Below are 72,089 nucleotides of genomic sequence, written 5' to 3' on the forward strand. Positions count from 1 at the left end.
TCTTGACTCTTTCTAAAATTTGGAGACAGATAAAGCTGGATAGGGAAATGAAGGAAATGTTTCTTTGTTAATTGGCCATGATCTGATACTCTGTTGTTGCTGTATTGGCTAATGGTACCTCACACTTGGGATCACCTGCTGGCTCTCTTGAACTCTGTAGGTTCTTCCAAAAGTCCTGCATGAGCCACTAGCACACCTCCCTCTCCCTCCCCCTCTTTCAGAGGATGTAGTTTGGACTCCTATTTTATAGTCTGCTACCCAATTCTTCTTTCAGTTACACTTTTCACAGCCACTTGCTGCTTCCCCCCCCCTCTGAAGGTACTTTAGCAAGATTGCTCAAACCAGTTATTTTCCACAGTACCACTTATTCAGGAGAAATTTACAAATTCTTGTTAGAAAAAAAATGGTGGCAATGCAGGTTGCTTCACTAGGCTTCTCTCCATTTTTCTTTTTCCCCTATCAAGAAATGCTTGGGGTCAGAAGGACAGATCCTCAGCCTGACCATAAGTTTGACAAGGAAAATGGTCATGATCTTCTTGTGGTCATCCCAAACATCTCCCATGGGCATGTGACATTCCCAATGACCCTAGCCCTCCATCTTTTGTAAGCTGGGGGAGGGATGGAGGTAACTGGGACAATTCTGTACATAAAACCTGGCTCTGAGATATGTGTGTGTGTTATAATATATGATATATTATAATATATGAATAATAATATTAAATATAATAAACATAAGAAAATGGGGAGATTACTTCCAAACTGATAATAGCAGTAGTCTCTAATTTAAAATTAAGTAGGATGTTAATTGCTATTTGGGGATTTTCTAATATTTGCCAAATTTATGTTGAAAAAATTGGTCATTTTTTCCTTTAGACAATATTATAATTATTATTTCTTTAAAAAAAGTCTGACAATAAGTCAATTTAATTGACATGTCAGCTCTGTCCATTAAAAGCCATGACCTTATGTCCTCTTACTTCTTCCTATACTCTGTTAAATTAAAAAATAAAGTGATTTACATGATTGGGAAATGACATCATTAAGGTTGCATATGCATTATCCTCCCTTCATTAGCAATCACTCATATTTTGAACACAATATATATTTAACTTTCTTGCTCTTTTGCTTTTATTAGAAAGCTTTAGATACTCTAAACTTTGCTTCATTCTCCTATAGTTCATAAGTTCAAACTGTATATTTTAATGTGAAAATTCATTATGTGATCAGCATCTCAGATACTTTACAAATACCAGAAGTTGCCCTCTATAACTGTTAGCATACTAGATAAAAGAACCTGGAAATGCTGCTTATCAATAATAACATCGATGTACAAAGACAGGAAGGTGGGAAAGGTTATGCTTCTGCTAAAGAGATAAGGAATTTTGGCTTATTGTATTGACACTAAGATTATTAGGATATAAAGAAAGTAAAACACAGAATTCTAAGGTAATTGCTTTAAAATATTGCTAACATAAACCCTATTTTAAACATTTATATGGTTTTAAATTCCCTGAACATTAGGTCAGTTACTGTGTGACAAGATCGTGTGTCTCCATTTCATCATCCCTACAGAGGAGCAAAATATTTATTTCTCAGTATTGTTAAAAGACTCTATTCTGATGATGGATAAATTAAAAAATATAGAGTACCATAGAAATCCAAGCATATTACTCAGCATGGGCTGTCAAAACAAAACACTATAGACAGGGTGGCTTGAGCAACAGAAATGTATTTTGTCACAGTTCTGGGGGCTGAAGTTCAAGACCAGGATGTTGGCATGATCAATTTCCAGAGGGGGCTCTACTTCTCTCTGTGTGTTCACATGGATTTGCTGTGTAGAAGGTAGAGGAAGAGCAAGCTTTCTGGTGTCTCTTCTCACAATATGGTTACTAATCTCATCATGTGAGCCCCATCCTCAAAACTCATCTAACCCTAGTTATCTCCCCAAGCCCCATTTCCAAATGTCCTTATATTGGTACTTAGAACTTAAAGATATGAATTCAAAGGAGGGGGGACACAGACATTTAATTCATAAACTAAGTTATTATTATTGGCAACATAATAATACTGATTGTATTAGACCAATTAAGAGAGAAAACTAATAAAACGTGTGTTTATATAAAAAGAGACTTAGAAGGAATTGGATCTTGTATCTATGGGGCTGCCAAAACTCAAGAGGTGCAGGTTGAGACTGTGAACTGGAGATTTATGACAGCCAATGGTTCAGTTCCAGTTCAAGTCAGAAGAGACTGACAACCAGGAGAGCTGGTGATGTAGTTCCAGTCTGAGGCCTGGCAGGCTTCAGTCTCAGGACAAGTTTAAGTTTCATTTTGAGTGTGAAATGAGGTAAAAAGCAGATTGTTCCAGTTTGAAGGCAGTCAGGCATTAAGAGTTCCCTCTTGGTAGGACAAAGTTCAGTTTTTTATTCTATTCAGGGCCTAAACAGATTGAATGAGGCCCACCCACAGGAAAGAAGGGAAATCTTCTTGACTCAATTTACTGGCTTAAATCTTATTTTCATCCAGAAGCATCTCCACAGAGACATGCAGAATTATATTTTGACCAAATATCTGGTATCTCAAGGTCTAGTCAGTTGATATACAAAATTAATAATCATAGTAATAACTGAACTGTGGAAAAAGAACTGGCAACCAGAATTTCCCTGACTATAGTAATTTCTTCATTAGCACTTGGTCTCTAAGTAGGAATGAACTAAACAGACATGAAGGACCCAGCACAGTTCCCAGCAGGTGATAGATACACAATAATTAATATTCTTCCTTTGGTTTGTCCTTTCATCAGCAATGTCTTGCTATATCAGTGCTTTAATAAGGAAACCTGGAGATTTTCTTGTAGGTCATTTTTGTAGAAAGGGCAACGGGAACATACAGACTTTAAGACTGAAAGAGCCAATATCAATATTTATTCTTATTAGCTGTATTTTCTCTACTTTTTGTTACCTGTCTCATTTCATTTTTCTTTTTTTTTAAGCTTTTAGTCACTTTGCTATAATATTCATCTTTTCTCTATCTCCTTCCTTTCATATCTAATTTCCTGAGAGGAATTTTGCAAAGTTTTGAAGTGGGTCAAACTTTACAAAAAAAAAAAAAGAAGACCGAATGACTTACTGAAGTCATACTCTATTAAGAATGGCAGAACTAGATAAAATAGTGTTTTTCTTCCTTCAAATTCAATCATTCTCCCTCTAAAACAGTCTGCCTTACAGAATAGATACGTTTTTAATTTATTATCACTAAGATGAAATGAAAATATTATTGCTTTACATATCAAAGTGCATAGTCCCAGTAAAATGGTCAGTCTAAAGAGATCATATTATCATTTCACTAGAACTTGGATTCTTTTTAAGGAAAATAAAAACTAAACCATGTAAGGCACTATAATTTTAAATTAACTATGAGCTTGCTATATACTATATAAGTGAAGTGAATATAATTCCTATAGATTTAACTTCATTTTATATTTTCATATAAACTCTGCTCATAAATTATAAACAAGTCTATAACAAAAAATATTTATTTCTTTTAAATAACCTTAATCAAAATAAAATAGGCAATTAAATTTAAGAATCTATTTATGTATTCAGTGTTTTGACTAATCTGTACCAGAGAACATATGGACTTTTCAATATAATTCTTAAATTTTCTGTTGTGGAAAAATGAGACCTCAGAAAATATTTTTTTTGTTGTTGGTTTAAGACTATCTTAAATAGTTTTCCACCTCAGAATAAAAGTGAGCCTAATAATACCTAATTATCACACTTTAAGAAAAAGCTGGTATGTCACAATCCACATGGAAGGAGACTAAAGAAAGAAGGGTTGGTGGGGTAAAATCAATTATCCTAAGTAAAGTACAAATAAATTTAGCATCAGTTAAACTTTATTTGCAGCATTATTCTCTCTCTCTCTCTCTCTCTCTCTCTCTCTCTCTCTCTCTCTCTCTCTCTCTCTTTTGGTTTCCAAAAGGGAAGAATAAGATTTCTCTTTCATAACTATCTGTACAAAGGATGAAGTATTTCTTAAATGTAAAAGGTAAGAAAAATGGTTCCTTCTATCAAGGGCTTTTGTTGGGGAAGATTTTTTTATATACATAACCTCATTAACTTTTCATGACACACATACCAAAAATTTAACAGTCCTATTATAATTCCATTCTTACTTGGAGAAAACTAGAATAAAAGAGGTGAGGTAATTGCTTATGATTACACAGCTAATAAATGTCAGTCCTGGTATTAAAACAGCAAGTCTACCTTATTTGCAATGCTGCACAAATTTTTTTTAAAGTTGTCATCAATGCATCATTATCAACTAACTAACTAGGGCTCAATTGGAGTGGAACAAGGGCATTCCACTCCCTTCATACTGGCCATCATGTCAACGAGTGAGTGGCACACTGAAAATTGACTCCCAATGCTGTTCTGCTCAGATTCCTGGAAAGAAATGTAGTTCAGAGTGGGGAATGAAGACAGGATTGGGCAGATGAATAACTGGATGCAGAAGGGCCCTTGTCAAGTACTCTTTTTTAGATTTTTTTTTGTTGTTGTTTGGCACTCCTGTAAACACATTTTTTCAAACAATTAAATTAAAAATAATTTTCAAAAAATCAAGTTTTTAAAATATTTTTTCTCATCCAAGCAGATTACTAACCCAGTTTGCTGAGTTCAAAATTTGTATTTTGCTAAATGGTAAAATATCTTTCTTGATGGCCTCTTATTTGTCTGACAGCAATACACCTTGATGAATTTGACCTGCCCTTTTACTTTCGTCTAATTAGGATATAATTTTATAGAAACAACATATACAAATTTAATACAATTGCAATGAATAAAGGGCTTAGAAGCTATATTCGAGAACTACTTTTCTATATTGATGGCAGAGACAAATTAATGTTATGAAATGTTGTCACCATGAAATATTCATTCCATGAAGGTCCCAAAAAGTGACATCCTAGTACTCTGATTCCATTATTTCTTCTAAAAGACAGGCTCCAGACAAGAAGTAATCTCACTGAGACAGATGAATCTGTATGGCTCTAATTTCCATATGAATTGCAAGATTAAGGATGAGGATTTGTGCCTTGAGTCTCATAAGATGGATAAAAATGAGCATCACATATGTCAGGAGAAGGCACCTTAATAAAATTTAGACTTTGGGGAGAACTGAGGCAGATGTGGAATGTAAAAGTATTTTCCTTTTTCTCCTCTTTGAATGTGGAACAGCAACTTTAAAAAGTGAATGGCCTCTTTTAATGGGTGGACTTCAGTAGTAAAGGAAATGCATTCTATTGCTCATTGCCAAAGAAAAGGAAGAATTCTCTGTGCTCTGTTATGTGCCAGTCCTGTAGTGAGCCCTGAAGCATAAATTGTAGACAAATCCCCACAGTAGTAGTAAGGCGGACAAATTGCCTTTATATATTTTAAGCATAAAAGTTAAGAGCAGCTATAAGTAATGGCAAAAATTCATATGAGCTGAGGGGCAACGTTGTAGTTGGTATGGCAACTATCACTTTGAATTTTCTGACCTTGGTGTAAAATAAAATTCTAGCTATGTTCTTTCTAATAATGGAAACACTTGGGGTGCTTGGTAGGTATGAGACCTGTATATAGAGACCAGCCTCTGAGTCCAAGCAAATGAAATTCTAGGGATGCAGAGTAAAGCAGTAATATATATTTTTCATCAGTGATTGCATCTCTTCTGATAACATTTCAAACAGTAACTTAATAAGTCATTAGATATGTTGGGGTATGTTTTCCTTCGATTAAGTTTTCCTTAGTGATAGTCATACATTTAACTAGTTATTAATTCATTAATTTAACATATTTATGCAGTGACTATTATATATCTGATGCCTTTTAAAGAACTTTGCATACAATGATGAATAGGAGCAAAAAAATATTCAGTTTTCATGGAGCTTTCTCTCTATTGAAGTGGATGGATTTAAACTGAAATAAGTGAATTATGAAACCACATTAGATTATTTTAAATTATATGGCAAACAAAAGAGTAGCTAAGAAAGTTACAAAGCATTGGGGTCAGGTAAGTGGCAAAGGAAGTCCTTACTAAGAAGCTTATTGCTTCACAAAACCCAGAGGATGTGAGGGGATGGGTGATCATGTGACTTGTAGGGCAAACGCACCAAGAACCCCTGAAAGTCTGTGAACAGAACATGTCTAGTGAGCCCCAAGAGCCCTGGGGAGCAGCCTAGTGAATAGGGCAGAGTAATCTGACACAAGTTAAAAAGAATGGGAGGAGAGAGAGAGAAAGAATAGGCTTTGCAAATCAGGGTATTGCAAGGAGTGTGCCTTTTACTGGAGTGAACTGGCTGTGAGTAGAGAAGTAAGAAGCTCTGCCTCAGGTGTCAATAGGGACATTCTGGTTGCTGTGTGGTAGACGACTATAATCAAGGAAGGAAGGGAGGCATGGAGCCATACAGCCCAGGTAGGGCTATCGTAGTGATCTGTACACATTACATCAAAAATAATAGCTGTGGGGGTTGTGAGAAGGAGAAGCTGTCAGATCCTAGTTTATATTTTGATAGTTGAGTAAAAAGTATTGGTTGATGGATTGCAAATGAGGCCCAGGTTCCCCGCTCCCCCGAAAGTTACCAACATAATGGAGTTTCCATTTAGCTAGAGGAAAGAACAATAGCAGGTTTAGAGGGTAGATGGGTGTCTACATACTGAGTTTGAAGGTGGTCTGTGCTGTCAATCAGTAGCTGACAATAGAAGTCAAGTAGGAAATAAACTATATAATCATCACTAAACACATGATATTTAGAACAAGAAGACCTGTGCCATCTCTTGGTTCCATTACTGTCCTTCTACTCTATGGCATTACTTCTTGGTATGCGTTAACCATAGACTTTAAAGGAACCATCTGGTCACTCTTCATCTTGTTGCACTTTTTTCTTTCAAAAAACCATTCATGTCTTATACACCCTTAAAGCTTTAATTTTTTTTTTTTTTACATTCCCTATTTCTTCACATTCAGGCAAATGGAAATTATTCTTTAACTTCATTTAATTATAATTCCAATCAGAGACATGGGAAGAAATAGAGAGGAACTTTAAGAAAATACACTGAAATCTTTGGAAGAGATTGAAACAAAGAATATAGTTATACCCTTACTTCATAAAATAAACTTGTTAGTCCTTTTCTTACCTGAATATTATAGTGTAAGGATTTCAATTTATAAATCAGAACAACAATTTTAAAGATGAATGAATTATTTGGTTCTATAAATGTCATGTGCCTGCATTATTGCATTTGACACAGGAAAGGAGCTCACCTGGTTTGTTTTACCCTGTCAACGTCTCTATATAGTCCAGTTAATACAACAGACACTAGTATGGCAGTATTTATAAACATGGCTGTATAACAAATGTGATCCTGCAATCTGTTCACATGGAAAAATAAGAATTCATACCCCATTTGAATCAAATGTATGATATATGATATGTCAAGAACATTATAATGTTTTGAGCAACTAATAAAAAAAAAGGAATAAATCTCTATCCAGCCAAGCCAGAAAGGTGAAGTGCTGGGTGTCTTTTCTGGTTCATCCCAGAGGCAGGCTGAAACTCTACCAGGCTCTTCTTGAGACCAGCAATCATTAGTTTTCTTGACTTCCTCTGAGAGGAGTGTGAGCCTTGTCATCTATTTTCTGCATCAATGAGGTCCTATAGACTTGCAGCTTGTAAGGAGCATCCCCCAATAAATGCCTTCCTCTGCTAGCGTGATGCCAGCAGTGTCACAGTGAATCTGCTCAAGCAGTAAAAAGAAAAATAGAATTCTTTATATAAAATACAAAACAAAAACAAGGATCTGAGGTTTTCTTGATAATAACATCTCAACTTAGATCTTTCTTCCCTCAGTCCTGTGTGGCATCAGTATAAGATTAACATTCCTTGTATTCAGCTTGGATTATGATAGTTCCTCCTCCAAATCTTCACAGTCTCTGTGATACCTAACAAGATAGATGCCTCCATGCTCCTGCTCAGAGTATTGTTTCATCATGTATGAGCTCAGAATTTGTGGAAAAGACTCTTAACCTTTTTATTTTGGTTTCTTTAACTGTACAACATGGATAAGTTTAGCATTTATCATGGGGTTATTTTGAGGATTAGATAATTAACACATTTAAACTTTAGAAAAATATCTCCAGATTTTTTTTTTATCATTTACAGTGGTAATAATTTTATTATTAATTAATTTTATTATTAAGTTGCAGCAATATATCTAAAGGAATAATCCATGAATAATTAAAAGTTCCAGTCTTTGGAAGTGTTCAGATGATGTTTAAATTCTAATTCCACAATGTACGAATTTTGTTCTGTTAGCAAGTTGCCTAGCCTTTTCATAAGAAAACTGGGGTTAAATAATTCCACTTTATCGAGTGATTATAAAAGTTAGATTCAATCAAATAACATATAATCAATGGGCCAGTGATTGATAGTGGCAAGGAAACCATGACAGACTCATTTCTGCAAAGTGTGGAACTCTGATAGGCAACTTGGACTGGAGGACACCCTATCAGCCTCACCAAACTCTCTCAGAACTGTGCTGTCACCAAAGTCACTGTCATCACATGGTTTTTGCTCTCTCACTCCTTTCCCACACACTTCCAGCAACCATCTCACTTACCTTACAGGTTTCTTCCTTATAAATTTCTTCCATATCTAATGCATCTTAACCTCTGCTTCTGGGAGGACTTATGCTAATAAACATTTCTCAGCATCTTATTTTTTCTCTCTCTTAGCAATGTGTCATAGCTATCCCTTCAAAAAACTGGTATAAATTTAATCTACTCTTTTTAATGGGTTTAAAATCATCCCTGGATATTATGCTATTAAATTTATTAAATCATTCTGGAAATACAATTTTTTTTGCCACTACAAACAAAGCTTTAATGAAAGTTCTCTATGAGTGTACTGAACACCCTACCTTATATTTGCAAATTTCCTGTGGAATAGATGTCTACATGTGGAGTTACTATGTTTTTCAGTCAATTAATATTTGCCAGTCTGCTTTCTAAAATGACAATGAACTGTATCATTATCAATGGGAATCTCAGCAACAATTTGAATTAATATTTGAGGGTTTTTTTTTCCTTCTAGTAGATGTGAGATATCTTTGTAACTTTAATTTGCATTCCTCTAAATACTAAGTTAAAAGTATAAAACTTACAGAAAATAATTTCCTGGGAGATATCCATTACCAATATTGAACTAATGAGGAAAAAATATATAAGCATTAACATTTTTAGAGTACAAAAGCAACAAATCATTTTAGAACTAACTTTGAAAGAGCAGATATTATTATCAGTTAATATCAATTTAAGGAGAAAAGTACCAAATATCAAGATGAGTGTGTGTGATGTTTTGGAGAAAACTAAACAACTTAAAATCTCTGGGTATAAATAATGTAACAAATAAATATATAAAACAAATACTATCATAAGTAAAATAATGTAAAATGAAATTGCAATGGAGTTTGAAACACACTTTCAGGAGTGGACAGTTAATAAGAGAACAGAAAATAAGTGGAAGAATAATATAAAGTCAATTATACACAGAAATATTTCTGTATTGTTTTATTAGAGAAACAGATGATAGACGAATTTATTAAGAAGTTTTAACATAATTTTCCTGAGTATATTGTTTCAAGCTATAAACTGAAGTATTTTTTTTTCCAAAGAATGGAATTTTTAACAATTTGTTATTCAATTTCTGTCTTCACTTCTGTTGTTCTTCTTTTTCCTATTGGTGCATATTAATTATGCAGATACTGGGTTTCATTGTGATATGGCCTAATTTGATCAATTACTTTCCCCTTACCCTCTCTACCTCCCTGATCCCCTTCCTCAACATTAATGGTCTACCTTTTATATTTATGATAACTATTTTATTTCCCTCTGCTTTCCATAAGTGAGAGAAAACATGTGATCCTTGTTTTTCTGAGTCTAGCTTTTTGCACTTAAAATCATCTTTAGTTCCATCCACTTTCCTGAAAATGGCATAATTTGTTTATCCTTATGACTCAGTAATACTCCATTGTATATATACCCATATTTTCTTTATACATTCATATGTTGATAGACACTTGGCTGGTTCCATAACTTGCTAAATTGTAAATCTCTATGGAATGCTTATTTTAATTCTTTCAGGTAGATAACAAGGATTGAGACAGCTGGATCATATAGTAGTTCTATTTTCAGTCTTTTCAGGAACCTCCATGGTAGTTTCCATACTGGCTGTACTAATTTATATTCCCACTGGCAGTGTGTAAGAGTTCCATTTGACCTACATCCCGACCAGTGTATTTGTTATTTGTAATGTTGATGATTGTATTAAAGTCATGTCCTCAGATCCCTACTGTTCCTCAAATGCTACTCCTATATGAGTAAAAGGGACAACTTACATTCCCTAAATTCTGCCAAATATTCTTGCTTCGTTTATTACACTTGGATTGCTTTACTCTTATCACTCCCTTGATTTCTGAATATTACCCTTCTAAGTTCATTTTAATTCATGCCTTACTCTTTGGAGAATTCCAACTTCTTTTGCTTTGTTCTTAATTATGTATTTACATATTTTATAAGTTCACATGCAATATTCTTACACTGCCTTAAAACAAATATAACACAAGTTACTCCAGTATATAAAATTAGACATAGAGAAAACAGTTATTAAATGTTCTGAAGTGATACCATATATAGCAAAAAACCATAATCTAAAATGTGTGCAACATTCAGACAGACCACCTCAGTGCGTGAAGTCAGTACAGGGATCTGAGCCTTGGTCATCTGCAGAGCATGTGCTCTAGCTTGAGGTAGCTTTCCATAAACTCCTGTTGTAGATCTTGAAGACCAGTCTGCAGACCCTCAAGTTTTTAAAGGAATTTAGAAATAAAAATTTTTATATTAAAATTCTCAGTTTAGAAAATATCACTACTCATACTTGAATACTAAAGACCCCATGTTAATCAGATAAGTATGTATGTAATAGGATCTGTGGTCTTTTGTGATTTTTCATGTCTACTTTGAACCATAAATCATCTTTATCTTACATCTCACTATGAATGGGGAAATAGAACACCTATTGATCCTTTCTTGTATATGATTATTCCCCTCTGCTGGCTACCAAAAGCATTGCATATGAGACCTATGAAGTTATGTGCATGTAAAAATATGACATGATGAGTCCCATTATATGTATAGCTATAATGCACCAATAAAAATATATGGAGTTAATTCTTCTTCCTCTGTCATATTAAAATTACCATTTATACACACTCAGCTAAAGTCACGTAAAGCAGCTATGTGAATAAAGTTAGTCAAAATAATGACACACTTTACCCTTAGGAGTCTTTGCATGCAAAGAACCATCTTACTGATGCCTAAATCTGTTGACACAGAATTTCCATTGTTCACTTTGTGGACTGTGGTGTTCATATAAGGTCATGTAGAGTTTACTCTAGATTTCAAGCTTCAAAAGACAGAAATATTTTCTCCAGGAAGTGAGAAGGGAATACAGGTATGAAATAGAGGAAGTTTGTCTTTGTTAATTCTTGCCTACCTCTATTCACCTCTCTCCTCCTAAGAAATTTTGATCCCTACTCTCAAATTTGGGACTAAAGATTCTCCAAATTATTTTTCAATGGGTATTTGTTATTTGCTTGTTAAACATATTTAGAAAAATTATATCATCGAATCATTTTGGATTTTATACTCATATTCTAACTAGATGGTTTTAATTTCCTCAGTAATTTCAGCACATTTTTTCCTGTAAGTCAGCTGTTCACCATACCTAGTGATTATCATATTAGGGTAAAGTAAGAGGAAGGCATAGCATAAAACTCTTGCATATATAAAGGAAAAAAGTCACAAACTTAAATAGTGATCCTCCTCATCATCATCATTGTCATCTTTACCTTCATCTGTTTTTATCTTCATTATCATTAAGTACTTACTATGTACAGAATGAAATAATTATTAACACATCTAGTCTTTCTAGAAACCCATTGGAAAAGTTTTGTATTTTCATTTTACATATGATAAGAGCAAAGCATCTGAGCTTAACTTGCCCAAGAATTCAGAGCTAACATATGGAGGTCATAAGATTCAAAATCAAGCAGTCCAATGTCAGAACCTTGAAGAACCCTTAAACAGGAAATGCACTGCCTTTTGCTCAGGAGGATAAAATATTCTCAATTACATAGCACTGTTATTAAATCCAGCAAGTAATAGGGCTCCTGGGTGATTAAATACAACTATTAATAAGTTCATATTGAGAATACCTACAAGCCTAAAGGAGGTTTTGATCACACAATGATATACAAATCTCATAGCCCACAGTGTGACTGTGATGCACTACTTCAACAACCCACTTCTTTCTAGGGAACTCTAAAACAATCACATCTCTTTAGCAAATTCTTTTAGTTAGGTAAAATTTTATCTAACTAACCATTATAAGTCTCTATGGGACCCAAGGGTCACATTAGTAATCCAATTAAAACTATTCCCCTCTGTCTGTGGGAGAAATCAGTATTGTTCTTTACAACAGAATCCTGTTCTGATTAATGAAGAGCTCTGGTGCTCTCTCATTTTATTTAAATAGCCTCACAGGGTCCTATTCCAGAATGATATTAATAGGACTTACAGGTTCCAGTGTATAAAACATTGTCCTTCTCTGGAAATGAAGGTGAGTGGGGGGTGGCTTGGTAGAATGACAGGTACAGATTAGGACAATAGTAACTATGGGCATCCTTAGAAAAAAAGTCTCAGAATATAGTATTGCTATTTTCTCACATTCTTTTTTATTTTTTTTAAACTAGAAGATTGGAATCTACAAATATGACTATGAAAAATGTGAAATCTGAGTTTTACTCTTATTAAATTTTTGAGTCTAGGTTTCTATAACTCATAAAAAGACTCTGAAGTGGGTGCAATAGAGATCAACAACGATAATTTCAAGTAACACCCATGAAGAAGTGTTCAGGGAGTGAGGAATTATTTAGTGTGAAACAGAGAAGATTGGGGAATAATTTAAACATTGTTCAAAGATATGAAGAAAAATTATTCATCTCCCTTCCATTGAGAGCCTAACAGCAGGAAATGGGCTTTTGCTGCTATCTGAGGAATTCATGTTATTATAGAAAATAGTTTCCTCAGGCAAAAGTTTTTAGGTACTTTTTCTGGAATGCATTATTGAAAGAGGTTTGTAGATCTTTTTCTGAAAGTCTTTAAACACAAAATATTTCCTCATCAGCTTGGTGGTGTTTACACATAAATCTATATAAAAAAAAAGTAGGGAAGTAGGGATGAAAATGATAGATAGCATTTACTAAATTCTTAAGATCAAAATTGGAGTCAGTATCATTTATTTCTCTATGAATCAATTGTGAAAAATATTAGAATACATGTAGTAAAATATATCATATTTCAATGCATCATATTTTGATGCAGAAAGTTTGCATGCATTGTATACAAATAAATTTATATTTTACATATGCATATATGAAAATATAAAGGGTAAAATAATATAAATAAAAACTGCTCTAGGAAAACATTGTAAGACATATTGTACAATATACCTTGACCTTACAAATATAAGATCCTACCCCCAAATCTAATGAAGGCACTTCATTATCAGAATAAGCTGAGTAAAATTGATTTTTACTGTTGTGAAACATCCCCCTCAGGGTGCCTGCCTGCCTGCTCCCACTCCTTGCTGCACACATGTTGCTATTTGGGAATCACTGCTCAGTGACATGCTTGACAGAAGGCTGGTGATTGTTCCAACTAGTCTACATGTGGTCTGTGACCAGAGCTCTTTCCTCATCCAGACTGCTGGATTGAGGGATGACTCTCAAGCTATTTGTCTCCACTAGTTTTTTAAAGGCTATGATTTGTTTGCATTGACATTTTATTTCTCACATAACTGTAGATAATATTTTTTAAAAATCATGTTTTTTAGAACCCTATACCATCCCAGACTAAGGAGTTTTGTTTTCCAATTTCTAAGTTGTTGAAATCTCATTAATTAGGACAGCTAATATTACAAATTTAAAGTTTATAATAATTTGGAGAAGGGGTTGGTTGAAAATTATTTTTACTTAGCAAATCTTTCCCTTAAATTATTCTAAATTGCAGCTTGAGCTAAATTGCAGGAGGAATGCTTAAAATACTTAAGTGAATGGGTGATTTTGAAACATTTTCAGAAACGCCCACGTGCTTACAATTTACTTGCTAACTGAGAGCATTTTTGTTTTTTAGACAGAGTGCCTTAGCACCTCTAAGAGTCTGCTATTCTAGTTTGGAATATCTTAGTTAAAACTAATACATTTGTATTTATTTTCTATATGTGCTGTGATTTTTTTTCACTCAGTCCTGATTGACTATTTCTTATTTGGTTAACATTGGTAAAGTTTCATCATGTTTTTGTGCTGCTATATGATTACTGAAAATCATTGCAAATGAATTGCTAAATTTGGTCATTCTTTAAAGTGTAGAAGAGAGAGAACTCTTTCATACATATTATTTTCCAAAATGGCTGCCCTCTGAAATTCTAGTAAAAAGCATTTTGTTTATACAAATCTCCAATTATTGAATATAGGCTCTGTGCTTGATTATGGAGGAGCTAAGAGTTATTTAAGGCAGACATAGGCCCTGTCCTCGATGAGTTTAATAGAGGATATTGCTAATGAGAACTGAGATAAGGATAACCAAAGTCTAATGTGGGAAATGTTTTGAGAGAATAAGAATGGATTCAAAGAGGCTATTAACACAATCTAGGCAGAATCATTACATATAAATAATGACCAAGAGTAGTTTTAGTACATTGGAGACAAGGAGAAAGTGAATGGGATTGGTAACAGAACAGCAGGATGATTTCAGTTTTGAACATAGTGATTTTTAAATATGAACAGAAAATTCAAAGAAAATACACAGTTACAAAGGTACACATGAAGCTCAAAAGCGGCAACTACTGATGATACAGATCTTGGATCCCTCAGTCTGACAGTGGTCACTGAAGCTGTGGAGTAGAGACAGTCTACCCAGGGGAGACAGCAACATCACAGGAAAGACTCCCAGGAATGTTCCAATATCAGTGAGAAGAGACGTCTACATCCCAGGCTTCAACAACCTATGTATTATGCATCCTTGAACCCAATGCTTCACCCTTCTGGCTTAAAAAGGGAACAACTCATGAAGAAGAGCAAACTCTGAGCATAAATTTTTTTTTTCAAGTGATTTGATTATGAAGGAGTTGAAGGGGCTATTGAACAGAAGAAGTAATTTATTTTTTAAGGAGAGACTTGAGCCACTTTCAATATTGATAGGAAGCTGGGAACTCAGTGGTGAGGAGAAAGATGGCTTTCATCTCCGCAGGAGGGTTAAGGAAAGAATGGAGCAGAGACTGGTGAATATCTCCCTCCTTAAATTTCCACTTCTGTAGCACATTTAGCATGTAACATAATTTAGCTTCTCCAAGGTATTCTCTTTTATTACTTTATTTCATGTGTTAGCCTTGGTATTAATTGCTTCTAAGTGCTCTGAAAGCAGGAGATCACAGTTTGCAACATTTCCAACTGTGAGGTTAGAGATGTTGCTCATAATCATCCCCAAATGAGTCCTAAATATCAGAAGACAAGATATTTAACTGTTTTTGTTTCTTATAGAAACAGAATATTAATGGATCGTGAAAATGCAATATCAATGGGAATCCTATTGCCTTTTTTTCTGTTATCCAGACTGCTTGATTATTCTGAAGGGAAATTTTAAAAATTTGATTTAATCTGTGATTAAATATTATCCTACCATGTTTTTCTATATCTGTTTAAATACAGATAAATATGCTTGGAAATATAGATAGACATAGATATATAGATTAGAGCAATATTGACCCTTTTATTTTAAATAAAAACAAGACAGGCTCATTCTATTTGTATTATAAATTCATAATTTCTGACTGGCATGAGGAATACAAAAGGTACTCATGCTCTTTCCCATCACTGCTGTTTACTGATCTAACCCACAAGTACCTGCTTGAAGAACTGTGTAAAACCTTCATGTTATTTATGCAACACATGGGTAAGAAGGGCCAGCTTTGAGGCCCAGAGCATCTCTTATTAAGGTATTTTCTACCTTAAGGGAAAAGATTAAAACATTCTGGATGTTATCTGCAGAATGCTCTGAGTAGTGAATAATGGATTCAAGAGGCCCATTGCCCCGTGTTTGGCAGTAGTATACTGAAATTTTAATCTCACTGCAATTAAAAAAATCTAAAAACCTTCATGGCCAAAGCAGGGAAGCATCCCTAGGTTTAGTAGATACTGTTTTAGTGATGTAGTATCAAACTGGTAAATACATCTTTTTGTTGATTGACTTCTAAGATGTGGTATGACCTGTTTTCTGTTAATAGTTAATAAATACATAATTTAGAATTGTGCATCCAGAGTTGAGTGACACACCAGGTCCCACTATTGAAATATGCCAACATTTTTATCTGTTTATTTTTTCATTGAGGAGGTAATACAGTCAAATGATAAAAATGACAGTTCAAAATCTCTCAAAAGAATGTTTCAATTATTATTTTTTTTTAAAGAGAGAGAGAATTTTAATATTTATTTATTTTTTTTAGTTTTCGGCGGACACAACATCTTTGTTTGTATGTGGTGCTGAGGATGGAACCCGGGCCGCACGCATGCCAGGTGAGCGCGCTACCGCTTGAGCCACATCCCCAGCCCTGTTTCAATTATTTTTACTCCTTGCCATTCTACGTAAATGTTGTGGGCAAAATTACTCAGTACTTTACTTAATGTCTCTGCTTTTGTTTCATGTCTACTATTTCAAAAACTGTCTCTAAATAAATGTTCCTGATATGGAGCCCATGACCATCACTTGACGTTGTCTTTCCTACTGAATCCATGGTCCATCTTTTCCTCTGACCCTCAAAGACATAGATACTTAATGCACATCATTTCTCGGTTTCAGATTTCCTCCTCCATAGATAATTAATTGGTAATTGAGCTTTCTTTATGACATTTGTGAGAGAGAAGGAAGAATAAGAGAAAGGTAGCTTGAGGAAAAACTGTGTTAGGCAAAACAGATTTTGGTTCCCAATACCTTTTTAAGTTGAAGACCGGTTATTGGAAAAGGATATGCTATGCATGTGAGTCAGCCTGTACACAGTCACATGCCGCTCTGTATGTGGAATCTGTCTCCAAGGTGCTATTTGACAGCTTGTATTTGCTTACTAACCATTCCTCAGCAAGGAGATGTTTGGGTCTGGAATAAGAGCTGTTTATAGACATTGGGAAAGTTGTCCATTGGCACTGTGTACATAAACATTTAGAATTACACAAGCATTATTCAGAAAATTTTCCACTAGAGCATAACTCTTTCCCTTATTCTCCTCCAGCAAAATTGTTTCCCTTCCTCCCATTTTCTCGTATGCCTAAAAATAGTAAAACTCAGAGTGGGCCAAAAGCACACATGTATTTTTTTGGCCTATATGTAAGACTTTATTTCACTCCTTTCATAGAATGTATGCTTTTTTCTCTTCCTCAAAATCCTCAAAGAAATTCATTCCATAACAATTCTTATCACATTTTCATTGCAAGCACTTGATTTTTCATAAACATTGAGGGATGTTGGCAAGAATTCATTTAACAGATAATTCTGATTATGTTTTCTTGTATTTATTTCCTTTTGTCTTGTCCTTAGTGGAAGTTGAATGATTGCTTTTGGCCAACTCCAAAATCTTGTTTCACACACTAATATGAATTTGGGACTAATTGAATAAAGAAGTCTCATTGGTGTTTCAAACTGCACTGTGGTAGACTTTTCTAGTAAACTAGACTTCTAGAGTTCTATTAGAATACGCCTTTTTACTAAAATATTTTGCCATGCGTTTGCTTTATGTTAATTACCTCATTTCCTACTGGCAGATTTCCTATATCCCAAATGCTTCCATCATGGTGTCTGGGAACATGATGGTATTATTGGCAGAACATCTCTCTCATCTATTATAAATCTCACCATACATGTGCTAAGAAGACTCAAATAATTACATATCTATTAACGCTGAAAATCTTACTTTAAAGTTTTTCTGTGAGGACCATAAAATAACTGGTATTCATCAGGGCAATTCAAATTTCTAGTCACTCCTTTCATTATCAGATTGCACAGTATTTTTTTATGTCTACTTTTTTCACTTAGACATGTACCTATTTATTTGTTTTCAATATCACTTTCACTTTTCCTCTGGACAAATTGATTTCTATTCTTCACAGAATGAATTTGTGTGTGTGTGTGTGTGTGTGTGTGTGTGAATTGTGTTTTTATGACCTGATAAAGTAGATAGCATTTCAATTTCAGTCCTTTTATTTAGGTGCTGAAAAGCTGCTCAAAAAATGCATAAAATCTGAAATGTCCCCATACGTCTTTAAGGCATCCAAAACATGGAAATGAGAAGTGTTGTATGGCTTTTAATTGATTGGATAGATTCTGCTATTCTGTTCCAAATTAACTTTGCTTACAACTGTTAGAATTGCCAGTCACCGAAGGCCCCTGGTGCTGCTATTCTCTTCATCCTGGATTGTACTCCACACATTTTTCACCCACTCTAGTTCAACTTCCAGCACTTATCAGAGTTTGGACCTACCTTACCTGTCTTTTAACAACTGTCCATAGTGCCTTCTCCTTCTTTTTAAGCACACATGTCCTTTGGCATTTTCTCATCCCTCTCTGGTGACTAAATGTCCTTAGATGCTTCTCTTTGAACTTTAAATTTTGACTTTTTCATTGCTCAGTGGTAAGATTTTGCTCTTCTTTTTTATACCCTATCCTTCAGAGAGCTCAGCTAGGATGAATGGCTTCATTTACGGTTTATATTTGATAACTCTCAAATTGAAAAATCTTTATCCCAAAGTTTTAAAAAATTATCTGCCATACATAAACTCAACTGGTTGCAACAAAGGCATTAACAATCAGATTTATGCCAAACTGAATATGATTCTTTCTCTGTAACAACCTCACTCCCTCCAAAATGGTTCAAAATGGTTTAGTCTTCATGGTAGTGAAAGGGTCCAAATTCCACTAGTCATCCTTGACTACTTTTTTCATCTCCTTCCTTAGCTAGTCAATAATCAGATTACTTCAAGTCTACCTCTAAAACATATCCAATTCATTCTACTTTTCTCCATTTAGAGTCCTCATTTCCTTCTAACCACCGTCACTTCTCACTTGGAATAACTGGTCTCTAAATGATCCTCTTTAATTGGTACTTCATATTGCAGCCCGAGTGATTTCTTTATAAAAAGCATTTTAAGCATGTTATTTCTATGTTTAAAATATTGCTCTGAGGAGAGGGATAGCTGGGTCAAATGGTGGTTCCATTGCCAGTTTTCCAAGGAATCTCCATACTGATTTCCATATTGGCTGCACCAATTTTCAGTCTCATCAGCAATGTATGAGTGTGCCTGTTTCCCCACATCCTCGTCAACACTTATTATTGTTTGTCTTCATAATAGCTGCCATTCTGACTGGAGTGACATAATATCTTAGAGTAGTTTTGATTTGCATCTCTCTAATTGCTAGAGATGATGAACATTTTTTCATATATTTGTTGATTGGTTGTATATCGTCTTCTGAGAAGTGTCTGTCCAGGTCCTTGGCCCATTTGTTGATTGGGTTATTTGGGGGTTTTTTGTGCTTAGCTTTTTGAGTTCTTTATATACCCTAGAGATTAGTGCTCTGTTTGATGTGTGTGGGGTAAAAATTTGCTCTATGGATGTAGGCTCTCTGTTCACCTCACAGATTATTTCTTTTGCTGAGAAGAAACTTTTTAGTTTGAGTCTATTCCATTTATTGATTCTTAGTTTTAATTCTTGTGCTATAGGAGTCTTATTAAGGAAGTTGGGACCTAATCCCACATGATAAAGATTAGAGCCTACTTTTTTCTTCTATTAGATGTAGAGTCTCTGGTTTATACCCAAAAGACTTAAAAACAGCATACTACAGGGACACAGTCACATCAATGTTTATAGAAGCACAATTTACAATAACTAAACTGTGAATCCAATCTAGATGCTCTTCAGTGGATGAATGGATAAAAAAATATGGCGTATACACATAATGGAATTTTACTCAGGAATAAAAGAGAATAAAATCATGGCATTTGCAGGTAAATGGATGGAGTTAGAGAAGATAATGCTAAGTGGAGTTAGCCAATCCCCCCTCCCAAAAAATGCCAAATGTTTTCTCTGATATAAAAAGGCTGACTCATAATGGGATAGGGAGGTGGAGCATGGGAGGTATTGATGAATTATAGATAGGGCAGAGGGGTGTGAGGGAAAGGAGGGGGCACAGGAGTAGCAAGGATGGTGGAATGTGATAGACATCATCATCCAAAGTACATGTATGAGGACACGAATTTGTGTCAACATATTTTATGTACAACCAGAGATATGAAAAAATGTGCTATATACATGTAGTAAGAATTGTAATGCATTTCACTGTCATTTTTTAAAAATCAATAAAAAATATTACTCAATATCAAGTAATTGTTAAATTGGCCTGCAATACCCTATTCACACTGACTCTGGCATAGCACCCAGGTTATGTGCTCTACTACTATTTATCCCACTCAGTCCTCCAACAATATTGTCTTTGCTTCAATGCCCTGTTGTCATATGCTGTGTCCAAATCCAGGGCATTCTTATATCCCTTGGCTATATGATTTTACCTCCTTATGTTTTGATAAATTAATCTTCAGAGCTCAATTATTACTTGCTCATAGAAGCTTCCCTAATGATATAGATTAAATCAGGTACCTTTTTACATGTTTTAATTAGATCTTGTTATGAACCACACATTTGGGTCCCCTCAAAACTCCTATGTTGAAGCTCTGAGCATAGGTATAGCTATATTTGAAGAGGGAGCCTCTTAGGAAGTAATTGAGGTTAAATGAGGCCATAAGAGTGGAGCCTTACCCATTAGTGTTCCATAAGGAAGACATTAGAAAACCTGACTTTTTAAATTCTTCCTTACATATGCACCAAGGAGAAGCAATTTGAGGCCGTGGTGGGACAGCAGTCATCTATAAGCCAAAAAGAGATCCCTCAAAACAAACTGACCATATCACATGGGCTTAGCTTGGGCTTCTAGTCTCCAGAACTCTCAGAAAGGACATTTCTGTTGTTTAAGCCATTCAGTCTATGGTGTTTTGTTATGGCAGCCCAAGTTGACAGGCTTAAACTTTCTCTTTATAATACTCATAATGACTCTAAGTCACTAATTATTATTTTTTAATATTCTATTTTTTTAGTTGTAGTTGGACACGATACCTTTATTTATTTATTTATTTTTATGTGGTGCTGAGGATTGAACCCAGGGTCCTGCATGTGCGAGGCGAGTGCTCTACCGCTGAGCCACAACTCCATCCCTTACTAAATTATTATTAAGTTGGTCATTTAATGACTGCCACTCTTTGGGGAAAGGTAACCTGGCTAAAATCGGGCTTGTTTTTTTCAGCACTTGATTGACATCTGGTGTCTATCTATGAGTTTGCAAAACTAAATATATATGGGTACTTAACAAGAAAATGCATTAGTTGAGTAAGTGCTCAGGAGAGGGTTAATGCTTGGAAAACTATTACTAGAGAAGAGATCTCAGAGAGCAGAACTTCCCAGTCTAGGCAGAAATAAGGCACAAAAGGAAGTAGAATAGCAAATAGTGGGAAGACAAAATAAGTTTATTGCAGGACAACTTAGAAATTCATCAGCAGTTCTCTCCACTGATAAAGTAAACACATAAATAAATAAATAAAGTTCAAAATACAGCCTGGTTTCATCATCTGTCAACACCTTTCATCCACTCCTTTATCCTCACAATCCTCCTACAAGACCTGCTATTTGGAAATAAATAGAAAATTATCAACAGTGCTCAAATAGAGCAACTTGTAGCTAAGGCAACTTGAAAGTATTGCTTATCTTCTTTATCTACCTGGAATAATTTTATTCTACCCTCCTAGCTAGTAGACAGGCTGAACTTTCAAATCAGTGGTTCTCAACTTTTAGACTTTCATATAGCTTCAGGTGTATGTGAACCCTTTAAAATTATATGTTCTTTTTTTCATAAATGCACGGTTATTGTGTCCTTTTGTGAGAAAGGGCAAGAGAATTCTTGGAAGGTACATGCAATATGACTTATGCATATTCTTGGAAAGTACATGCAATATGACTTATGCATATTCTTGGAAAGTACATGCAATATGACTTATCACAGTTTATCTTGGATAAACTCTGTGATAAGTCATATTGCATGTACTTTATCTTTCAGATAAACTCTGTGATAAGGTAATTTGATTCCAGGTAAATGACTAATGCAGCCACCATGGGAAAGAATGATGGCCCTTTTGCCACCCCTTCCCCCACCCGTTTAATGTGTATTGCTTAGAGAACACAGCTTGGAGAATTACCTGGGCTTGAGTGGTCACTGTCTGCCTTCTACTTCCATTTTTCTATGCATTATTTGTTGCTTCACCTCTTTGTACCTTTGTAATGCTAAATATTTCAAGATTCAAATTAGCCATTCACTGCCTTGAGCTTTTCAGAGTAGTAAGAGTTCAGTATTAATCAAAAAAATAAATAAATAAATTTCAAACTGTGGAGCTAGAAACTAAATGACAGTTATATTGCTAACCAGAAATTTCTAGCCAGTAGTAAAATGCTGAATGATTCAAGCAGTAAGACATATATCAAAACTGTTATTAGAGCTATTAGGTTTAAAATATAGTTATGTAATATCAAAGAGTATTCAAATGCATGCATAACAAAAATTTACAATGATGTGAATTCTCTGGCTAAAATAGTTGTTCAAATGTATAAGTTTTTTGTTGTTAAATTTGCCATATTTTTCTTATTTAATACCTTTGGATTATAAAGTTGAACTAACATATTAGTATAAAATGTGGTTAATGCATGTATAGATTTAAAATGAGTTTGCAAAACTAAATATATCTTGACTATTATCTATTTCAAATACATAATCATTTAGCATAATGGATTCTTAGAAATAGGGAAATATATTAGGAATGGAGTAAACAAACAACTCCCAACATCCAAACAAAGGCTTTTATTTCTTTTGGTAAAAATTTTCTAGTACCTAGCAAATAACCATTTTCCCATCCCTTATTTAAGAGAACAATTAATTTATTGGGGTTGCCTAATTAAAATAGTACATTTTCTTCTCACCTGCAGGCAAAAGGTAGCTAGAATTTTGGAGCAGATGTATGTTTTGTGGGGGGAATGGGATCCTGGGGATTGAATCCTGAGCCTTAAACTTGCTAGGCAAATGTTCTACCAATGAGCTACCTCACCAGCCCTTTTGGGTAAACTTGTAAGCACTCTTATAGGGGACTAAGTAATCTGGGGAAAGGTTCACATTTTTCCCATCAATTTTTTTTCTTCCTATTTGGAATATGAAAGTTATGACTAAGTATTTGGCATCTTGTAGCAAATGCTTATGTAGCAAATGCTTATGGAGAATTGAAGACAACATACTAATGATGACTATGCAGAAAATGGGAAGGATCTTGGGGCAAGGGTGACACCGTGTACTAGCCACATTGTATTTACTCCTTATCTTCTGATGTTTGCAAGGGTAGAACATAAACTCATGCAATTGAAGCTATTGGGCTGAGTATCTGTTTCTACTATCAGTCAAATTCAATTCCTGTGTGATGTTTCTGTGATTAGAAATATTGCTTAGTTGTAAAAAAATAACATTAAAAAAATAAGCTTTTGGTAGTCAAGGTAATGGTGTCTGCCCAAATCTGAATTTGCCTGCTCAGTTTCCTCACAATCCTATGAATCAACAAAGAAAAAATAAATCCATCTAATTCCTCCTCCATCATGACAAGAAGACAGAAGATACTGTGTTTAGTCATAAAAATAGACACCAAGCTTTTTCTTACACTTCTGTTCATGCCTGTGCAGAGGAAAAAAAAGATGAAGCTAAAATCATTCTTATCAAATAAGTTCACACTAAGTGTGAAAATGCTGAAAAATAAGATGCTATAAGTCAGAGTACTATTGAAAATGGATTTAAAACAGGACTGCTGAGGCAGTGTAAGTAGAATAATATTTTGTGGGCAGAAGAGACTGAAAAGGAAGGCAGAGATAGAACTTGGCAACTGAACAATGAAAAAAAAAAAAGGCAAGAGGATGAAATTTAGGATTCTGAAAGACAACAGATACCAAATTCTTTTTCTATCAGCCTCCCCAAAGTCTGGGCATTAAAACAAATAGATTTATATGCACTTACCTAACAGGGATTTAGTAAACTAAAATCCTTTACTTACACCCTGAAATTTCAACCCTATTTAAGAAATCCATAGACATTAGCAGCATTCACTTATCCAAAGCTATTTTAGCTGATGAAAAACCTAAGATAATTATAAAAGAGGTCCAGTGATACATACCTTTAGTTCCAGGTTCTGGGGAGGCTGAGGTAGAGTATTTCTTGAGCCCCAGAATTTAAAACCAGCATGGGCAACACAGTGAGACCCTATTTAAAAAAAAAAGAAAAGAAAATTTAAAAAAGGAAAAAAAAACCCATCAAATATGAAAAGAATAAAATTTAAAAGAAAGCAAACATAACACTCTAAAATGAATCAAATCCTTTAAACTATCATTCGAGGATGAACATATGAATAGATCTTTATTCAGAATTTAGAAACCTCTAAACAGAAGTTCATAAAAATAAAGGAAGAAATAAAATGAGAGCTGTTTTAATTCTGGAAAGATAAAAGAAGAAAAAACTTTAAGAAATAAAGAACAAGTTATATAATGATTGAATTAATTATATAATTATTATTTTAATAATTACAATAACTACTTAGTAAGGGAAATTGAAGAAAAGCTAAAAAATTAAAAAAATAGAAAGGGTATAGGTATATTTTTTATATAAAGAATATAAAAAGAATCCAAGAGAAAGTAATGAAATTGAAGACCAGCAAAAAATACCCAAGTCCCTGATAAAGAGACAGTGGGAATCACTTAGTATTTAAAACTGTCATCCAAGAAAACTTTCCAGAGAAAAATAACTCCTACATCTTCATTCTGAAAGGGTCCTATGAGTGGCTAGGAAAATTGAACATTGATCTTGGAAAATAAACTGTACTAGTTCCATCAGTCTTTTTGTCCATTCTGCACAGATACAGCAAAATCTCCATTACTGTATCTATCTGACAAATATGAACATGTGCTAATAGGAGTATTTCAACAATGCTGTTTGTCATTGTTATCACTACTTTAAGCCCTTTGCATTTCCATCTAATTGTTTGAATCAATCTGTCAATTTCCATAGTAAAACTTGGTGTAGTTTTATTGTAATTTCACTGAATCTATGTATGAATTTGGTAAGAGTGGATGCATTTTCAATATTGAATCTTCCATGAATATTGGTTTTCCTTATAATTGCTCTCAGCACTGTTTTACAATATTCAGTGAATAATATTTTTACTGTTTCCAGTCATTGATATTTGTCTTAACTTCTGTATTAAAAATAAACACATAAAAGGATTTTAAGTACTTTTCTCTTTAAAACTGAACCAGTTGATAGAGTTCTAGAACATACTGAGAGAGAAAGGAAGGCAATTAGTAAAGACAAGGCATATACACTCATGATCCATTTCTTCCTTGAGTGAAAAAATTTAAGAATGTCAAATGCTAGTATCAAGAATGCAACTTTTTTTCTCATCAGTAATGTTAAACCATTATATTTCAGCTTAAATTTCAATGTACAATGAATATATATATATATATTATATATATATATATTTGATAGCTATTAGTACACATGACAAAATATTTAAAATTTCCTGTTAAAATTTATTATTAAACAATGTGTTTGTAATATAATTAGTGCTTCATTGTATCATTTGTAAAAAACACTAATCAATATTTTGTCCTTTTATTACAAATATTTTTAAAGGAGTGTACTTATTTCTTAGAGTGTACTTATTTCTTAGAGTAACAAAATAGTAAACACTGTGTAGCTTAGCAGAAACTTATCATCCCATAGTTCTGGAAGCTGGAAGTCTGAATCAAGGAAGCAGTGTTTGTTCTTGCTGAGAGCAGTAAAATATCTGTTCTGTGCTGCTCCCTTCACTTCTAGAGGTTTGCTCGTAATCTTTAGAATTCCTTGGCTTGTAGGCACATCATTCAATCTCTGCCATCCTGTTCACATGACATGCTACCTGTAAGTCTGTCTGTGTTCAAATTTACCTTTTTTTATATAAGAATATAAGTCCTATTGAATTAGAAACTTACCCTTCTCCAGTTCAAACTGCATCTTTTTGTTTTTAAGCTTTATTGACAAAGTACTATTGACAAAAAAATTTGTATATATTCAAAGTTTACAGTGTGAGTTTTTTGAAACATGCATACATTGTGATTACTCAAACCAAGCTAATTAATATATGTGTCATCTCACATTGTCACCTTCTCTCTCTTTTTTAATCTCTTGATGGTATGAATATTTAAGGTCTACTCCCTTAGAAAACTTCAAATATACACCGCATTGCTATTAACTGTAATCACCATTTTGTCCATTAGATCTCATTCATCCTCTAATGGCAAAATTGTATCATTTGGACAATATTTCTCTATTTTCCCCACTTGCAGCCCCAGGAGACTACCCTTCTACTCTCTGTTTCTTTGAGTTTGATTATTTTAAATTCATATAAGTGAGCTTATAAACTATTTATTTATTTTTGTATCTGTCTTAATTCACTTAGCATAATGTCCCATAGGCTTATCTGTGTCATTAAAAATGGCAGAATACCCTTCTTTTTTAAAGACCAAATAATATTCCATTGTATGTATATGTGTGTGTGTGTGTGTGTATTCTACATTTTTAAAATTCATTAATCCATTGACAAACACTTCAGGTAATTCCTTATCTTAGTTATTGTACGCAATGCTGCTATTTACACCTTTAATAAACATATTTCAAAATAACTTAATATTTTTTGTGAGTAGAACATTATGCATGAATATCAGAGGGACATAATTAAAATAAAAAATTATTTCTATATTATAAAGCTTTTAACACATAGATTTCAAAATGTTTATTCAAACCCTTACTTTATCTAAATGTGCAAAAATTAAAAATAAGGACTATAAATCTCTAGGGAATGGTCAGAAAATTTGTGCAGGTATCAATTAATGGTAGAAATACTGCCTTGTGTAAAAATGAATCATGCTTTTGACCCTTAATGCGAAAATTTATAGTTCCCACTAGTAGGATAAAATTTACTTGTCTTGTAAAATATTTCATTTTACTTTATTATTATTCTGAAGATGCCTATTTTCCTAATTAGTCTGTAAATTTTGGAACCTACTTATGCATGATTTCATGTTTAATTTAACACCGATATGCTGTAGATAGTAGGTGTTCAATAATTATTTCTTAAAAATTATTAGTGATGAATAATTAATAGTAATGATACCAAAATGAATTGATTATATAGAAATGATTAAATTTTGCATTGCTGCTATTGTGGTTTCTAGTATGCCATTTATTTCATTTGAGCAAACATTATTTGCATGCTATCTTTTATTTCAAATAATTGCACAAAGTTTGTTAAGTAGGTATGTAGGAATCACTGCATCTTCTACTATATTACACCCCAGAGTGAAATGTGGCATCTGCTACACAATGCACAATACAACATCAAAACATTTCTATCACCCGGGGGGGCATCAAGTCTGACTGAAAGCATAGCAGCTCAGATTTAAGACAGTCAAATATAATTACTTGAAGATAAATTTGACCAAGAAAGTAGAATTAATCTATTTTGCCAATAAACTCATTGATTGTTTTGGGAACAACAGTAAAATAACCCCTAAGCATTTAAGTAGAACAAAACCAAAGTTACCTGTCACATAATTACACAAAGATATTTTTGGAATTCTAGATATTATGAAAAACTTCAAGTTTCAGATTTAGCTTTCAAAGACATTTGGGTTTTCTTCAGTCTTTCAAATTGTGATGGTAGAGAACTGGAAATATGTCCAATATAAATAAATGAACACAATAAATTCAATAACACAAATATTGTAGGACTCTGGTTCATAAAAGGAATCAACCAAGCAACTTTAACTTAAGCAACTTTAAGTTATAGCTCTGTGTTTTCTTTTTCAACTTTATGAGAATTTTAAATGAAATTCAAGGATTTGTTTTACATCAAAATAAAATGTTTCACAATTTTTTACTAACATGATAGAAAAGGAAGAGGCACTTACTTATTTTGTGGATTTCAGTATTACACCAATTTCCCATAATTCAGTAAGGCAGAAGAGTGATCACAAGTTTTGAAATCACCCTGACTTTCCTTCAAATGTCATGTTCAACATATTTCAGAGCATATAGGCAGAAGCTTTTTGCTCATTGAGGGAGATGACAGGTGGATTCTCACCCAGTGATTTAAGCTGTTATTTTTCCCTTAAAAATTTTTGGCAAGCACTTATGGTTTATCTTGGATAAGTGAAAGTGCATGAGTTGTTCCTTTGTCTTTTATAAATATCTTTCCTGGTTTGTTATTTTTCTTCCCACTTTGTTTTTTATAGGTATAAATACATTAAATTATCCTATGGTTAAAACGTTGATTTTTTTTCTCTCTCAAAAGATGGTCCTTCCTTATTCAATGATTAAACAAGAATAAAATATATTTAAACAAATTAAATATATGTATTAAAAAGTATTGAATATTTAAATATATCATGTCTAAAATCCTTTGCTTTCAAATGATTGACCCTTTTTTTATTAATTTTATAAAAGTGAGCTAGTTTAACTAAGGGGCATATATATAAATCTGGGGATTTGGGAAATATAACAAAGCCCTAAGTGGTATTTCCTTGGGGACAGAGCTATTTGAAAAGACCTATGTGTTGAGTTTCATCATTGATTATCCCAGGGTTTCAATCAACATTTCCAGAAAAAGAATTAAAGAGAATGTATGTCTGAGCATGTTGACATTTTGGATAACGGAGACCAAATCTTAATGGAACTGGATTCTCAAGCTTTAGTGCCTCCGGTAGAGTGGCCAGTTCCTTTGCCTCACTTAAAAGGTTCTCCAAGCCCCCACCCTAATAAGTCTGCATAGTCTCCCTTATACTCTCAGAAATTTCTACTCAAAATAGATCACTCAGTGCTCCTTATGTAAAGTTCACATTTTCTCCATTTTCAACCCATTAGTCTTATTGTTCTTTTATCTCTGGCAGTTTTAACTAGTTTGAATAAGAATCCCCCACCTAGCTTATTTACCTTTTCCAATTCCACCCATCAAGAATGAAATCACAAAATCTTTCTTGGGTCAGCCAACAAGCTGTGACCTTTGCTTCCCTTAAATCCGTAAATAAATGTTTATACCTCTTATACAACCATTTTTTATCTTGATTATATTTGTGTGTTTTGTATTTACCTTTTTAGCTTCTTTTTAATTCTTTTTTAGTTGTTGATGGATTTTTTTAGATTTATTTATGTATTTAAGTACTTATTTATTTATTTATACATGGTGCTGAATATCAAACCCAGTTCTTAACACTTTAGGCAAGTTCTCTACCACTGAGCCTCAACCCCAGTCCCTTCCTTTTTAGCTTCTTAAGGGTAGAGAAAATAATTGTTTTATACCCATTTAGAATTCCAATTTTAAGTGCTTGGAGTGAATTCCACTTATACTTAATAATCCAAAGTTATAGAAAGTAGATAGATAAGTGTTGTTGCATGGGGATGGAGATGGTAGGGTGGTAGCCATGATGGATAGAGAGGAATAGGACAAGAAAAATGAGAAAAAATTTATCAGTGATAATAATATTCACTATCTTAGTTGATGATAACTTCATGATGAAAAATTATTATGTAAATATGTGCCACTTATGTTTCTCAATTATACTTCAATAAAACTGCTCACATCCAGTGTTTGTACAGCAAAGAAAAGGCTGGTTTGCAAAGTAATATCAGAGTAATCAGTGAAGACTGTTGGAGGTTTTGATAAAGTCTAATCTTGATGAATAAGAAGGAAGAAAATTCATGGAATGTAGGGCCAAGTTTCATCCAGTCAGAAGAAATAGCTGTAAAAGTTGTAAAGAACCTGGAGTATTCTTGATATTAATGGAGAAGAGAAAGTTAGGAGTGGAAGAATAGCAAGGGATGAGATTGGAATAATGGAATATGGCTTCTCAAGGTAAAGAGATGAATTTTATTTGAAATAATAATACTAAAGGATATTAATACATGCTTTTAAGTAGGATCTTGTTTTTACATTATCTGAATTACATGTTAAAACATCTTTTTATGACTCTCTCTGCTATGTGGACAATGAGTCCATGAATCTGTACATCAGATGGGGATAATGTGTGAGAATAGGGACAGGAGTTAAAGTAGAAGCAGAAAGACCAAGGGTCCTTGTGTGCATTGGTGTGAACAAGCACAGATGGAAAAATGTGAACAGATTCCAGACATGTTTTAAAGATGGAATTATTGGAACTTGTAAATGGCTCTAATGAGTTCAAAATTAGACAAAAGAATAAAGCATTATGATGAAGATTCTTGTGATAAGCAACTAGTGAAAGTATTTACTGGGATGGAAAAGACTGCAGGAGGAACTGATTTTTTAGTAAAAAAAAAAATGCTGGAGAGGAAAAGAATCTAGGAATTTGACCAATTGCTTAGGTTGAAGATAAAGCACAGCTTGATTAACACACACATATATACTACCACCACCTCCACCAATTTAAATAGTTTGAGGAATTACTTAATTGGGAATATACCCCAGATAAGTATGGACCTTAGAGGTGCTTCTAATGGTTCTTAAACAGTTTCTATACTGACTTTCATCTTATAATGTAGGCACCTTGCCAGACTTTGAGATATGTGTGTAACCAGTCCACTTGTTTCTATATACAAACCAGATATTTATATGGTTATCAAAAAACAAGCAAAGAAACAAACAAAAAAACAGCAATCTCAGTCAGTTCTGGCAGGTTGATCTCTATGAAGATGACCTCCCAAAAGATTTTCCAGGGTAATTTTGATTGTCAATGATTTGAGTCTAACTCTGACTGAAAACAAACAATACCTTAAATGTTTTTAAATTAATTATTGCCATATTGATAATTTTAGCCAAGTAAATGAGAAGAATTACTCAGGAGAAAAAGAAACAAGTCTTCAATTCAGAAATTCATACAGAATATGAACATTCAGAAATCTGGTACAGGGAGAGGAACGAGTTAAAACACCTGATTAGGTGTAGGACAAGAGGTAGGAGAAAAAAATTAAAGTGCATAGTTTCAATAAACACTTAACCACATCAACTGTCTCTGGAGGTGGAGTAATATGCAAATCAGACAAGGCATATGTTGTATTCTCTGTTATATCCAATGCCTAGTGCAGAAACTGGCACTCAGGAAATGCTCAATAAAATTTATTGTGTAACTGCAATAAAATCCTACAATGCATTCCATAAGTGACATGATGAATCATGGTTTATTATTGTAGGTATTCTTATACTATCTGACATACTAAAAAGAAACAAGATTATATATGTTTCTGCAAAACAGTACATCTGAAACTTCTATGGAAATGTCCAGGGATTTTGGAAATTTGCAGCATGAATACCAGTTGAAACTAATGCAATTACCACATTGAAAAACTGATTTTTTTTTTTTATTCTGAGTAGTTTCTTTTACTCTGAGGCTTAGGAAGCTGTTTGAGTATATACATTTTAAAAATGAAAAACAGAACTGGGATTGAGGCATAAGGCAGAAAACTTTTCAGTTCTCCATCAGTTGGATGAGTAGTGAGGGCTGACCTATTTGTTACCTAATTTCAGAAGGGCCGCAAGTATAAGGAAGGTATTCTTACATGCTTTGGAAATGATATTTCAAAAAATTTGAAATTCCTGTCACTAAGATCTATTCATAGAAATATTATTCCATTTTGATTGGTCTGATACATTTTAATATATTCCAGTTATATTAGAAAAAGGTAAAAGAAGATAAATAGAGATTCAGTTATTTAAAACAACACATACTAAGAGAAAACAAAGCTCAAATTCCTCTTTCTTGACTAGGATAATCTATCTTTCTATAAGGTAATTGCTTAGGGGCATCTTCCTTGAGTTTGTCTCTTGATTTATGACTGTTTTTCTTTTAAAGCTTTTTCAAGCAGGGCCAATCTGATTGGTGAATGATTGACAGAGTTTAAACCTTTGCTAAGACATTAGGCTCAAAAGGTTCTACGATTGTGATAGATAACAGAAAGAAGTTGTTACAAAGGAATTTAAAAATATAAGCCAATAAGCCAGATCTAGCCAAAAGGTAAGGTCTATCCAGTTACAATTTTCTGAATTCAAGGTAGCAGTTTCTCAATTTAACTCCAGAAACTTGGGTTTGAGTTTTGTTATGGAAACTAGTTTATTTAACTGCTTATTTACTGGTTTGATTTAACATTCCCTTCAGTGCATGAAGAGAAGGTAGCTGGCACAGAATTGAGGGAATTAATTTCCTAAGTAATAGTGTTAGATTAGTGAGGCAAAGATTTTAGTCATTAAAAGTGCCACATTTTCAGTTATTTCAATTAGACAATTAAACTATTAATAATTATAATAAAAATAACTGAATAAAGTTAATATTGAAAAGCATATATTATAGATAATATTGAACACAAGTGCATTACCCTAATGTGGAAATTTTGTCATTTAAAAATAACACTACATAAATAATAAGATTCTATGAAATATGGTATATTCATATATAACAAAATATATTTCATAATTCTATGAAATATATGAATATGTTCTTATCATTTTGGGGAATCTATATTAATAATCAATCCCCCCTCCAAAGAATTCACCTTTTATTGTTCTTTAGAAGTATTGAAATACCAAAAAGTATGAAAACTCAAAAATAGCTTCATAACTCTAAATATGTGACAAATGTACACAAGTCCCCTTATCTGTACCATATTAAAAGTAGTCAAGTCATTTAGGTAAGTAGCAATTTAACAGGGGACTATCTATGGTAAAATAATTTATTTAGAACATTAAAGGCTTTGTAATAAGTTAGTTTTTGTTCACTATTTTACCTAGCCAGGCAATAAAGATATCCAGAAATATACATGTAGAAAAACCTTTTCTAAATATAAGGTCCACAATTATTTCTAGGAAAAAAATGTTGGGAACCCTGGAGCAGGTAAGAGTGTATTAATGTCAGATCTAAGTGTTCTATTTCACAAGGCTTTAGTTGTAAAGCATCCTGGCTCTTCATCTATTGGTTAGCAGGGAAATTGGGAGCATGATTTAGAAAACTAAGTTTAGTGGTGGTCTGCAAGAAGGTAGCCAGGAAGCCAGATCATAAGGACCAAGGAGGCCCGGTATACCTAAGCCTATTTGAGACTATTGACATAAACTAGAGGAATAGTGTGTACAGAAGAATGTCCTGGGCAACAGCTTCATTCTGTTTTTTACAAGAAGGTTGACATCAGGTTTGAAGAGAAACTTTAAGCAGTGGTTGGAAGAGCAGTAAGAAAACAGTTCTTTAAGGAGGTGGGAGTGGACATGTTTGCGCTGATTTTCAGGGTCCCAATAAGATTAGATGGGGTCATGAAATAGGGCAAGAGTGCATTATACTAATGAGGGGAGTAGTTGAGTGATACTTCTCAATGGATAGTTGTATTCAAGGCTTTACTAAAACTACTCTGATCTGGAGACATCAAAGGAATTGCAGATACTGGCTATAAATGGTTTGGAGCTTCAAAAGTCTGGACTGGGTTAGAATAGCTATATCTTTGAGCGTGTTTTAGCAACATGCTAGGTCAGGGGAATGCTAGGATCACTTCACTGTTTTTACATGTTTAAATACATCAGCTATCTGGATCTCAATGTGTAAACCTAAACGCAGAGAAAAGGGGGGCTGTGTTTGTAGCTCCATGTTAGAGTGCTTGCCTAGCATGTATGAATACATTGGGTTCAATCCTCAGCACCACATAAAAATTAAAAAATAAAATGAAAGTATTGTGCCCATCTACAACTAAAATATAAATATGTATTTTAGGGGCTGGGGTTGTGGCTTGTATTCATGAGGCACTGGGTTCAATCCTCAGCACCACATAAATTAAAATAAATAAATAAATAAATAAATAAAAGACATTGTGTTCATCTACAACTAAACACAGAGAAAGGAATGAGATGAGCCTAGTTTCAAATGATTGAGCAAGTGAGGAGACATACTCCTACACAAGTGAGATCTGAGTGAATAGTGATTCAAATTCAGATTCTAATCAGAAGGATCTGAGCCAGGTATGTTGCCTGTAGAAACCACCTATATGGGAAAATAGAGTCAGGAAGATCTCTCTCTCTCTCTCTCTCTCTCTCTCTCTCTCTCTTTCTTTCCACAATTTTATTGTGCTTTATAGTTTATATAATGGTGGGATATGTTGTTACAAAATTGCACATGCACACAATGTAACGATATAATTTGATCAATATCATTCCCTGGTGTTACCCTTACCCTTCTCCTCCCTCACCCTGATTGCTTTCCTCTATTCTATTGATCTGCCTTTGATTTCCATGAGATTACCCCACTTTTCTCCTCTCTAGCTTCCACATTTGAGAAAAAAATCAAAACACTTGATCTTCTGAGTTTGGCTTATTTTGCTTAACATAATGTTCTCAAGTTCTATCCATTTTCCTGCAAGTGACATAATTTCATTTTTCTTTATGGCTGAGTAAGACCCCATTGTGTACATATGCCACATTTTCTTTATTTGTTCATCCACTGATGGACACCTAAACTGGTTCCATAGTTTGGCTATTGGGAATTGTGCTGCTATAAACATAGGTACACATGTATCACTGCATGATAATTTTAATTCTTAGGGATAAATATGGAGGAATGTTATAGCTGAATCTTATGGTGGCTCCTTCCTAGTCTTTTGAGGAACCCCCATACTAATTTCCATAGTGGTTGTATTAATTTACAATCCCATCAACAGTGTAAAAGTGTTCCTTTTTCTCCATATCCTCCCCAGCATTTATTGTTATTTTTATTATTTTTTTGAGTGGGGGTACTGGGATTAAACTCAGGAGCACTGGACCACTGAGCCACATCCCTAGCCCTATTTTGTATTTTATTTAGAGACAGGTTTTCACTGAGTAGCTTAGCGCCTCACTTTTGCTGTGGCTGGCTTTGAACTTGCAATCCTCCTGCCTCCACCTTCTGAGGCAATGGGATTACAGTTGTGCACTCTGCATCCAGTTTATTATTTGTATTCTTGATGACTGGTGTGAGGTGAAATCTCAGTGTAGTTTTGATTTGCATTTCTTTAATTGCTAATGATGTTAAAATTTTTTCCATATACTTATCAACCATTTGTATTTCTTCTTTTGAGAAATGTCTGCTTAATTCATTTTTCCTTTTATTAACTGGGTTTTTGGTTTTTGGTATTCAGTTTTTTGAGTTCTTTATATATTCTAAGTATTAATCCTCTGTCAAAGAGTAGCTAGCAAAACTTTCTCCCATTTTGTATCTATCTCTTCACATTCTTAATTGTTTTCTTTGCTGTGCAAAAGTTTTTTAACTTGATGCTATCACTTATATTGGCATTATTTCTTGGCATTATTTCCTGAGCTTTAGGGGTCCTATTGAGAAATTTATTGTCTGTGCCTATGTGCTGGAATGTTGATCCTACATTTTCTTCTAGGAGTTGCATAATTTCTGGTATAATTCCTAAGTTGAGTTGAATTTTTTGTGTGTGCAGGGTGAAAGATAAGGGTCTATTCTCATTCTTCTACATCTAGTTAACCTTTTTTTCTGGAACTATTTGTTTAAAAAGGCTATCTTTTCTCCTATGTATATTTTGACCTTTGTAAAGGATCAGATAACTCTGTGTGGGTTTATCTCTGTGTATTGTATTCTATAAAAGTGGTTTATGTGTCTGTTTTTATGACAGTACTGTACAGTTTTTGTTATCATAGCTTTCTGGTATAATTTGAAGTCAGACATTGTAATGAGAGGCAGGAGAATCTATTGGACCCAGGAGTTTAGGGCTAGCATAGGGGGAGCCTGTTCCTTAAATATATCAAAATCTTCTGTGAAAAAATTGGTATAGTGTTTTGCTGTTTAAAATAGGTAAGATTAGAGAAAGTCATTAGCAATCTCATTGTTCTATAGGTTGACAACTAGTTGCTACACAGAATTAAGAGACATTTGCTCAGTGACTGAGACTAAAGTTCTCTGACCCAGAATCAGAGATGTTCTCCATTTGGTTCCCACTTAGTTACATCATTTTGCAAAGCAGGAAATTAAGGTGCTAATTTTTCTTTCTAGTTGACACTAGGTATTGAACCCACGAGTGCTTTATCACTGAGCTACATCCCCTGTCCTTTTCATTTTTTAATTTTGAAACAAGGTCTCACTAAGTTACTGAGGGTGGCCTTAAATTTGTGATCCTCCTGCTTCAGCCTCCTGAGTCAGTGGAATTACAGGTGTGCATCACCACACCAGCAATCAAAGCACTTCTGATTCATGGGATAATCCAGTAACAGCATTATGGCTCTACTTTTGTCCAGTAGACAATTCATGGCACAGTATTTTGTTCTAAAATTGAATTAATTGCTACAAAAAGTGTCCTTTATACAACACACACATTACAGAATCAAGATTATTTCTATTCTGGAGTTGTTCTGATGATGACTTATTTTTTGTCTTTCAAAAGATTCCCTGTTTGAAGCTTTTACTGTGGGTTGAATGATTTATAATATTTGAGAAGATAATGGAAATTTAGAGAGGAAAATAAATTGCAGGCATCAAAGAATCCCCATTAAAAGTTTTTTTCCTTATACTTTTTGGCATGTAATAGCATATGTAATCACACCTTACTGCCTACTTAAAAGATTTCACTAAAGACTACTCTGCTGCAAACTACACTAATGGCAAATCTTGTTGTTAAAACAAGTAATGTTAAAGAATCGTGGAAGGTGATAATAATCTTTTTATAGCTGATAAAGTACTTAAGCACACATCATTACTTTCATACACTTAAAACTTTCTAATAAAATTAGTCCTTGGATGAATATACTATTTTTCTTTAATCAGAAGTTCAGTTTTGTTGAAATTTAAAGGAAGCTATTTAAAATAACTTAAAAAGGAGGTGAAATTGCTTACTTAAGAGCACAAAATACATTTACATAGGCTTTTGTGTCCAAACTGCATGTTTATGAAAATCCACATTTTAATCTGGAGAAAAAAGATTTAAAAAGAAATTTTAAACAAGTTCAAGATTAATAATAATAAAACCCACATGGAATAATAAAACCCACATGTCAAAATGGTCATTTTGACATCAAAATAACTAAATGTCTGTCTTCCTTACTCTTTAATTACAGTAACAATTTTCACTGTTTTAAAAATTTTAGACCCCTTAAGGACCTAACTATTTTTATTTGGCTCTTAAATTTTTTGAAAAATATTTATTTTTTAGTTGTTGTTGGACACAATATCTTTATTATTTTTTTATTTATATTTATGTAATGCTGAGGATTGAACCCAAGGCCTCACATGTCCTAGATGAGAGCTGTATCGCTGAGCCACAACCCCAACCCTGGCACTTCAATTTTAAACCAAATATTTTAAAAGTAAAACAACAACATATACACATAAGAAATTTCAGTAATGGACTATAATGCTAAGTTCTATCATATGTGCTGATTTGTCTTTCAGAGGCAAAAGCCATTAAGAGTTTTCTGTTTAACATTCCAGATTTTATGACAACATAAACTTTATATATAAAATTTCCACAAATATAACAATTATGGATAAATATACAATTATATATAGCTAATTCTGTACAACATGTATACAAATGTATTTTTATGACTATTACATGTGTGTATGTGTATGTGTGTGTATATTTATCAAGGCATTTCTTCTATTTCATTGTTTTATTTGCAAAAGCTATATCTGCACCCCACCAATAATTTTGAACTATTTGATTTATTCAAAATTTGAATGGGATAACACGGCCATGTTCTGCTAATTTTTTCACTATATAAATTTTTCTTCTTTTAAAATAAGTGCCTCCCTTAATTTTTAAAAATTTTTTAAAATTTTAATTTGTTATATATGGTAACAGAATGCATTATAATTCATATTACACATATAAAGCACAATTTTTCTTATCTCTGGCTGTACAAAAAGCACAGTCATATTCTTCGTGTCTTCATACATGTACTTGGGGTAATGACGACCATCACATTCCACAATCTTTCCTAACCCTATGCACCCCCTTCCCCTCCCTCCCCTTTCCCCTTTGCCTTATCCAGAGTTCATTTAATCCTCCCATCCCCCCCACCTCCCACAGCATATTATGAATCAGCATCCTTAAATCAGAGGAATCATTCGGCATTTGGTTTTATAGGACTGTCTAACTTAGCATTATATTCTCCAGCTGCATCCATTTACCTGCAAATGCCATGATTTTATTCTCTTTCAATGCTGAATAGAATTCCATTGTGTACATATGTCACATTTTCTTTATCCATTTATCTCTTGAAGGGGATCTAGGTTGGTTCCACAGTTTAGCTATTGTAAATTGTGCTGCTATGAACATTGATGTGGCTGTGTTCCTGTAGTATGCTGCTTTTAAGTCTTTTGGGTATAGGTGAGGAGAGGGATAGCTGGGTCAAATGGTGGTTCCATTCCCAATTTTCTAAGGATTCTCCCTAATGCTTTGCATATTGGCTGCACCAATTTGTAGTCCCACCAGCAATGTATGAGTGTGCCTTTTTCCTCACATCCTCATCAACACTTATTATTGTTTGTATTCTTAATAGCTGCCATTCTGACTGGTGTGAGATGAAATCTAAGAGTGGTTTTGATTTGCATTTCTCTAATTGCTAGCAATGATTAACATTTTTTTTCATGTATTTGTTCATTGATTGTGCATGATCTTCTGAGAAGTGTCTCTTCAGGTCTTTGGACCAGTTATTGATTGGGTTATTTGGTTTTTTGGTGTTTAGTTTTTTGAGTTCTTTATATACCCTAGTGATTAATGCTCGGTCTGATGTGTGAGTAGTAAAGATTTGCTTCCAAAATGTAGAATCTCTATTCACTTCACAGATTGTTTATTTTGCTGAGAAGAAACTTTTTAGTTTGAATCCATTCCATTTATTAATTCTTAATTTTAATTCTTGCGCTATAGGAGTCTTATTAAGGAAGTTGGCGCCTAATCTGACATAATGGAAATTTGGGCCTACTTTTTCTTCTAATAGATGTGGTATCTAGGTTTAATTCCTAGGTTCTTAATTCACTTTGAGTTGGTTTTTGTGCATGGTGAGAGATAGGGGTTTAATCTCATTTTGTTGCATATGGATTTCCAGTTTTCCTAGCACCATTTGTTGAAGAGGCTATCTTTTCTCTAACATACGTATTTGGTGCCTTTTTAAATGTAAGATAACTGTAATTATGTGGGTTAGTCTCTGTGTCCTCTATTCTGTAGTATTGGTCTACCAGTCTGTTTTGGTGCCAATACCATGCTGTTTTTGTTACTATTGCTCTGTAGTATAATCTAAGGTCTGGTCTAGTGATGCCACCTGCTTCACTGTTCTTGCTAAGGATTGCTTTAGCTATCCTGGGTCTCTTGTTTTTCCAGATGAATTTCATGACTGCTTTTTCTATTTCTATGAGGAATGTCTTTGGGATTTTGGTTGGAATTGCATTAAATTTGTATAGTGCTTTGGAGTATGGTCATTCTGACAATATTAATTCTGCCTATCCAAGAAGAAGTTAGATCTTTTCATCTTTTAAGGTCTTCTCTAATTTCTTTCTTTAGCATTCTGTAGTTTTCATTGTAGAAGTCTTTCACCTTTTTTGTTAAGTTGATTCCCAAATATTTTATTTTTATTTGAGGCTATTATAAATGAGGTAGTTTTCCTCATTTCCTTTTTGGAGGAATTGTCATTGATATACAGAAATGCATTTTATTTATGGGTGTTGATTTTGTATTCTGCTACATTGCTGAATTAATTTACTAGTTCTAGAAGTTTTCTGGTGGAATTTTTTGGGTCTTCTCAGTACAGAATCATATTGTCAGCAAATAGTGCTAATTTGAGTTCTTCTCTGCCTATCTATATCCCTTTAATTTCTTTTGTCTGTCTAATTGCTCTGGCCAGTGTTTCAAGAACAATGTTAAAATAGAAGGGGTGAAAGAGGGTATCCCTGTCCTGTTTCAGTTTTTAAAGGGAATGCTTTCAATATGTCTCTATTTAGAATGATGTTGGCCTGGGGCTTACCATAGATAGGTTTTACAATGTTGAAATATGTTCCTGTATCTCTAATTTTTCTAGTGTTTTGAACATGAAGGAGTGCTGTATTTTGTTGAATGCTTTTTCAGCATCTATTGAGATGATCATATGGTTCTTATTTTTAAGTCTACTGATCAATCTCTATTGATTTCCATAGTTTGAACCAACCTTGCGTCCCTGGAATCAACCCCACTTGATTGTGGTGTACTATCTTTTTGATATGTTTTTGTATTCAATTTGCCAGAATTTTATTGAGAATTTTTGCATCTATATTCATTAGAGATATTGGTCTGAAGTTTTCTTTTTTGATGTGTCTTTGCCTGGTTTTGGAATCAGGGTGATTTGGGCCTCATAGAATGAGTTTGGAAGTGCTCCCTCTTTTTCTATTTCCTTAAGTAAGAGTATTGGTATTAGTTCTTATTTAAAGGTCTTGTAGAACTCAGCTATGTATGCATCTGGTCCTGGGCTTTTCTTAGTTGATAGGCTTCTGAGGACTTCTTCTATTTCATCACTTGCAATTGATCTGTTAAATTGTGTATATCATCCTGATTCAATTTGGGCAAGTCATATGACTCTAGAAATTTGTGGATGCCTTTGATATTTTCTATTTTATTGGAGTACAGATTTTCAAAATAATTTTTAATTATCTTCTGTATTTCTGTAGTGTCTCTTATGATATTTCCTTTTTCATCACATATGTTAGTAATTTAGTTTTCTCTCTCCTTCTCTTAATTAGCATGGCTAAGTGTCTGTCAATTTTATTTATTTTTTCAAAGAACTGACTTTTTGTCAATTTTTTTTGTGTCAATTTCATTGATATCAGTTCTGATTTTAATTATTTCCTGTCTTCTACTGATTTGGGTGTTGGTTTTTTGTTTTTTCTCTAGGGCTTTGAGATGTAGTGTTAAGTCATTTATTTGTTTATTTGTTGACTTTCTCTTCTTTTAAGGAATGTAAATGGGGTAGTTTTCCTCATTTCCTTTTTGGAGTAATTGTCACTGATATACAGAAATGCCTTTGATTTATGGGTGTCAATTTTGTATCCTGATACTTTGCTGAATTAATTTACTAGTTCTAGAAGTTTTTTGGCTCATTGCATGCAATGAACTTTCCTCTTAGAACTGCCTTCATAGTGTCCCAGAGATTTCGATATTTTTAGTCTGTGTTTTCATTTACCTCGAAAAAAAATTTTAATCTCCTCTTTGATGTCTTCTGCAGCCCATTATTCATTCAGTAACATATTGTTTAATTTCCTGGTGTTGGAGTATCTTTTATTTCTTATTTTATCATTGATTTATAATTTCATTTCTTTTTTTTTTTTTAAACCTGCTTTTATTAATTAACTGTAAGTAATACAAATATTCCAAAAATATAAACAGACACTTAATGGCGTCCTACATTTCAAGTTTTTGAATACAACAAATTTATCAAATCATGAAGCAAGGTAGTTCATTATGATCTGATAGAATGCATGGTGCTATCTCTACTTTTTTATGTTTGCTAAGAGTTGCTTTGTAGCATAATATATGGTCTATTTTAAAGAAGGATACATGTGCTGCTGAGAAGAAAGTGTATTTGCTCATTAAAGGATGCAATATTCTACATGTATCAGTTAAGTCTAAGTTATTGATTCTATTATTGAGTTCTCCAGTTTCTTTGTTCAGCTTTTGTTTGGAAGATCAATCCAGTGGTGAAAGAGGTGTGTTAAAGTCACTCAGAATTATTGTGTTTTGATCTATTTGACTCTTGAACTTGAGAAGAGTTTGTTTGATGAACATAGATGCTCCTTTGTCTGGGGGATATATATTTATAATTGTTAAGTCTTGTTGGTGTATGGTTCCCTTGAGCAGTATGTAGTGATCTTTTTTATCCATTTTGATTAACTTTAGCTTGAAGTCTACTTTTTTGATATGAAGATGAAAACCTCTGCTTGCTTCTGCAGTCCTTGTGAGTGGTATGATTTTTCCCAACCTTTCACCTTCAGTCTGTGTGTCTTTTCCTATGAAATGAGTATCCTGGAGGCAAGCATATTGTTGGGTCTTTTTTTTTTTTTTAATCCAATCAGCTATCTATGTCTTTTGATTGATGAGTTTAGGTCATTAACATTAACATTACTACCTCATTGAAGAGATTGTGCATTCCTTTGGATTATTATTGAGACATGATTTGTATTTCTAGCCATTTTTGTTTATTTTTGGTATTTCCCTTGACTTAGTTTCACTTCTGATTGATTTCTTTTAGTCTAATACCTCCCTCTGCTGATTTTCATCATTGTTTTTTATTTCCTCTTCATGGAATATTTTGCCGAGGATGTTCTATAGTACAGGTTTTCTATTTGCAAATTCTTTTAACTTTCATTTATCATGGGAGGTTTTTATTTCATCATCAAATATAAAGCTTAGTTTTGCTAGATAGAAGATTCTTGGTTGGCATCCATTTTCTTTCAGAGCTTGGTAACTGTTCTTCCAGAATCTCCTGGCTTTGAGGGTTTGGGTTGAAAAATCTGCTGAGATATGAATTGGTCTCCCCCTATATGTGATCTGATTCCTTTCTCTGTGGCTTTTAAGATTCTATCCTTATTCTGTATGCTAGGCATTTTCATTATAATGTGCCTTAGTGTAGATATGTTGTAATTTTGTATATATTGTGTTCTGAAAGTCTCTTGTATTTGGTTTTTCAATTCATTCTTCATGCTTGGGAAATTTTATGATATTATTACCTCATTAAAGAGATTGTGCATTCCTTTTGTTTGAAATTCTGTGCCTTCCTCTATCCCAATAACTCTTAGATTTGGTCTTTTGGTGCTGTCCCATAATTCTTGGATGTTCTGTTCATGGTTTCTTACTATCTTCACTGTGTATGCAACTTTATTTTCCAATTGTATACTTTGTGTTCATTATCTGATGTTCTTTCTTCAAGTGATCTAGTCTGTGGTTGATGCTTTCTATTGAGTTTTTTATTTGGTTTATTGTATCCTTCATTTCAAGGATTTCCTGCTGATATTTTTTGCAGGCTATCTCTTTCTTGAAGTAATCTTTTGCTACCTGTATTTTCTCTCTTATCCCTTTGTTGGAGTGATCAGTTTTTGCCTGTATTTGCTCATTTAAGTCATCCTTTAATTCACAGATCATTTTAATTATGAACCTTCTGAACTCCTTCTCTGACATTTCATCAACTTTGCTGTCCATGGGGTCTGTTATTGTAGTATTCTGGTTTGTTTGGGGCACTTTCCCAGGCCAGGGGCTGGCGGCGGGGGGGCGAGCTCTGACTTACCCTGGGCCTAGGTCTCACATGTATTGGTGTGGGCAGATCTGGACTGGGCCTGAGCTCCCGCAGTGGTCTGATGGTTGGAAGAATCGGTCCTCTGCCCAGGAGCCTGAGCTCCAGGGGTGTCTACTGGTGGCAGGATGGACCTGAGCCTACTGTCTGCATCCCTTATTCTTAATGAGATATAAGAAAACCAGCATAAAGATCACATTGTCTCATTTATAATATATTTATCTGTGAACCTAAGCTCTGACCACAGGAATATTGTGTGAACTGATACTTAGTGACTCCTGGTCCATTTTCTTAATGTCAGGACTGTAGACATGGTGGAGAGCCTTTCCAAGCCACATTGAGGTTGAGTGTGGTAGGCAAGAGTCTAGGAATGACTGAGCAATAAGTTAGAAAATCTTGACACGGAACCCACCAAACCAAGCCTAGACCACTGCACTGGATTATTACCTGTTCTGTATGTTATTAGGAAGAAATAAACCTGCATATAATTTAAATTTTCAGTATTCTGTTACTGTGAGTTGTAATTTACTAGTTAAGAGGTTTTTTTTGGAAACAGGGAAGAGAATAAAATACACCTTATTTTTAACTGCATATTGGTTTAAAGGTATAAAGAAAGAAAAGAAAATTGAATGAAAAATTGTGCTTTTTCAGCCTTTTTTCTATTTAAAACTTATGGGATCAGCATTTTTTCCCCTTTAGAGAGATAGCCTAAAAGGTGCTGGGAGCCTTTAAAAAAAAGTCATGGTTGAGCAGTTTTATTGAAAGTTCTGTCAGGTTAGTTTGTTTTCCCTGGATAATGCCTTTACAATGGATATTAAAACCCAAGGCTAAACCTTCATAATGACCTACCTCAGCCAAAGCTTGGGATCAAGGCCTACAAATAACTGTAAAAAGCTTTGTGCTTTAATTTTAGCTTTTAAAGTAATTTCTAAAGTCTTACTTTCCACTAAATGACATATTCTTTCTTTTTGGTTTGTATTTATTATAAATATCCACATTTTGTTTAAGGTAGACAGTAAAGCTATGTTAGAAAAGACATTATTAATCAAAAACTGCCTAAGAAGTAATGAACATGTGAATTTATTCCCAGCCTTATAGGCTGGCAAAGGATTTTGAATTATATTAGATAATACAAATGATATTTTAGGATAAGAAATTGCAGAACTAACTCATCTCAAAGTAAATGTCAGTTTGGATAAGCGTTTTTCATTATAACATTCAAAGTATTTTTGTGTGTGTCTATTATTATTTGTTGCCAGTGTCCCTAAATTAGCATTTCATAATATGTGAATATTTCTATTTGCATTATTTCTGTGAAGAGATTTGTCCACCAGCTTTTATGATTCAAGTGGATTTAACCTAAATCCAAAATTTAATTACAAATAAGTTTGTAGTGTTGACTCCTTATGCATTTCAATTAGATGGGAAACATACCAGCTGGGAGCTATTCACTGATAGATTAAGAAACTTTAATTTTAAGATATCATGGTGTACTTAAAAAGGATCCAAATCATCACAGGCTTTCAGTATTTTTATTTTTATAGGCTTATTTGGCATAATATATATTTTTCCATGTTGTTGATTATCAAGTTTAGTGACAGAAATAAAACTATCAAATGTATTAACTTACAATGCCCTCAAAGAAGTTCATGTTAAGAACTGATCATTTTAAAGGCCTCATAATTCAGAATAATTTGGATTTTACTAAATTAGTTCTTATGGAGAGGTTCAGTATCTTGTCCTTTATGTATGTTCATCATCACTACAAACAAGTTAGTTCATATAAATGGCCTCAAATGGTCCTTAATTCTTGGAACTTCCTTCTGCACTATTATAATAAACAGACATTCTGTGATAGATGCAAATACCATTTCCAAAGCTCCATTTAATCGCATAATTTGTAATAGAAGCTGGGCATGGACACTGCTTGCAAAGTAAGAAATAATCCTGAATAATCTAGTTGGCATGATCCTTGAATCTTTATTAGTCTTTGGTTATTTATCCATTAGCATGCAAAGGAACCCGTTTTTGAGCATTTATCTTTCATTACTGCACCTTTTTAAAGGTACTCCGGAGAAATTCAGAGGAAAGTAGAAAATAAATATCTTTGATTTCCTTTAAAATGTGGCTCTCTATACACCTTCTCTTAATAACGTGACTCTGCATTGAGCAGTCCTTAGATTTTACTATTATTCCTTTTGTGATGCAGACAACATTAGCATGTACCAGATATTCCTCAAGGTTTAAATTTACTATCATATAAACTTGGAGAAAAAAGGGAGGAGCTACACTTTTCTTTCTGCCTTTATTTTTTTATGCCACCAAGAGCTCTTAGTTCTAATTCTTTTTTATTTTTATTTGTTCTTTTTAGTTACAAATAACTATTTTGATATATTTATACAAACACAGAGTATATCTTATTATAATTAGGATCCCAGTCTTGTGCAAGTGCAAGATTTGAGATTCACCGTGGTTGTCGTCGTATATGTACATAGGAAAGTTTTATCCGATTCATTCCCTGTCTTTCCTGTTTCTATCTCCCCTCCCTTCCCTTCATTCCCCTTTGTCTAATCCACTGAACTTCTATTCTTCCCCTCCCACTCCTTGTTGTGGGTTAGCATTCTCATATCAGGGAGACTATGTCATTGGTATTTTAATAGGGATTGCACTGAATCTGTAGACCATTTTAAATAGTATGGACATTTTTTAAATATTGATTTTTTTTTCTAGTTCATTAACATGGTTTTCTTTTCAATTTATTTTGTGTCCTCTTCAATTTCTTTCACTAATGTTTTATAATTTTCATAGTCAAGATCTTTTACCTCTTCATAAATTTATTCCTAAGTATATTACCTTGTGTAGTTACTTGAAGTAGCCTTCCTTCCTTGATTCCTATTACAAATGGTCAATTATTGGCATATAGCAATCCTAATGATTTTTCTGTATTGATATTTGTCCTGTGACTAGGACCTTCAGAACTGTGTTGAATAAAATGGTGAAAGTGGGCATCTTTGTTTTGTTCCAAGTCTTAGAAAGCTTTTAGTTTTTCACCATTCAGTATATATTTGCTGCCTCAGTCTTAAAAATAACTTTTTGATTACATTAGTCTCATCTGCATAATGCAGGATAATTTTCCTGTTTTAAGATCCTTTGCCGCAGTCCGGCTGCAGCAAAATAACCGGGGGGTGACGAGCAACTTGTGTACATTGATACAGCAGGAGTGGGAGCCATTTATTATAGGACAGGAGGGGTATATATACATTACACATAGCTTATCTTAATTAACATAAACTAGATACAGCAGTCAACCAATAAGGAATCTCCACACTTAATGGCTCGCTGGCGTTACTTCACAAACCACTTCCTCTGGCAAAATGCCAGGCGCCATCTTGACTTATTTACAGACCCTAACATTCCCCCCTTTGGTTTGATTTAAATAACGACCATAGTGGTTTTTATACAAACACCATAAATAATCTGCTACAAGCAGAAAGGGAGGATATAAAATGTCACGTTACCAAGCCAATTGATGGCTCCAAGTAAGAAGCCTTTGGAAAAATTATACCAGCAATGACACTGTTAGCAAAGTTACAATTTGTTGTAGATTACAGTTTGTTGTCTCAGTCCAGGTAAAGCAGTGTCTCAATAGATTAACTCACAGTCCAGGTAAATCACAGTCCAGGTAAGTTCTGCAGGCAGCTAGCTTAAATCACCATTCAGGTAAGTTCTGCAGGCAGCTAGCTTGATCCAAAGTCTCGTCAGGTTCTCAGCAACACTGGAAATTCTGCCACCTTCGTCTTCACTGGCACTGGGACGAAGGCAGAACTCCAGCAATAATGTTAAAGAAAATCTTGTAGTATTCCAGCAGGCACTAAGAAAACAACCTTCTGAACAATTTAGTACATTATCTCAAGGTTTTTTACATTTGAAATAAGCCTTAATAGTGCTCATTACTCATTAGCTTCCAGGTGTGGGAGAACCATTGTAGTTACTGGCCTTGGAAATGATCAAACTTCAGGGACTCGGGCCTTCTTCCGCCTGCAGCATCCTGGGCAGCCCCAGATGGCCCCAGGGAGAGTCTGGGGAGTGTTCTGGACTCAATTTATTTTGTGTCCTCTGGGGAGTATTCTGGACTGGGCACAGGGAGCAAGAGCCTGCAAGACTGTGCCTCCTGGTCAGGTCTGGATTTGGGCTCTCGCAGTGGCGTCCTGCTCCCCGGGCGGGGAGCGGGGAAGAGCCAGCTGCCGCTTCTTGGAAAATCCTTGCTGCACCATGACCAGCTCCGGCATGTGTCAGCCGCCGCACCGATTCATACACCCTCCCTGTAACAAAAAGTATTCAGTAATAGCCTTTTGCTGCAACTTTTTTCCTGATAATCCTTCTTCTTCTGAACTTTTTTTTTTTCTTTCTGACTAGAGTTCCTGGGCTTTTATCAACACATGCCCTAACTATTCTTGGTTCCAATGGGGTGCCTCTTTCCCTTATCAATTTACTTAACACCCTTTCCATATTTTCATCACAAAGACAATACAATACACTGAGACAAAACAAGACACAAACATACTGTATCAATCCTCTCCATTTTCTCAAAATGGCCATTTTTCCTCTCGCCCTATCTAGGGACGAGTAGATTTGCTCCCGTCCTATCTATGGACGGGCAGCTTTTTTTTTTTTTCTGTCACCTACCCCCGAGTGTCCCGGGGCTCCTGGTATGGGCCACCATCTGCCACAGCCCAGCCCGGCTGGCTGGGCAAAATAGCCGGGGGCTGAGGAGCAACTTGTGTACATTGATACAGCAGGAGTGGGAGCCCTTTATTTTAGGACAGGAGGGGTATATATACATTACACACAGCTTATCTTAATTAACATAAACTAGATACAGCAGTCAACCAATAAGGAATCTCCACACTTAATGGCTCGCTGGCGTTACTTCACAAAACACTCCCTCTGGCAAAATGCCAGGCGCCATCTTGACTTATTTACAGACCCTAACAATCCTTAATTATATCTACAAAGTCTCTTTTGCCATATAAGTAACATACTCAGTTTCCACTGGTTAGAGAGTAGACCTCTTTGGAAAGTGAGTATTCTACCTACGATATCAGTGAACCCCAAAGTGTCCTGCTTGCCTTTGCTTTATAAAGTGACTACCACCAACGCAATAACTTGTTACATCTTGCTCTGTTTAAATTGATGATTTTCCTAGTTTCCCAGTTTTTTCTCTTCCTAAGAATAAACATATCTGGATTGTTAAGAGAAAATAAAAACCACAAGCATAGGAAGGTTTTTAAATTTAGTAGACTTACATTTAGTAGACTTTTCATTCAGATTTCTTGACTACCTAAGGTAGATGCTGGGTGATATTGAGATGCCACTGTTTGAAGTCCTGGAGTTACCTCTTGGTGCTCAGAGCTCAGTATAGATTTTGGAGAGAACCACACTGTTTCAGTGGTTCATAAATGACTCACATTTATGGAAGCAAGGAATAGGGGAGAGAGCTGGGCAACAGCCTTTCAATACTGCTTTAAGGATTTTTTTTTTCTTAGTGAAAATGCCAGAAATAAAATTTTGTTCTTCACCACTTACTGGTGAAGAACTAGTTACCACAAGACTAGTTTACTCATTCAGCATAACTTTTTTATTTTCATTTATATTTTTAAAACTCCACTGCTCAAGTTGTACCTAAATTTAATGATTTTTTTATTCAAAGAGCTTCCATGATGGGGTTGCCCTTGAGTACTGAGTGTCTGATGTTCTGATCTGAGTTTTTTTCTCTAATATAACAGTGATCTTTAATAGACACATATCTTCCAGACTGTTTTTCTATGTTTTGCGTGCACACACACACACACACACACACATATATATATATATATATATATAAATATATATTTCTATTTTCCAGATTTGTAAAACTAGTGATATTATAAAATATACTGTATATATTATTCTAAAACAAAATTTTTCACTTAAAAATTTTGGAAAGGCCTGGGATTGTGGCTGAGTGGTAGAGCACTCGCCCAGCATGTGCGAGGCTCTGAGTTCAATCCTCAGCACCACATAAAAATAAAATAAATATATTGTGTCCAACATCAACTAAAAAATAAATATTAAAAAAAATCTCGGAAATATTTCCATGTCCTTCTACATACATTGGTTTGCTACATTATCTTTTATTGATATATAGCAGTCCTTTGAATAGATGTATTATTACTTCAAAAAGCATTGCCCTTTAGGATGAGCATATAATAATAAATATTAATTTCTTACAATCATTAGAGAATTAAAATTTTTATATATCTAGGATAGAATTTCCTATTCAAAGAAATGGCTCATAGAAAATTAAGACACACTGCCACATTGTACGTTAAAAGATTAAAGAAATTTCACATCATCTTATAAGTGGATATGAATATGTATTTCCTCAAATTCCAAAACCTGTTCATCTAAGGATTAAAAATGTTACCCCATTGTTTTCATATCCATGGTGTAGTAGTATTTCTAATTTTCCAAGTTGATTTTGTTCAATTTTTTATTATTAGGTTTATATATGTCTGTTTAATTAGAACATGGTTTTTTTTTTTTTTAATTTTTTATTGTTGGTTGTTCAAAACAATACATAGTTCTTGATATATCATATTTCACACTTTGATTCAAGTGGGTTATGAATTCCCATTTTTACCCCATATACAGATTGCAGAATCACATCAGTTACACACCCATTGATTTACATATTGCCATATTAGTGTCTGTTGTGTTCTGCTGCCTTTCCTATCCTCTACTATCCCCCCTCCCCTCCCCTCCCCTCCCCTCTTCTCTCTCTACCCCCTCTACTGTCATTCATTTGTCCCCCTTGTATTATTTTTCCCTTTCCCCTCACTACCTCTTGTATGCACTTTTGTATAACCCTGAGGGTCTCCTTCCATTTCCATGCAATTTCCCTTCTCTCTCCCTTTCCCTCCCACCTCTCATCCCTGTTTAATGTTAATCTTCTTCTCATGCTCTTCGACCCTACTCTGTTCTTAGTTACTCTCCTTATATCAAAGAAGACATTTGGCATTTGTTTTTTAGGGATTGGCTAGCTTCACTTAGCATAATCTGCTCTAATGCCATCCATTTCCCTGTAAATTCTATGATTTTGTCATTTTTTAATGCAGAGTAATACTCCATTGTGTATAAATGCCACATTTTTTTTTATCCATTCGTCTATTGAAGGGCATCTAGGTTGGTTCCACAGTCTTGCTATTGTGAATTGTGCTGCTATGAACATCGATGTAGCAGTGTCCTCGTAGCATGCTCTTTTTAGGTCTTTAGGGAATAGACCGAGAAGGGGAATAGCTGGGTCAAATGGTGGTTCCATTCCCAGCTTTCCAAGAAATCTCCATACTGCTTTCCAAATTGGCTGCACCAATTTGCAGTCCCACCAGCAATGTACAAGTGTACCCTTTTCCCCACATCCTCGCCAGCACTTGTTGCTGTTTGACTTCATAATGGCTGCCAATCTAACTGGAGTGAGATGGTATCTTAGGGTGGTTTTGATTTGCATTTCTCTGACTGCTACAGATGGTGAGCATTTTTTCATGTACTTGTTGATTGATTGTATGTCCTCCTCTGAGAAGTGTCTGTTCAGGTCCATGGCCCATTTGTTGATTGGGTTGTTTGTTATCTTATTGTCTAATTTTTTGAGTTCTTTGTATACTCTGGATATTAGGGCTCTATCTGAAGTGTGAGGAGTAAAGATTTGTTCCCAGGATGTAGGCTCCCTATTTACCTCTCTTATTGTTTCTTTTGCTGAGAAAAAACTTTTTAGTTTGAGTAAGTCCCATATGTTGATTCTAGTTATTAACTTTTGTGCTATGGGTGTCCTATTGAGGAATTTGGAGCCCGACCCCACAGTAAGTAGATCGTAGCCAACTTTTTCTTCTATCAGACGCCGCGTCTCTGATTTGATATCAAGCTCCTTGATCCATTTTGAATTAAGTTTCATGCATGGCGAGAGAAAGGGATTCAGTTTCATTTTGTTGCATATGGATTTCCAGTTTTCCCAGCACCATTTGTTGAAGATGCTATCCTTCCTCCATTGCATGCTTTTAGCCCCTTTATCAAATATAAGATAGTTGTAGTTTTGTGGATTGGTTTCTGTGTCCTCTATTCTGTACCATTGGTCCACCCACCTGTTTTTGTACCAGTACCATGCTGTTTTTGTTACTATTGCTCTCTAGTATAGTTTGAAGTCTGGTATCGCTATACCGCCTGATTCACACTTTCTGCTTAGCATTGTTTTTGCTATTCTGGGTCTTTTATTTTTCCGTATGAATTTCATGATTGCTTTCTCTATTTCTACAAGAAATACCGTTGGGATTTTGATTGGCATTGCATTAAACCTATAGAGAACTTTTGGTAATATCGCCATTTTGATGATGTTAGTTCTGCCTATCCATGAACAGGGTATATTTTTCCATCTTCTAAGATCTTCTTCTATCTCTCTCTTTAAGGTTCTATAGTTTTCATTGTATAAGTCTTTCACCTCTTTTGTTAGGTTGATTCCTAAATATTTTATTTTTTTTTGAAGATATTGTGAATGGAGTGGTTGTCCTCATTTCCATTTCAGAGGATTTGTCGCTGATATACAGGAATGCCTTTGATTTATGCATGTTGATTTTATATCCTGCCACTTTGCTGAATTCATTTATTAGCTCTAATAGTTTCTTTGTAGACCCTTTTGGGTCTGCTAGGTATAGAATCATGTCACCTGCAAATAGTGATAATTTAAGTTCTTCTTTTCCTATTTTGATGCCTTTAATTTCTTTCGTCTGTCTAATTGCTCTGGCCAGTGTTTCGAGAACTATGTTGAACAGAAGTGGTGAGAGAGGGCATCCCTGTCTTGTTCCAGATTTTAGAGGGAATGCCTTCGATTTTTCTCCATTCAGAATGATGCTAGCCTGAGGCTTAGCATAGATTGCTTTTACAATATTGAGGTATGTTCCTGTTATCCCTAGTTTTTCTAGAGTTTTGAACATAAAGGGATGCTGTACTTTGTCGAATGCTTTTTCCGCATCTATCGAGATGATCATATGGTTCTTATTTTTAAGTCTATTGATGTGGTGAATAACATTTATTGATTTCCGTATATTGAACCAGCCTTGAATCCCAGGGATGAATCCTACTTGATCATGGTGCACAATTTTTTTGTTATGTTTTTGTATCCAATTCTCCAGAATTTTATTGAGGATTTTTGCATCTAGGTTCATTAGAGATATTGGTCTGTAGTTTTCTTTCTTTGAAGTGTCTTTGTCTGGTTTAGGTATCAGGGTGATGTTGGCCTCGTAGAATGAATTTGGAAGTTCTCCCTCTTTTTCTATTTCCTGAAGTAGCTTGAAAAGTATTGGTATTAGTTCCTCTTTAAAGGTTTTGTAGAACTCTGCTGTATACCCATCCGGTCCTGGGCTTTTCTTAGTTGGTAGTCTTTTGATGGTTTCTTCTATTTCCTCAATTGATATTGGTCTGTTTAGGTTGTCTATATCTTCCTGACTCAATCTGGGCAGATCATATGACTTAAGAAATTTATCTATGCCTTCACTATCTTCTAATTTATTGGAGTATAAGGATTCAAAATAATTTTTGATTATCTTCTGTATTTCTGAAGTGTCTGTTGTGATATTGCCTTTTTCATCCCGTATGCTAGTAATTTGAGTTCTCTCTCTTCTTCTCTTTGCTAGCATGGCTAAGGGTCTGTCGATTTTGTTTATTTTTTCAAAGAACCAACTTTTAGTTTTGTCAATTTTTTCAATTGTTTCTTTTGTTTCGATTTCATTAATTTCAGCTCTGATTTTAATTATTTCTTGCCTTCTACTTCTTTTGCTGTTGTTTTGCTCTTCTTTTTCTAGGATTTTGAGATGAAGTATGAGATCATTTATTTGTTGGTTTTTTCTTTTTTTTAGGAAGGAACTCCACGCAATGAATTTTCCTCTTAGAACTGCTTTCAATGTGTCCCATAGATTCCGATATGTTGTGTCTGTGTTTTCATTTATGTCTAAGAATTTTTTAATTTCCTCCTTGATGTCTTCTATAACCCATTGATCATTCAGTAACCTATTGTTCATTCTCCAAGTGATGTATGCTTTTTCCTTCCTTCTTTTATCGTTGATTTTCAGTTTCATTCCATTATGATCAGATAAAATGCATGGTATTATCTCTACTCCTTTATATTGTCTAAGAGTTGCCCTGTGACATAATATATGATCTATTTTTGAGAAGGATCCATATGCTGCTGAGAAAAAAGTGTAACTGCTTGATGTTGGGTAGTATATTCTATATATGTCAATTAAGTCTAGGTTATTAATTGTGTTATTGAGTTCTATAGTTTCCTTATTCAACTTTTGTTTGGAAGATCTGTCCATTGGCGAGAGAGGTGTGTTGAAGTCTCCCATGATTATTGTATGGTGGTCTATTAGACTCTTGAACTTGAGAAGAGTTTGTTTGATGAACATATCTGCACCATTGTTTGGGGCATATATATTTATGATTGTTATGTCTTGTTGGTGTATGGTTCCCTTGAACAGTATGTAGTGTCCCTCTTTATCCCTTTTGATTAACTTTGGCTTGAAATCTATTTTATTTGATATGAGTATGGACACTCCTGCTTGTTTCCGAAGTCCATATGAGTGATATGATTTTTCCCAACCTTTCACCTTCAGCCTATGTATGTCTTTTCCTATCAAATGCGTCTCCTGTAGGCAGCATATTGTTGGGTCTTGTTTTGTGATCCATTCTACTAGCCTGTGTCTCTTAATTGGTGAGTTTAAGCCATTAACATTTAGGGTTATTATTGAGATATGGGTTGTTGTTCCAGCCATATTTGTTTATTTATGTTACTAAACATGGTTTGTTTTCCTCTTTGATTATTTTTACCCCCTTTACTGTCCTACCTCCCACTGTTGGTTTTCATTGTTATTTTCCATTTCCTCTTCCTGTAATGTTTTGCCGAGGATGTTTTGAAGAGAAGGTTTTCTAGCTGCAAATTCTTTTAAATTTGTTTATCGTGGAAGGTTTTAATTTCATTTTCATCCTGAAGCTTAATTTCGCTGGATACACAATTCTTGATTGGAACCCATTTTCTTTCAGTGTTTGAAATACGTTATTCCAGGATCTTCTAGCTTTCAGAGTCTGTGTTGAAAGATCAGCTGTTATCCTGATTGGCTTACCTCTATATGTAATCTGCTTCCTTTCTCTTGTAGCTTTTAAAATTCTCTCCTTATTCTGTATGTTGGGCATCTTCATTATAATGTGTCTAGGTGTGGATCTCTTATGATTTTGCACATTCGGCGTCCTGTAGTCTTCTAGGATTTGGGATTCTGTCTCATTCTTCAAGTCTGGGAAGTTTTCTCGTATTATTTCATTGAATAGATTGCTCATTCCTTTGGTTTGAAACTCTATCCCTTCCTGTATCCCAATGACTCTTAAATTTGGTCTCTTGATATTATCCCATATTTCTTGGATGTTCTGCTCATGGTTTCTTAACAGTCTTGCTGAGCTGTCTATGTTCTTTTCAAGTTGAAATACTTTATCTTCATTGTCTGATGTTCTATCTTCTAAGTGTTCTACTCTGCTGGTAGTATTCTCAATTGAGTTTTTAAGTTGATTTATTGCTTCCTGCATTTCTAGGATTTCTATTTGTTTGTTTTTTATAACCTCTATCTCCCTGTATAGTTGATCTTTTGCTTCTTGGATTTGTTTATGTAATTCATTGTTGAAGTGATCTTTCATTGTCTGATTTTGCTGTCTGATGTCTTCCTTGAGACTCCAGATCATCTGAAGCATGTATATCCTGAATTCTTTATCTGACATTCCATCTGCTGCAGGTATTACCTCTTCTAACGTTGAGTTGACCTGCATTTCTTTTGGTCCTTTCTTTCCTTGTCTCTTCATACTGTTCGCGTTTCTTTCTGCTTGGTGAAACTGTTGTGCTATTGAATTTTCCCCCTATATATTTATATTGGTCTTGTATAGTTGCAAAGTCTCCCTCGCAGGCGCGGGCAGTTTCTCTGCCCCTCTGCGGGCCGCTAGGCTTGTTCTGTCAGTGGTCGCAGTTCTGCCTACTTTGCAGGCGCAGGCAGCTGCACTGCCCCTCTGCAGGCCTCTGGGCCTGTCCTTCCGGTGGGTCGCAGTTCTGCTTACCTTGCAGGCGCGGGGGGGCGGCTCTGCCCTTCCGCAGGCCGCTGGGCCTGTTCTGTCTGTCGGTTGCAGGTCTGGCCTGTTCTGTTGGTGGTCACAGGTCTGCCTACCTTGCAGGGGGGGAGGGCGCGGCTCTGCCCCTCAGCAGGCCGCTGCATCTGTTCTGCAGGTGGGTCGCAGGCCCGCCTACCTTGCAGGCGTGGTTGGCAGCTCTGCCCCTCCGCGGGCCACTGGGCCTTTTCGGTCGGTGGTCACAGTTCCGCCTACCTTGCAGGCGCGGGGCTGGGGGCGGCTCTGCCCTTCAGCATGAACATGGTTTTTTTGTTTGTTTGTTTTGTTTTGCCATAATTTAGATGAAAAGATGAAGGCTAGTATATGGCATGTCTCTCTTTATGGCAATTTGATATGCAAAAACCTTTATGTCTTAATATAATCAAAATGTTCAGTGTTTCAATTATGGGTTTTACATTTGTCAACTGTTTAAGGAGATCTCCTTTGGTCTATGTATACAAAGCGTTCATTTTTATTAAATTCTCATTTGGTGATGCTTTTGTTTATTGGTTGTTTTTTACACTTATCTTGTAATCAATCTATAATTATTCTTTTGCTTGTTCAGAGCAATGGTGTTTGTCTTCATTGTTCCAAATTAAAATCTGGTTTCTGCTACTTTGGAGACTGTATTAATTTTCTATTGTTGCTATAATAAATTACTACAAACAAAGCAATTTAAAACAACATAAATTTATTATTGCAAAGTTCTGTAGGTGAGAAATCAGGGTATAGCACTGCTCAGTTGGGTCCATTGCTTAGTCTCCCAGGTTGACATCTATGCATTCATGTATCTCCCTAGAGGCTCTGAGAGAGAACCCACTCCCACGCTCATTTCAGATTTCTGGCAATGTTAGTCCTTTACAGTTGGAAGATTGCAGTTCCCATATCTTTGCCAGATGTCACGTGTATTTCTCTCTCAGCTTCTTACGGCTACATGCATTACTCCTTATGATGCCCTCTCCCATCCTCAATACACCAAGAAGGACATGTCAAGGTCTGTCTCATGTTTTGAATCTCTCTGACTTCCTCTTCAATATCTCTTTCTCCTCCAGCTAGAGAAAGTTCTTTTTAAAGCTACTGTGATTAAATTGAGTTCACTTGTATAATACAGATAATCTCCCTATTTCAAGTTTAATAAACATAATCACATCTTCAAAGTCCCTTATGTCATGTAACAATAGATCCACAGTCTTGGGGACTGGAAAATGGGTTTTTATATGTGTGGCGGGAGGGTACTGGGGATTGAACTCGAGGACACTCTGCCACTAAGCTACATCCTCAGTCCTTTTATTTTCCTATTTTGAGACAGGGTCTTTCTAAATTGCCCAGGCTGGACTCAAACTTGTGTTTCTCCTGGTTCAGCTTCCCCAGTCACTGTGATTACAGGCATATGACACTATTTCTGGTGGAAAATGGACATTTTTTGAGGGGTCATTACTTTGCTTGTCACAGAGAAATGACCCTTAAGTGAGACATCACTTTCTTAACTTTTCCGACTAGATTACTTTTTGTTTACTGACATTTCTGAATCAAAATGACTTTTCTTATTTTTGAGCAGTTTTGTACCACCATGAGAATTTCTTCTGGGCCTCTGTTTTATTTTTTAATGTTTTTATTAGTGATAGACAATAGTAGGGTTCATTTTGATGTGTCATACATGCATTGGATATAATTTGCTCCATTTCAGTTCCCAGTACTTTTTTTTTCCCTCCCCACCTGCATCCTTCTGTTTCCTCTCATCTACTCCATTGATTTTCCTTCTATCATATATTCTTTTGAAGAAGAATTCCAGTTCACAAGTCATTTACAGAACCTGAACAGCTCACATGTGGTCTGAAGCATTTAGTCTCATTAACTTATCTTACTGAGCATATGAATGATCTTTGGGAATGCACAAAGCTATACTAAATACACTCAATCAATGTGAGAAGAAGCCTAGCCTTTTTTATTCATTTTTTAGTCATATGAGTATTAAAAAAAAATATCAAATAGGACAAATATACAGGTACAGGCACATAATAACAGTTTTCACCTTGAACTCTTGAGTTAACCATGTAGACAAGTGCTTATGTAGAACCGCTTCATGCATGTGTGCACACAATGGTTTCTGGGGGAGGGCATTTGTCAAGTACAGTCCATACATATACTTTATATTTCTTACTTAAAATAAGTCAAGACACACAAACTTAACACATTTGTAATGTCGTGGAAATATTTATTTTCAACATGTTTTTTGTGGAAAATAAATCTCAATGAGCTTTTTAATTACTTTTCAAAAAGAAATTTATTTGTGAATACTGACCAGATAAAGTAACAAATGTGAAAGTCACTGTGAATGTTAAGCCTGCAAATAAAACCAAAACCTTGTGTTGGTCATTTGTTGTAGTCCAGTCTAATTCAAAATGAAAGGAAAATGAACAATTTGTAGTCATTAGATGTTCTGTATTTGAAATTAGCTTTTTACAATATACTCCAAAAAAGCATTAGTTTTTGTTTTGACTAGAACTATCTCTTCTATTTTCATGTAATTACTTTTCATTTTTTCATGTTTTTAACTGAATTGTTTTCAAAAATTTTAAGAGGAGTTGTTTATCAAAATCTTTACTAAAATTTGTATCATTATTTTAAAAAGAATACATACCACAATTCAATTTTTTATAAAATTATTAGGTAAATTAATTTAAAATTATTTTGAAATGTTTAGATAAATGTAGTAATTTAGATGATTCTTTCTCTCTCATTAAAACAGTAAGAAAATAACCACTTGGAAAAAAACAATATATTATAATCAATTATCCTAACAATATGGAAAAAGAGTCATAAGGGTTGTGATCTTCCTATTGCTTAGGTCCTTAATACATAATTATCACACAGCATACCTAAGGGTTGTCAATATATACTCTTGTGCAAAACAAACAATAGCCAAGCTTAGAAGGAAATGGAGACAGGGGAATTTCCAGTTTGAGGTCAGCTTTAGCAACTTAGCAAGACCATCAGCAATATAGTGAAACACTGTCTCAAAAAAAAAAAAAAAAAAAAAAAAAAAAAGGACTGGGGATAGCTGAGTGGTAAAGTGCTCCAGTATCCAAAAACAAACAGACAAATAAAAAAATTAAGCAAAACTAATGCCTACTGCTTTCAATAATTAATTAGAATAAAAGCAGTTATTGTGTTTAAATATCATAAAACAGCTGCTAAAAGATTATTTTTAAAAGGATCACATAATGAATATCATATATATATAGCTAGCTTGCTATACATGTCATAAATATTATTTAACTCTAATTAGAGAACTGGTTAAATGTTATATCTGGTTTGATGGAGAATATGAAGAACAGATATATATATATAAAGCAGTCACAAATGCTGAAACATTTTTTAAATGGGCTGCCATCTATTAAATAAAATATATGGAATCATGTTATTTACATGGCACAAATTAATTGTATCTCTGGTGGTACAAAATTCATTGATATTTCCATAGACGAGTGCCTTACATTAGTAACCCTTTTCTACAACCTATGGCACTATAGCAGTCTAGTGAGAACAATGATCAGCAGTTCATTGGAAGGCCATTCAGTAACCTTTAGCTCATTGAAAATTCTTCTACAATTTTCCTAAAGCAAAACCTTTATTTGTATTTAATTTCAGATTTCATAAAAATGTAGGAATATCCTAAGTACCAATATTAATTTTTTTACAAGTCTTAAAGTAGGGCTTGATGAAATGAAAATTTTCATACAATGTCATTTCATCTATAGTTTTCTTCATTCATTTAGCCAAAATGTGTGAAGGACATGGTATGTCAGGTGCTGATGTAGATATAGATAATGTGGCAATGGGCACAATATACATGGTCTCTAATATGATAGAACAGTTTTGTTGTGGAGATTGTCATTAATAAAACTGTCATAAGTGTGGAAAGCACAGCATTCAATTAGGTAAGTTTGATGGAGTGGGGGGTGTCAAAAAAAAAACTTCCTGAGACAATAACTCTGAGATAAGTTGTTACAGTTTGGACATGTGGAGTCCCCAAATGATCATGAGTGAGGTAAACAAGAATGTCCAGAGATCAAATGATTGAGTTATAAGAGACTTAATTAACCTGATCAGTGGATTAATCCATTCATATGAAATAACTGGGTGGTAACTGTAGGCAGATAGGGTATGGCTCGGAGAAGTGGATCACTGGGGGCATGGCTTGGGGGTTTCTATTTTGTCCCTGATAAGCATAGCTCTCTGCTTTCTGTCGCCATGTCCTGAGTTGTTTTCCTCTTCTACACCCTGCCTCCATGATATTCTGCCTTACCTTGGACCCAGAGCAATGCAGTTGGCCATCTATGAACTGAGACCTCTGAAATCATGAGTTCCAAATAAAATTTTCCTCCTCTATGTTGATCTTTTCAGATCTTTTGTTTATAGTGACACAAAGCTGACTAAAACAGAAAACTCAAAGGATAGATAGGAAGAGTTAAGAAGGTGAAGAGGGTAGAGAGTGGGGAAGAGGAGAGAGCTGTCATGAAGAAGGACACCCATATGTAAAGACTTGTGGAAATAGGAAAAATGGTTGGACCAGAGAACCAGACAGAGTAACTTCACAAGTGAGCAAAAAAATAAAAAAAATAAAAAAATACAAATAAAAATTAAAAAAGGCAGAGACAATGCCTACAGGGCTGTGTTTATATCTGTGTCAGACATAGAAGTAGGGGAATAGCATGACTAGAATTGCATTTTGAGATTATCCTGGCTATCTTGTGGGAATGGATTGAAGAAAAGTCCAAAAATGATGCTAAGAAAGCAACTCAGAGACCATTATAAAATTTTAAAAACATTGGCATGACTCACATTGGGACTATATGTCAACAGAACCTTAAAAACATATTTCATTTCAGGGAGTCAAGGTTTTTGGAAGATATCTTTAAGAACCAAGTGGCTAGCTTTACTGAATTTCACTCAATGTGAAATGGTAGATCATTTCCTGGGTAGTAAGAGCTATGAAATCTTGCCAAAAAGAAACTTTACATAATGGTGTGCTTCATTGAATAAAATGAAACCTTTGGTTCTGGTTGAATTCACTACTCAGTAAATGCTGTTTAGAGATTAATTTATGATCTGTGGGGTTTTTTTTGTGTGGAATAGCTATTTATTCAGAATTTTAAGCAGCACTTAATATGGAATATTTCATATTTGCATTCTGAAGAAGCTGGACATTGTTTGGTGATATGTATAATTTTCTTGAATTTAAAATAACATAGTTGTTCTTTTTTTTTCTTTTTAAATAAGTATGAACCTTCCAAGAGCAATTGGGTAGGTTTATGGTATAAAGTTGATTCTGTTTTGATGAATTCTGTTTTAATTCAAACCCAATACTTTATCTAAGGATCAAAAATATTATAACAATTAATACTTTCACAAAAAATTTCTATATATTTGTCGTATTTTTAAATATGAATTTTCCACTTTTATTATCATTACATATTTTAATCACCATTTAAGAATCATAGCCATTAAGCAAGTATTTTTTTGTCTTAAAGTATAGTTTCAAATATTTTCTATACTATGTATTTTTTTCTGTATTTTTGTAGTTGTATTTTAAACATAAGCAAATGCAAAACCAGCTGCACTAAATCAATCCAAATGTGGCTTCTAAAGGAAAATGCTAAGGGCCAAGCACTCCAGATCATTATTATATAATAAAGAGTGGCAGTGTATAAAAAAATTAAATTTCTATGAGGCCAAAAGCATCAGTATTGTGATCAGATTCTCTTCAAACTTGAGAAAAGTCTTGAGGATGAGGAGCTTTACAAAGAATGATCATTTTCATATCTTAAATAATCACACACTCCCCGAACAGGGGAAAAAAAAAAAAAAACACTGAAAGCCAAAATATCCCAGATGACTAACAGCTATATCGGGTTATGTGATGATGTAACCTACTTAATTTGCATCGAATTTTCATCTAATCAAATGTGGAAACGTGTCTATTTTTTTTCACTTTTCTGATTTATTTTCTTTGATTCCCCTACTGTCAATAGATCCAGGGGTGTGTGTTAGTGTTCTCTTGGCTCCCTTTTGCTGCTTTCTACTCCTGAACTCATCCATCCTTTATGCAGAAAATGTTTATCCTCTGTGGTTCTTCTCATCTTGCTGTACTGTTTGCCTCTACCAACCAACTTCTTAATTATTCACATACTGTCACTCCTCTCAAAGTCCCATCATAATCTTAAAAGATTTCAGTTCATCTGTCAGTTTGGTCTTAACATTTTGACTCTCCTTAAACCAATGTCTCTGTTTCTGTTATTCCCAGCGGTCTATTGTGGAGCTATTCCTTATTTAGAAGTTTTGTAATGTTAGCTCCAAATTTTAGCCCACTCTTCTAAAACCAATTAACATTTCCAGATTTCTTATTCCATGATATACACTAATCAACCTCACATATAACTCATGTTAAGTAATTGCAAATTCCCTCAATCTTCTCTCAAACAATTAGCAGCTTTTCTTTTTCCTTTCTTTCTTTCTTCTTCTTCTTCTTCTTCTTCTTCTTCTTCTTCTTCTTCTTCTTCTTCTTCTTCTTCTTCTTCTTCTTCTTCTTCTTTTTGGTACTGTGGATTAAGCAGGGGCATTTAACCTCTGAGCCACCTACCCTGTTCTTTTTAATTTTTATTTTGAGTCAGGGTCTTGCTAAGTTGCTGAAGCTGGTCTCTAACTTGCAGTACTCCTGACTCAGCCTCCCAAGTTGTGGGAATTATAAGTGTGTGCCACTGTACCTGGCCTGTTCATTATTTTATTTATTATTATTTTATTGGATTTATTTGTTGTTATTTGTGTTTTTCTCCTAAGAGTTATTCCTCTCTCTTTAAAGCTATTCCAAACATTTTTTTATTGTACTTTTCAAACCAACGTTTATCCATGCACGTTCATTCTTGATTTCTGATATTGTTGCCTAGCAGAAAACTGAAGTCAACAGATGGTAAACAGGTGAGGTCATAAGGTTACAAATTTTTCTACTTGTCAAATCCAAAGGAAATCTATCGATTCCTAATTTATTCTGTCTCTAAATGAGAGTAAATATTCTCTTATATGTCAAGTAGGATTTTTTCCTCACAAGAATCTAAAAGGAGAAGATTCTAAGGGAAAGAGATCACAGAATGAATGGGAAATTAGGAAGCAAACTTGAAATGGACAGAAATTGGGGCTACCCAACAATTTTATTAGGTCATCACTTATGGAATAGATAAACACTGAATGTAATTTTGCTGATTTTGAATCATAGTGTTAAGGGTCAAAAATTTGGGAGGAAAAAAAATCCCTTTGATCTGTCCTATGTCACAGGACAAGAAACAGTGATAGCCCCTACAATTTTCATAATGTAAGATTTCTCTGTTCTGTTCAGTCACTCTCTTTCATAAACATTCATTTTTCTGTTCTTGTTGGGTTTTGCTTGCCCACCATTCAAATACAGATGTGACCTCATGGGTTTGTTCTTTTCATCTTTTGATGTCATCATGTATAGTATCTTTCATTGTCATGACTTTATCTAAATAAATACTTTTCACTCAGCTTTTTATAGATGTATATTTTGCTAAGTGCTTTATATAGACAAATCCTGTATAAAGCCTTATAAATTATCATTTATAATATTAATTTTGCAAATGAAAGAACTAGAAATCATAAATATTAAATAATTTTTCCTATTTTTTACAAGTCTTCAGTGAGTCAGGACAGTCTCCAAAATCCAAATGCTTTTACCCATCTATATACTGATAATTCAGCAAAGATATTTTCAACAACTTTGTCAACTTTTTGACATTTCTTCTTACTTGAAGTATTCAAAGGGTTTTATATGTTTAAAATGAAATTTATCATTTTTTATTATTATCTGGTGGTTCTCAGACTATTGCTTTTTAAAACTTTGTTTTGGCGATAATATGATTGGAAGGAAGAATCATTGTCATTTTCACTTTCACGTTCATTAATAAATAGGCCTTCCTCCAAACCTGTCACTTTTGAAGGATATGGAATGACAACCCCCAGGGTGAAAAGATGTGTCCTGGGTGGAGAAGGCAAACCCTGGGCTCTGGGCTCTGGACTTTCATCCCAGTAACAATGGGTTTTGAACTTGTTTCCTGATTTAGACTTTGAACCTGCACAACTAGTTTACTAACTGCCCAGCCAGCATGTTCTAAGTTGCTAATGATTAAGTCACACTAAATGTTCTGCTATTATTAACTCTCATTAAAACCTATAAAAAACATACCCCTCTTGTAACCAGTTGCCATTTTCTCCTCTGAAAATGTGCCAGTCCACCACTGCTTAATAAAGAAAGCTTGCTGATCCATGGAGTTCTGTTCCCATTTTCGTTATTTTTGCTTACAAATATTAGCCCTCATTATTCTTAATCAGAGTGTTGTAACAGTCTCTAAACTAGATTCATGACCATATAGAGACCTAACTCAAACCTATCATCCACATAGGGTCACAAGTGTTAAAAGTAGCAATGTTGTTTCTCTGTTTTCATTTTTCAATTGGCTTCCTTTTTCCTGTTGGATATAGTCTAATTTCTTGGTACTGATACATCAAGTCCTGATTGGTCCTTTTTACATTTCCAACTTCATTTCTTCTGTCCTTCTGACCTAAATTCTATGATTCTGACATCCTTGATTGAGAATAATACTTGACTGTACTATGAAGCTCTAAAAGCACTGTGTTTTCTATTCATGAGTACTTTCTCTTTACAATGTTTCTTTTTCTTTTTCTCCCTTCCTATTGTCTAGTCTGGCTAACTCTTCTATCTCTGTGACTCATTACATCTTCAAGGAAAGCTACTGGATTAAGTTTCACTCTATCTATGTCTCTGGGAAAACCAGAGAATGGCTCTACTCTTTACATCTTGGCCTCTTCCTATTCTTCATTATTTAGAAAATCTAGAAACAGGGTATTTCTGTAAGGATAGGAGTGTTTCATAGAGTGTGACTGACTGATAGGCATGCTACTCCTCAAGTTATGCATAAGTATAAAAGACAGAAAAGACTTTAAAGCAGATATCCTCACCTGTAGAAATATCCATATAGCAATAATCAGTTATTCAGAGAAACTTAGTACCATATTAGATGAGATTTAGGATGATATATTGCTAATCAAAGTCACACAGATAACACTTCAGCTAAAGAGATATAGATTGATACATTTGGGTGATTTATAATTTTTTTTTTTTTTTAGAGAGAGGGAGAGAGAATTTTAATATTTATTTTTAGTTTTCAGCGGACACAACATCTTTGTTTGTATGTGGTGCTGAGGATCGAACCCGGGCCGCACACATGCCAGGTGAGCGTGCTACCGCTTGAGCCACATCCCCAGCCCTCTAATTGGTTTTTACAATATAATCATATAATCTCAGGGTTGCAAGCAACCTTAAACACTGTCTAGAAATCTCTTATAAGATAGCTCATTATGATCACCTGAGGATATCAATTAGCAATAGATTAATGGGAATGTAACTGTGTTGTAGTTTGAAATGTGATATAAAGCACTTATCTTTAAATTTATTTTATCTCAGTACCTAGTTTGGGAATTAGAGCATCTGGAAATTTTCAAAATATATACATTTTCTTAAGATCTTTCAGGAACTAACAGTTAGGTAAATATTCTGTTTAGAAACGAATGAAACTACTAAGAATGGAAGGTGTTTTAGTATTATTTTCATATCATTGCTGTAACCCAAATTAACACAAACACAAATTTGGAGAAACTCCCAAATTTACTCTCTTTTAGCTTTTGAAATTGGAAGTTTGGAGAGGGTATTACTGTGCTAAAATCAGGGTTGTAGCAGGTGTGAGTTCCTTCTGGACACTCTCTGGTGAATCTGTTTGCCTGCTTTTCCCAGGTTCTAGAGGTTTTCTTCATTTCTTAGTTCATGGTCTCTTGCTCCATCATCAAAATCAGCTGAGCAGCATCTTCAAATCTCTATTTGGCCTCTTCTTCTACCATCACTTGTACTCCAACTCTGCTCTGTGTCTCTCTGTTTTCCCTGTAAGTAACATTGTGATGACATTTGTCATTCCCTCCCTCCCCCACTGAATAATCAAGGCTAACACCCTTTTCAGGATCCTTACTGTAGTCACATCTGTAAGGCCTCTTTTTGCAGTGTAGGGTTCTGGTGATTAGAACATGGTCTTTTGGAGGGGGCCATTAATCTGCCTATCCCAGACTCCAGACAAGTTCTAATATTGGTTCTCTTGATGATGTGAAGATGTAGAGTACTGAAAGTGTTGTGTTTATTTAGTTCATCAAACAAACAAACAAAAAACAATAGTACTAAAACTCTATGGCTGGGAATTTGAACACCATGGCAGTGTGGAATTTTTAAAGATGGGGAAAAGGCAGCAGGCAGTTGTGCAAGACAAATCTAAGGAAGGAAGCTGCAAAAACAAGCTACCAGCAAAAGCAGGAATATGAACAGATAAGAAACTTAGATGAACATAGCTCTCAATTAATTAGAAAATTTCATTTTCAGAACTTTCCAACTGTGGGACGCACAACTCAGCTGAGATGGTACTTTACTTAGCAGTTTCACAAAAGCCTTCCACGTAGAAAGCAGAATCATAGCAACAGAGAATGTCAGAGCTGAAAAGACCTTCAATATTTTCTGGTTTAACCTCATTTTATAGAAGTAAATTGAGAACCATAGTTTTTAAGAATTTAAGAAAAGTTGCACAGTTGCTTGATGCCAAAGGCAGGATTTAAACCCAAATGTCCTGATTTGAACTTTATCACTCTTGCTACATTCTCCTCTAAGAGTTCTTTTCTCTCCAAGTAGGAAATAATGGTATATTTCCTTAGGAAATATAATACTTTTTCCCATCATAACAGATTTTTCTGTCACCTTTCTCTCTAAGAGTTGTATACAACGGTCATCACATGATTCTATACCTAGCAGACCCAAAAGGGTCTACAAAGAAACTATTAGAGCTAATAAATGAATTCAGCAAAGTGGCAGGATATAAAATCAACACGCATAAATCAAAGGCATTCCTGTATATCAGCGACAAATCCTCTGAAATGGAAATGAGGACAACCACTCCATTCACAATATCTTCAAAAAAAATAAAATACTTGGGAATCAACCTAACAAAAGAGGTGAAAGACTTATACAATGAAAACTACAGAACCCTAAAGAGAGAGATAGAAGAAGATCTTAGAAGATGGAAAAATATACCCTGTTCATGGATAGGCAGAACTAACATCATCAAAATGGTGATATTACCAAAAGTTCTCTATAGGTTTAATGCAATGCCAATCAAAATCCCAACGGCATTTCTTGTAGAAATAGAGAAAGCAATCATGAAATTCATATGGAAAAATAAAAGACCCAGAATAGCAAAAACAATGCTAAGCAGAAAGTGTGAATCAGGCGGTATAGCGATACCAGACTTCAAACTATACTAGAGAGCAATAGTAACAAAAACAGCATGGTACTGGTACCAAAACAGGTGGGTGGACCAATGGTACAGAATAGAGGACACAGAAACCAATCCACAAAACTACAACTACCTTATATTTGATAAAGGGGCTAAAAGCATGCAATGGAGGAAGGATAGCATCTTCAACAAATGGTGCTGGGAAAACTGGAAATCCATATGCAACAAAATGAAACTGAATCCCTTTCTCTCGCCATGCACAAAAGTTAATTCAAAATGGATCAAGGAGCTTGATATCAAATCAGAGACACGCAGTCTGATAGAAGAAAAAGTTGGCTACGATCTACATACTGTGGGGTCGGGCTCCAAATTCCTCAATAGGACACCCATAGCACAAAAGTTAATAACTAGAATCAACAAATGGGACTTACTCAAACTAAAAAGTTTTTTCTCAGCAAAAGAAACAATAAGAGAGGTAAATAGAGAGCCTACATCCTGGGAACAAATCTTTACTCCTCACATTTCAGATAGAGCCCTAATATCCAGAGTATACAAAGAACTCAAAAAATTAGACAATAAGAGAACAAACAACCCAATCAACAAATGGGCCAAGGACCTGAACAGACACTTCTCAGAGGAGGACATACAATCAATCAACAAGTACATGAAAAAATGCTTAACATCTCTAGCTGTCAGAGAAATGCAAATCAAAACCACCCTAAGATACCATCTCACTCCAGTTAGATTGGCAGCCATTATGAAGTCAAACAGCAACAAGTGCTGGCGAGGATGTGGGGAAAAGGGTACACTTGTACATTGCTGGTGGGACTGCAAATTGGTGCAGCCAATTTGGAAAGCAGTATGGAGATTTCTTGGAAAGCTGGGAATGGAGCCACCATTTGACCCAGCTATTCCCCTTCTCGGTCTATTCCCTAAAGACCTAAAAAGAGCATGCTACAGGGACACTGCTACATCGATGTTCATAGCAGCACAATTCACAATAGCAAGACTGTGGAACCAACCTAGATGCCCTTCAATAGATGAATGGATAAAAAAAATGTGGCATTTATACACAATGGAGTATTACTCTGCATTAAAAAATGACAAAATCATAGAATTTACAGGGAAATGGATGGCATTAGAGCAGATTATGCTAAGTGAAGCTAGCCAATCCCTAAAAAACAAATGCCAAATGTCTTCTTTGATATAAGGAGAGTAACTAAGAACGGAGTAGGGTCGAAGAGCATGAGAAGAAGATTAACATCAAACAGGGATGAGAGGTGGGAGGGAAAGGGAGAGAGAAGGGAAATTGCATGGAAATGGAAGGAGACCCTCAGAGTTATACAAAAGTACATACAAGAGGAAGTGAGGGGAAAGGGAAAAATAATACAAGGGGGACAAATGAATGTCAGTAGAGGGGGCAGAGAGAGAAGAGGGGAGGGGAGGGGAGGGGGGGTAGTAGAGGATAGGAAAGGCAGCAGAACACAACAGACACTGGTATGGCAATATGTAAATCAATGGATGTGTAACTGATGTGATTCTGCAATCTGTATATGGGGTAAAAATGGGAGCTCATAACCCACTTGAATCAAAGTGTGAAATATGATATATCAAGAACTATGTAATGTTTTGAACAGCCAACAATAAAAAATTAAAAAAAAAAAAAGAAAGGTCATCATTTCTTCTTTTACATAGAAGCTAGAGGTAGATTTAACCTAAACTGCATTGCCCGATTTTTTTTACATTATATAATATCATCTCCTATTTGTCTAGTACAGTGTGGGTTTGAAAGTACTTGCAAATTTTACATATTATTGTCCTTGCTTCTCAGAAAGATGTTATAAGGCCTTTAGGAAGCAAAGGTAATTTTAATCTCTGTAATACATGCAAAAATGAAGCCTGATCCAGAGCCTGGGATCCTGATACTCCTTCCCAGCACACTTCTGCTACATGGAACTTTGTGATTTTAGTCAAGTCTACCATTCCCTTAATGCATTAGGGTTCCCATTTGTGAAATAATTGCAATATTGTCTCCTTTACACATAGGGAAATTATACAAGTAAAATGAGGTCTTAAATGGGAAAGTCCTTTGAAAAAAGAGCACATCCTCAATAGCAAATGAAATGAGCTTGTGACTCAAGCACTTCAAATATGAGACAAACTAGACAAACATCACAGGTTATTCCTGATGACTGTAAGGGACTAAAAAAGCAAAGCAAATTTTACTTTGAACTCATGAAGCCATACAGAATGCTGCAATTATAGCCAGTGCAAGGTGGATGTGAGATGTCCCAATAAAGCTCACATGTGAGGTGGGTGCAGTGGCACATGCCTGTAATCTCAGTGGCTCCAGTGGCTGAGCCAAGAGGATCATGAGTTCAAAGTCAGCCTCAGCAACTTAGTGAGGTGCTAAGCAATGCAGTGAGACCCTGTGTTTAAATAAAATACAAAAACAGGGCTTGGGATGTGGCTCAGAGGGTCAATGCTCCTGAGTTCAATCCCTGATACCAAAATAAATAAATAATAAAGCAAAAAGACAACTCATGTGTGAGACAAAGCAAGAAGATTTAGATTGGCTTATAGCCTCAACCTAATCAGTGAATTAATCCCTAATGGGATTAACTGAGTGGTAGCTGGAGGTAGGTGGGGTGTGGCCAGAGGAAGTGATTCACTGGGGGCATGGCTATGGGGTATATATTTTGTATTTGGAACATGGAGTCTCTCTCTCTGCTTAATGATCAACATGTGAACTGCTTCCCTCTGCCATCCTCTCCCACTGTGATATTCAGCCTTACCTGGAGCCCTGGGGAATTGAGCTGGCCATCTATGGACTAAGACTTCCAAAAGCTTAAGCCCCAAATAAACCTTTCCTCCTTCAGAGTTGTTCTGGTTGGGTCCTTTTAGTCACAACAGTGAAGAAAACTAACTAAAACAGAAATTGGTACTGAGAAGTGGGGTCGTTGCTGTGACTAACCTGACCATGTGGTTCAGAAGCTTTTTGAGCTTTTTGGAATTAGTGGGAGAAATTTTGAGATGCTTAGCAGTGCAAGCTGGAAATGCTTTATGTTGTTGTAAGTACAGTTTAATGGCTGATTCTGGTGGGAGCTCAGAAAACCTGAATGCCAATAGGATTGTGGACAGTGAAAATGGGGCTGAAGAGGGTTTAGTAAAAAAGGAGGACACTATTGGTATTTGGATTAGAGGCCAAATGAATAGCTCATTTCATTTGCTATTGAGGATGTGCTCTTTTTTCAAAGGACTTTCCCATTTAAGACCTCATTTTACTTGTATAATTTCCCTATGTGTAAAGGAGACAATATTGCAATTATTTCACAATGCTATGTTCTGTCTGCATTTTGCCCATGTCCCAAGACTTTCTGTGAGGCTGATTTTTAAAAGCAATGGATTCCTTAATCTGGTAGAAGAAATTTCTAGGGAGCATAGCATTCAGGCAGTGACATGGATATTGCTGGCAGCTTCTAGCCAAGTAATTGTGATAATAAGGAGCAGAAAGCAGAGCAGAAAGATTTGGGAAACATGGGCTTAAATGGCCTGAATAGAACTTTGGCAGACGCTGTACTTGCCCAGCACATATGAGGCCCTAGGTTCCATCCTCAACATCACATAAAAATAAATAAATAAAATAAAGGTATTGTGTCCATCTACAACTAAAAGATATTTAAAACAAAACTTGGGCTAAGGAAGTTGCAGTTAAAACATTACCATCATGAAAGAAATGCTAAAGGTTTTGTCTAGAGACAATAAGAGAAATGGCTTGAGGGCATCTCACAAGCTGACAAGACCACACCCTTCTCAAGCTCAAGGGAGTAAAAGTGAAAATTCTCTTTGAGAAGAAACCAGTGGGGCACCCTTCTTGCACAAGGGGGCCTAGAAAGTTTTCAACATGCTCAGCCACCCAGACACTCAGAGGCTGCTGCAGCAAGGATTCCTGGAGGCTCTGCTATGGCTCATGACGGCAGCAGACCTTTGAGTCAACCAAGATCCTGGAGTTAGGGTACATGGAGGCTTTGACCAAGATTTCCAAAGAAGGCTTTGGCAGCCAGGCAAGCCAGGTTGGAGTCCCTGCAGGCACTCCTTTAGAAAGCAAAGTGAGGAGATTTGAGGAGGAAGCCAAAGATGTTGTGGAGACCCTCAAGATTAAGAAATGTCATAATGTTGGATGTCATCCTAGGAAAGCTGCAGGAACTGAGCAGAGACAAGCCAACAAAAAGGCTACTTGGGCTGCAACCCACAAAGCCACAGAGGTAGAGCTACAAATGCCATTTGGAGAGAACATCATGATGACATATGCCCTAGATGACAGACATGGAGCTATAGGACTTATTTGCCCAGCTGGATTTCCATTTTGCTTTGGTCCTATCCCTTATTTCTATGACCCTAATTTTGTGAATGGAAATATTTACTCTGTACCATCATATATTAGATTCTTATACATTGCTTTTAATTTTACAGGAGTTCACAATGCAAGATTGTTTTAAGCCTCAGAGAAGACTTTGGACTTGAACTTTGGGCAATCTTGAAATTCTTGAGACTATAAAGATTCTTGGGGATGGACTAAATGTATTTTAGTCAGATGAGTGTGAGATTTTTGGAGGCCAGGGATGGAATGTTATGGTTTGGATGTGAGGTTTCCGCCAAAAGCTCACACGTGAGACAATGCAAGAAGCTTTGAAGGAGAAATGACAAGTTACAAACTTAACCTAATCAGCGAAGTTTTCAACATGCTGCTGATAGGATTAACTGAGTGTAGCTGGAGGA

The sequence above is a fragment of the Marmota flaviventris genome, chromosome 6 (assembly GCF_047511675.1).
Source record: "Marmota flaviventris isolate mMarFla1 chromosome 6, mMarFla1.hap1, whole genome shotgun sequence".
Classification (NCBI taxonomy): Eukaryota; Metazoa; Chordata; class Mammalia; order Rodentia; family Sciuridae; genus Marmota; species Marmota flaviventris.